The following is a 58,143-nucleotide window of genomic DNA, read 5'->3' on the forward strand; positions in this document are numbered from 1 at the left end:
CATGTAACCTACAAAAATGTTATATTACAGGTTATGGTCTGTATTCCGCAGCGAAATTTCGAAGCACTGACCCAGAAGATGGGTTCTGATGAAGACATACACACTCATTATCACAGTTTCTTTCCTTAATAAAAGCACGTAGAAGCATCAAGATCTCCCTCTAGAGGACACTTGATCTTTATCTGAAGTTTATGACAGCTGTAAATGTCAGCAACCAAGGGCAAGGATTCTTTTTTAACAGAATAGTACAGCTTCGTTTACTAAAAGGAAATTTCACTTAAATAGTTACAAGATTCAGAAGTACAAGACCATGCCTTTCACACAGCAGGTCAAAGACGTTTCCTGTTAGAAAGAAACCATCCCATTACATTTGCTCAGCATAAATCCATCCCATCACACACATCGCCCATAAGCTTTAGCATTCTTGAAAAAGCAGAGTATCTCTCTCATCTTAAGACTTCTCATTCAATTTCGATTTTTCTGAAGTAACACCACTCCAAAGTTTCTTATGCTGCCTAACATTTAAAAAAAAAAAAAAAAAAAAAAAAAAAAAAAAAAAAAAAAAGGGGGGGAAACCACACCGTACTTTGTTGGAAACGTACTGTAACTAGGTAACATACTGCAACTAGATTATGACTTTATGAATGACATGATTTAGGACGTACTGAACTACCAAGGAAGTTTCTGGAGTTTTATTTTCAGTTTCATATGACTGATTCATCTCAACACATTAAACAGAAGACTGTTAGGTATGGCGCCCACAACCCCCACCACCCGCTAAGTCACCGTAAATGTCAACACGGGTACGACGAGAAAGCCAAAGGCAGCACCCCAGCCAGCCCGCTGTCCTGCCCCACGGCCCAGGTACGGTCAGCAGTGAGGCACGGCCGCCTGTTCGGGGCGTTTCCGCAGCCCCAAGCGGGAAAGAGTAACCGGCAACCCACAGCCAGAGCATCCCCGTCCGAGGCGGCGTGACGGTGGTCTCCGGAGGACCCTGGCAGCGAGGCCGTTTCCTTCTCTGCCCCGGTACCGAAGCCATTACCGTTCCCCATAGACGCGGACTCATCCCCCAACCCCTGGCACCAAAGCCAGTTACGGGGCAACCTCCACCCCGGCGGTACAACTGGCGTCACAGCTCCGGTTCGGTTCTCCCCCATCCCGAGCCTGCCCAGGGCCGACCCCGCCCCGCGGCTACCTGCACCGCACAGCCGCCGCCGGCAGCGCAGTCCGGAACACACTAGCCGGCCCGCAGCGGCTCCGGCTTTAAAAGTGTGTCGGGTGGAAAATAGGTTCCCCGCCCAAGTGGTTCCGCGTGTCAGAGCACTCTGTCAAGGTCTTGTGCTGAGAAAGAAACAGGTCAATCCGAGGCTCTCTGGCCGCGTAGGAGCCCTTCTTCTGTCGCTGTGGTCTATGTGGAGGGCGGTTCGTCTGGCTGGTGACTGTAGTGGAAGAAAGGACAAGGAGAAGCAAAGGTTCCGAGGGTATGCGTTTCCCAGCCGAGAGTCGTGAGTGACGTACCGGTTGGGGGCTGATGCAATGTCAGTGACAGAGGAGTGAGACGAGCTCTGTCGAGCCGGACAGGTCCGGTCGGAGGCGACCCGGGTCGTGAATGGGGCCTTGGTGAGAGATCCGGGTGGGTGGCAGGAGGGTTCGTGGGGTGGTTATTGCTGCCCCTGTGGCTAATACGGGATGCTGGGAGTGTGGGGTGGGGGGGTCTCTGCTGGGCACCTCTGCTGGGCACGTTTCCTTCCTCCCTCGATGCGCTTGGAAGGATTTTTATTCCACTCCTTGCGGGGGCCGCAGCCCCCGTGGCTGCCTTACCAAAGCATCTGGACGAAAAGACCTTTACAATGGAAAGGGGAAGGTGGTTGCCTCCTGCTCGCTGGAAAATGCGGCCCAGCGAGGGCAAAGCTGTCGAGTGCCTTTGCTTAGCTTGGGCGAAGGTGGTAAGGGAAGTGTTGCAGACCTCCAGGGTTATAAACGTCCGTTTACGGGTTAATTTTGTACACAATCCTTCATGCACAAGAGCTTAGCTCTTAGCAGCTGTAGTATAGTAAAGATTCGTATTGCACTTTCTTTAGAAGTGGTCTTATTATCATCTCGAGGAATCATCTTGCACACTTTAATTGTATTCTCATACATAAATTGATTATTACTGTTACCAGGAAGGTAGATCTACTATAAAATGTAGTCCATGTTGGAATACTTCTTAAGGCATGTTTCACACATCTGTGTGCATACTAACTGCTTTAAAATATACTTTTCTTTTGTCAATTTTGTTTCCAGGAGGCAAAACCCTTTTCAGGAACATAAGTACTGTCAGACTTGCATTCACATTCGTTCATTATTTAATGAAAAAAAATTCAAGTCCTCTATGTTACTGTCATCTCTGAAAGTCTTGATCAAACTTCAGGCCATGTTTGGCCACAAAAGAGCTCTTTAAATAATGTTCTTTGGTTCTCAGGTCTCCAATTTACCAAACCAGATAGCAGACAGTGAGAATTATCATAGATCTGTGGTTGCCATCCAGTTGGTATTCTGATACCTATCCCAAGGATTATTTCTGACCTTTGTCTCATGACTATTGAATATTCTGAACCAGTCACTAGGAATACCCGTTATGAGTTACCCTGCATTGTGTGGACAGAAAAGGCACACAGTTCTTGGATTTCAAGTTCACACCATGAAACTAGGCTTTCAGGCTCATCTTAGACTCTGGTCCTAAATATCCTGATAGTCCATTTTCAAGTATCATTCCTACGCATGTTTTTTTCCCTTAAATGTATTTGTATATGATGTCTAATGTACCTGTTAGTTTTGATAATATCAATGAAAAAAACATGAGAAAATGTCTGATAAAATGGTGAATATCCAGACATTCTTTTTTAATGGTTCACAATTGCATTTATGAATTTCAAAAGGCAAGCAATCTGTGTTGCATATTACTGAATCCTGGCTTGAGTTCTACCCAGCACTCAGGTAAATAGGGATAAGTTTTAGGTAACATTTATTATCTTTGCATTCTGTAATCATAATGTCCTCATCTCTTGTTGCAGTGATTAGATCAGTTTTTCAGTCTGAATGAAAATGCACCTTCATTTGAGATTCTTTGCTCAGCTCAAATCTATAATATTGCAAACTTTCTAAAGAGTCTTTGTTATACCGCACTCCAGTATACATTCTCAGTTGCAGCTGTGTCATTTCAGCCTTTCTGAATGGAAGCAATCTATGAGTAAGAATGTATTTTCAGGAATTACATTAAAACACCAGTTTGTTATACACCAAGGGATGATTCTTCTTTTTTTATTTTGTAAGATTTGAAGCCAGTAAGTGTAATTGACATATTTTTGCAGAAAGGATGTGTTCTAATCTTCATTAACATTTTCTCATATGAATTTGCTCTATGTACTTTCTTTGCCAGTTAAGTATTTTGTGCCCATGAGAAAACACTGGTACCTGAATAAAAGAATATAAGTAAATTGTAGCAATACATCAGAGACTTGTTTGATATACTTCAAATTGCCTCTTAAAAATAACACTGTCAAACTGTAAATAATCACTATTAAGTGTTACTGATAATACATCAATTGGTCTTATTTTAGTCAATTATTAATCTAAGTGTGATACCAATGTTAATAGGCTAAGCAAATTCAATTTGACCTCTCAGGTTTTTCAGGGTATTCAACTGAAGCTGAGATCTGGGAATATTGCAGCTGTCTGACAAACATAGCCTTAATGATAGGTATGTTTTGGTAGCCAGCAAGTTACCAAATCGACCTTCTTAAGTTTTCTAGGCCGGGTGAAGGCTTTTACAGTCGCAGTTCAAATACATACTGCATAAACATAGCCAAGGTTGCAATTAGGCTGATCAGTTTGTAGAAGGAAAGGTTTGAAATACTGGTGAACAATAAATGCAAATTTTACATGCTTTTGTTACTTCTTAAATCTTTAATTCTGGAAGAAGGGAGCCAAATGAACTTGTAGTTTTATTAACAGCTTTTGCTATTCACTTTCATATCTTGTATTCATGCTTTGTGCATAGCACTGCATCAATAGCATGTTAAGGAATATGTCCAGAGAGACACAATCCTTTGCAGTTCAGTAGAACTTTACATGGGCACAGAGTGCTTCCTTTGTGAGCATGGGCACAGCACAACAGAGAATGCTTAGGGTGGATCCTGTGTTTCCAACACATCATTGTTTGCAACTCTATGATTTACTCTTTTGGCTTGCATTGCGTTTGTCACTCACACCTGAATATAGTGCATGTGAAGTAAGCTGCAATTTAGTATTTGAGATGACATCACTTTTCTCAAATAAAAACAGCTGTACAATAGCTTGGGTGATTGCATAAACTGACCACATCAGATTGTGAAGCAGCACTTCACAGCCCTGGCCAAACTGCAGTGATAGTTTTCATGAAAAACTTACTTTTCCCTCAGTTAATTTATGTCATTAGGATCTGCACTGTTGCCTCATTTTAACAACCTCAGATTTTATGAAATTCTTTTATAATTCTCTATATGCTTCTCTGTGTACCTTATTATTGTTCATTTTTCAAATGAATTTTTGAAAATAAAGTTTTCTTAAGGAATTCTGCCTTTGCAGTTGAAATGAGTTTTCACTCGTGTCAGGTTGATAACAGAGTCACTGGATTTCTTAGACATAAATGAACCTAATTTTAGATCAGAGATTATCTGAAAACAACGTATCAAGTACTTTTAGAAAAAATAGAGAAAGAGATTGCATGGTTCTTAGAGTGTATGGAGGATAGCTTCTTATCCCAGCTGCTGAGTGAGCCTACCAGGGGTAAGGCCTTGCTTGACCTTCTTTTTACAAACAGAGAAGGGCTGGTGGGAGATATGGTGGTTTGAGGCTGCCTGGGGTCCAGTGACCATGAGATAATTGAGTTTTCAATATGCAGTCAAGCTAAGAGGCTGGATGTTAGGAAGAAGTTCTTCATAGAAAGAGTGATTGGCCATTGGAATGGGCTGCCCAGGGAGGTGGTGGAGTCACCATCACTGGAGGTGTTTAGGAAGAGACTGGATGGGGCACTTGGTGCCATGGTTTAGTTGATAAGATGGTGTTGGGTGATAGGTTGGTGATCTCGAAAGTCTTTTCCAACCTGGTCTGGTCTATTCTATTCTATTCTATACCATGAATTGCTGTGCCAGGTTTATGAGAAGCATATGTAGTAAAGCATGAGTTAATGCAACATAATTCATGTTACAGGAGTTTCCTGTCATGGAAATTAGGAAGATGTGTTTGATCACAGTTACAATTAAGTACAGCAGAGTTTATTTATAACATTTTAGCTTATAGCTGATGAGACAAAGATCAAGATCTTTCTGATGTGGAGTAAAAATTATCAATAACAAAACCTGGATACTTAACATATTAACAGCTTTATTTAACTTTCTGTGTTAGTGTACTGTAAACTATGCATTGTATTTTTCCTGAGTCTCAGTTGCTGTTAATTAATAAACCACTAAGACATTTTTATATGATGCTACTGTTAATAAATACAATGCAATAGGCGTTGCTGTGGAAGAGAAGCCCATTTGTGGAAGCATGGGTGTGCTATGTGTTACAAAGCTCCAGTAATCAAGGTGTATTTCAGGCATAGGAAGACTACTTTGTTCTTACTCTCAGCTATTTCATCATTTTAAGCCATTTCCTAGGATTATTTTCTTATGTACTGCTATGAAACAAACAGTTCCTTAAATTACAGCCTATTGTTTACCCAGTGATTGCTCTCTAGACAGCAGCATTTCTCACTAGTTATTGGCATGTTTTGTAACCTCTGGATCAAAGTAGTAACAAAGATGACTAAGCTTTTCTCTTGTATATCTTTGGGTTTATAAAACTAATCATGAATCTGATAATCCCTACCTGCACTTCTGAGATGTTCTGAATTGTATGTATATTTAATTACATCTACCTTTGTCAAAAAATTGACTCCTAAAAGGTGTTCTAGTATTAGGTATGTAGACAAACAACATTAAGAGTGTTTCCTAAATTTATTTGATCCTCTTGTCAGTTCATTTCTGTATGAAACTGAAGCTCATTGTATTAATGTCTCCACATTAATCTGATATGAATAGAATTAGGTAGGGGGTCATTACTGTTTTTGTATTCTTACTCTGCTCATCTGATATTCAAGATACATGCAAAATAATGAAATGTACTGTTTTTTGCTCTACAGTTCTTGTGGTTGCTGCTGTTTTGAATCTACAAGCCAAAGACTTTACATCTAGTTGAACTGTAAATAAACAGATCTGGCAGAATGGCTGATAGTCCAAACTGTGACTTGAAATCTCTGAGTCCACTTCAGCTGTTTGAAAGGGTAACTGAACAAGGGGAGAAAGTGAGAGCATTGAAAGCAGGAAAAGCACCAAAGGTATTTCCATTTCATATTTTGAACCCATTGCTTTTTGACTTAGGTCTGTTTTAAAGAGTGTTGAAGAATATGATTCATCTGAGATCTATTTTTTATTGCAGTAAGAAAAAAAAATCTTGTTAAGAAGTATTTATGTCCATTTGTAAATTGTGGACATACATGGAGCAAGGTAGTCACTAGCAAGAGCAAAGTTGTTACTCCTGAAGAACAGAAGGTCATAGAAGTGTTTGGAAATGTACTTCAGCAAGTTGCCTTAATATGTGACAAGATGCAAAATATTTGATTTTCAAACTTACGTTCTTCCCTGGGTTTAGTTGCTTCATTAAAATATTTTTCTACATGCATTATTGCATGCATTAGCAAACATTGTCTTCCTGTAACTGTACTAATAGGGCCTGCTTAATCTACCTTAAGTAATCCAGTAATTTGCCTTTAAAGTTCCCTATTCTGTCATTGCTATTTTGGCAGAGTTTTAATGTGAGTTCTCTTCGTGTATTGCCTGTGGGAGTAAACCTTGAAAACTGGGAGCTGAATTAAGTGTTGATCTATTTATTGCTTGCATGAGATGTTACAGTAGCTTTGTACTGAAAAGGTCCTAAGCATAAAAGTTATAAAATACTTTTTATTCTAATTTGTCTTGAAGTCTATCCATTAATTGTAATGAATAAAATGAAATTACTTTACAGTGCTTCTAGTGGTTCACCTTAAAGTAAACTAGAGAACTTATATTACATTTATATATCTTAGAAATTTGTGCTTAAAATGTTAATCTTGTTATACCTCTGAAAAGCAGGCAAGCATATTTTTTCCTCAGGCAGAAATTGAAAAGTGAGACAGAGGTGCTTTAAATATCTTGGCAATGGTGATGCCCTAAATTCTGCTGATTCGAAGAGTGTTACCTGCTGTTTGTTTTTCCTTCACCTTTGGAAGTGATGCTGCAAAATTGTAAACTCTAAGCTTTTGTTTATAAACAATGCAATTCAAGTCAAAGCTCAGATGCAGAATTTTGAAAGGTTAAGACATTAATGTAATTGCCTGTCTTAAGTATGCAAAGTCAAACAGGTTTTTTGCCTTTATTCAGGATGAAATCGATGCAGCAGTGAGGATGCTACTATCATTAAAACTGTCATATAAAGCAACAACTGGACAAGACTATCAGGCAGGCTTGCCTCCAAAGGATCTTGTGTTAATAAATAATGGTACAAATAAAGAAGAGGATGAGGATTTTGTGGACCCCTGGACTGTGCAGACATCAAATGCTAAAGGCGTGGATTATGCCAAACTTATAGGTATAACTCTTTCTTCACCGCTACTAACGAATTTATGTAAAGTGATCCTAATGACAACAGAAACAGCAAAGCATCACAACAAACCCTGATCAAAACCCATCATAGGTAACATTTAATTTATGTCTACTCACAGCATTCATGTGGCAAAAGTATTGAAAATGCTCTAGACTGACATTTCCTATGGAAGACTTAAATATTAGACAGAGGTGTTATAAAACTTGCAAAATTTTGTAACTTAAGAGACAGGTTTGGTTAATTTCCTTATTTGTTTTGCAGTCCACTGTATTAATAGCTTGTTTGAGTCTAGCATAGAAACAGATAGAACTCTTCAGTAATTTTCACTATGCTTGCTTGCCTTTTTTTTTTTTTTTTCCATTATTTTAAATCTTCATTTCATATACAGCCCCTCGGGTTTTGATTGCTGGGTTCTGCTTTGTAAATTGTTTCTCATGACAGAGCACACAGGCTCATGTGGCAATAGCTATTATTTGCTTCTGGGAGCTCATGTGCTGTTGTCAGTATTCATTTAGCTCTGCAATGTTGTTGTAAGTCCATGTTAGATGTATATGTGTGTGCATGTTGGCTTAGTCTACAGAAAGTAGTAGGAGACAGAAAATGTATAAAAAAATTATATATCAGTAGGGGGAAAATCAAAAAGGTGATTATTAGAATTTAGAACAAGATCTCTCATGATCTTATTACTTGTGTAGGAGGTATGGAGAAGGATTTGTGATCTTTTGGGGGTTTCTAATTATTGTAGAAATGTTGGAAGAGTACAATACTTATGCTGACACAATCTTAAGGTCTTTTTGAGAGTGACTAGCATGACTTCACTGTAAATCAACTCTCTACAGCCATGTTAAAGCCCAAAAGCAATGTCTTTTTTTTTTTTTTCCCCAGTAGCTGTGTATGTGTGTGTATAGCCTTTTGATCTACCCTAGAGTGGTGGTTTAGCTTAGAGGGTTTTTACTTATTTGCATTACTAGCAGATTGGGGAATTTAGTGGACAAGTCATATTTCATAGAAGAATGCTAGCCTAGCCACTTTAGGAAGTGAAACAGCTGCTGTTTGCTATTGATAAACTTCATCCTCTTCCTCCCATTTTAAAAAAGAGGAATAAAAAGTCTTGTCCAAGAACATGACATCTGATAACTTTTACCGCAGGGGAAAAATTTTATGCCACCTATAATTTGTTTATAGACAGAGAAAGTTGCCAGTGGGCTTGTGTTTACTCAAACACAGAAGAAATGAAAGCACTAGGAGCATTATGTAATTAAAACGGATGTTATTCTCAAATGGTTGTCCTAGATGTGCACTTCAATGTATGCTTACGCAACAAAACAGTCTGAAGGTACTCTGGGAAGAAAAATTACTTTAGCTAAGCACTAGGCATGTACATCCCTTGCATTTTTTTTTTTCCAGCAAAGGGCAGAGGGATGTGTGAAAAGGAGCTGTGTATGTTAACCATGATGATAATTCAGTGAGATGAATATTGCAAGTGATACAAAATGGTTTTACATGTTGGAGATTTTTGAAGATCATCTAGTCAACTCCCCTCCTCAAAGCAGAGTCAACTAGAGCAGTTTGCTCAGGACCTTGTCCAATAGGATTTTATCTCAAGGATGGAAATTCCATGACCTTCCTGGTCAACCTGTTTGAATATTTGGCCATGTGCTCAATATGAAGGGTTTTTTATATGTTTAAGTAGAATTTGCTTTGTTTCAAGTTGGGCCCATTGCCCCTTGTCCTTTCACTGGGCATCGCTGAGAAAGGTCTGGTGCTGTTCTTTCTTCCTCTGCACCTCTTCTAGTTGCATATTTGTGCACATTGGTTAGGATCCCTCCTGAGCCTTCTCTTTACTGGATTGATTTTTAGTATGTCCATGTCCTTATACCGCAGCCCAGAACTGGAGTCAGTGTTCCAGATGTATCTCATGAATGCTGAGAAGAAGGATCACTTCCGTTAACACACTGGCAGCACTGTTCCTAATGCAGCCTGTAAGGCCTTTGACTTTGCAATGCTGAAGAAGCCTACTAATGGCTTGTGTTCAATACTTATCTAACAGGAGTCTAGAACCCCAAGGTCCTTCTCTGCTAAGCTGCTTTCTAGATAGTTAGACCTCTGCCTGTACTAGTGTATGGAGTTATTCTGCCCTAAATTCAGGACTTTGCACTTGTTGAACTTCCTGAGATTCTTGTCAGCCTGCTGAGGTCCCTCTGTATGGCAACACAACCATTGATTGTATCATCTGCCTCTTTAAGTATTGTTTCATCTGTGAACTTGAAGAGGGTGTACACGGTCCCATCATCCACATCATTAATGAAAATGTTAAACCCTATTAGCCCCAGTATCAATCCACTGGTGTATACAATGTTGGGGTCCAGCTGAACTCTGTGAAGCTGGTCACAACCCTTTGAGCCAAATTCAGCCATTGTATATTCTGGACTTCATGGTTATCTACAAGAATGAAATGAGAGATGGTGATATAAAAGCCTTACTGAAGTTGAGATAAATATCCACTGTTCTTGCCTCATCTACTATGCCAGTCAAGTCAGACTATTAACTTGGTCTGGTATGTTTTCCCATTCATAAATCCATGCTGACTACTCCCATTCACCTTCAGATATGTAATAATATTTGGGAATAGTTTCATGGATTTGTTTTCTCCATCACATGCCTGGAAAGTGAGGTGAGGCTGGTCAGCCTGTAGTTCCGCAGTTCCTTCTCATCTCTTGTCATTCTGTAAGGAGTGGCTTTTGCATTTTTCCAGCCCCTAGACACCTCTCCCTATTGCCATGGCTGCTTAAAGCTTAATGAGACTGGCCTGGTCACTAAAGCTGCTGTATAAAAAGTATTAGGTTGTTAATTTTCTGTATACAAATCTAACACAGTAGTGGCAAAGAGGAAAAGTAATAAATTTGGAGCAAATGGAGATGTGCTTTTGTAAGTGGCAGCTCTCAGGATTTCTTATGTATGAGTCAAAAGCTGTCTCTCAGTAAAAGCTTGAACACTGGAGATCAAAAGCATGCTAGGAATCTTTTAAAAGCTTGTTAAGGAGTGGAGACTGTGTCCTTGTCAGAAGCTGTTCTGGAAGGGAAATTCTTTGTAGATAGCCTGAAATGTTTCTAACATCCTCATAAAAGGAATAAGAGGAAATAAGTAGTAAAAAAATGACCATTTTTAACAGAAAATATGAGGATGGGCAAAGAAAAGGAATTTGTACAGTCTGTGAATGTTTAATAAAGGTAGTTAGGTATTTCTAATGAGGTGTTCAGAGAGCTTTTAGTCACTTTCTATCACATTATACAAATATTTCTAGGATGGCTAGCCCTAGTTAGTCTGGGGCATTCTCATGTTTTCTATTTCTGTGGGATTGGCCTCTTACCATTTGCTATGCTTCTGCTGAATCAAACATTTTTCACATTTATTTGGTCTCTTTAGAATTTGTCCAGATTACAACTACTTTGCCATTTTGCAATGCATTTTGTTTGCTAGGAAGACATTCACCAGCTAATTCATCTGTGCTTAGGACAAACAGATGGGATAGTACTAGGAAACTTGAATAGCACTGGAACAGATTGTCCCAGGAAGTCATGGATGCCCCCTCCCTGGAGGTGCTCAGGCCCAGGTTGGATAAGGCCTTGAACAACCTGGTATAGTGGAAGGTGTCCCTGCCCATGGCAGGGGATTGGAGCTAGATGATCTTTAAGGTCTCTTCCAACCCAAACCATTCCATGAATCTATGAAAGCATATAGATTAAAGTGGTGGTGGCTGAATCATGTACCAGCATTTGTCTTTCCTAGTGTAATTTGTTCTAATGGATCAGTGGATGGGCCCCATACTTCCGCTGTATGCTACCCTGCTTAGTTCACCTGCTGTAAACACAAACTTGTTTTGTATAATGGTACAGGCTGAAAGGTGAAGGGTTTGAAAAGCAGCTCTGCAGAGAAGGAATTGGAGGTACCAGTGAATGAAAAGCTGGGCATGAGCTGGAGATATGCACAAACAGCCCAGAAATCCAACCATATTGTGGGCTCCATCAAAAGAAATGTAACCAGGAGGTCAACAGAGGTGATTCTGCCCCTCTACCCCACTCTGATGAGACCTTACCTAGGGTACTGTATGCAGCAGTTCTCCAATATTGGAGTCGTAAGTACAGGAAAGACATGGACTTGTATGAGCAGGTCCAGAGGACACCACAAAACTGATCATATGGCTGGAACACCTCTCCTATGAGGAAAGGCTGAAGGAGTGGGGGCTGTTGCTCAGCCTGGAAAAGAAAAGGCTCCAGGGGGGTCCTTTATTACTGTCTTTCAATAATTAAAAGGGAGCAGACATTTTAGCAAGGCCTCTTGTGACAGGACAAGGGGTAATGGTTTTAAGCTAAAAAAGGGTAGGTTCAGAGTAGATATAAGGAAGATGCTTTTTATGATGGGAGTAGTGAAACACTGAAACATGTTGCCCAGAGAGGTAATAAATGCCCTATCACTGAAAACATTCAAAGTTAGGATGGATGGGGCTCTGAGCAACCGCATCCAGTTGAAGGTTTCCCTGTTTACTGCAGGGAAGTTGGACTAGATGACCTTTGAAGGTCCAACCCAAACCATTCTGTGATTCTCTATTATACCTTGGTTTTCCTCCCATTTAGTAATTAATTCCTGCTAACTTCAGGTTTAATGACTGTATAAAAAGCCTTTTAGTAATGCTGTGAATAACCAGAAATTCTAGAAGAAAATTAGATGGCTATAGAGAGCCGAACAGCAGAAATGCTTATCTCCAAGATGATGCTCAAATTGCAAGTTGTTCTCCTGATGAGTAGAGTGAAATAAGTAGATTCTTTAGAGGAATGAAGCATAGATTCTTCTGTAGATTTTTTTTCAATCACATCCAAATCGTGGAGTATTTACCTGCTTATTAGCATCCAAGAATTGGGACTGGAGTATAGGAAGCTTTACTGAAGAAATAAGACTTCTCCAGTTGAGTTTTATTTGGAATATGAAGAAACGTTTCTGTTTCCCTGTAATCAAACCTTTTTGAATGAAATGACTACGTCTGTAAATGTTGGGAGTTTAACCTCATTTCCTAGGCAGCCAAGTAACTTACTTGATTGCCATGAAGGGTATTAGGCATTACATTTTCAAGCCTCTTGAGGGGAGTAATGTCTGTAATCACATCCATGTAAAATACGAATTAAGTTTGCAGAAGCGTATTTGAATTGGAAGGTGAAAAAATGTGATTCAAGGTCAGAAAATTTAGACATCAAGAGAGGAGCTTTCAGAGCCTTAGAGCCATTTTTGTCATATGGCCAAGTTATTTGCACATTTCTCTGGAGTGTTTTTTGTTCTGAATAACTATATTTCTGCTGCTAGGAGACTGCAGGTATAGTCAGTCGTGGATGGAGCAATGCTCCATGTTGTGAGTAGACTTGGTCTGCTCGCATAGTGTTCGTACTGGAGATGATGTTGCAACTTGTGGCAAGAATCAGGAAAATCTGGCCATTTAATGTGAGGCTTGAAGAAGGAAATATCCTCTACAATGTAGTACATTCTTGGTAATCCAAGATCTGCTTGTATCAATGCTTGTTTTTGTCTGTTTGTTTTCATTTTATGATCACAGTTCGGTTTGGCAGCAGTAAAATTGACACCGACCTCATCAATCGAATAGAAAGAGCTACTGGGCAAAAACCTCACCGCTTTCTACGTAGAGGGATCTTTTTTTCTCACAGGTGAGCTTTTCTTGTTTTAAAATTCAAGAAGGCCCTTTTAGATAGACTTTCTGTGAGCACTATTGGAAGAAACCTAAAACTAGTAAAAGGCCATGGTCTTTTATACCAAGGTAATCCAACTGCCTGATTTGAAATGAACAGCTGCTGCAGATTTTCCTTGGCAACATTTGAAACACTTGGGTATATCAGCTTCTGATACGTCCTCATTAATACTAGACTGAAGAAATGTGGACAGAATCTTCACTTTGTACAGGTTCCATTTTGACTCTGTGTTAGCAGCCAGGCAAAGGCATTGGTGCAGAAGACAATTCCAGGGCTCATATGCCAGCACTGCTGGTTTCAGCAAGGGTCCATGTGTGCTGTGGACCTCTGCATTTGCAGTGCTATGTGAAAAAAGGCCTGGGAAATAATCTTAAGCACCAGCCTGCCAATCATCTACACTGTTTAATTGTTAGCATTCATGGGCTTTTGGGCTATGGCAACTAGTACATTTCAAACAAATGCCTGAGTATTATTTAAGGCATTAACTTCCACCATAGACCATTCCAAGCTGATTGTTTCAACCTATTTAGGAAATGATTCCCAACTCTGTTTTACTGGGCCTTAGAAAATTTTTCCTAATGAGTAATTTTAAGAGTTGCACATATTTTAATTTAATTTTTCAGTATTTTTTTTAATTGAGGAGTTTTCTTCTGAAAAAGACAATACTTTTTAAAAGTGCAGCAAAACCTTTTTCTTTCTAGGGCACTTAGCATACCATATTTTTAAATGCATTTGGCTTTAAAACCACTCAAACTTTGAATAGAAATTTTGACTATGGATGTTTCTTCCTGTTTTTTTCTTTAGAGATATGGACCAAATCCTTGATGCTTATGAAAATAAGAAGTCCTTTTACCTTTATACAGGCAGAGGGCCATCCTCCCAGGCAATGCATGTCGGTCATCTTATCCAATTTATCTTTGCAAAGTAAGTTATTTCTGCTATTTATATTAATCAAAACATTTTCTAAGGAAGTCATGAATGTAGTTTATGGAACTGCCAAAATGATACATTGCAAGGAGTTCTGTGTAGTTGGGGTGGATATTAATGAACTTAATGCAGTCAAGTTTAATGAACTTTAGTGCAAAGTGATCATAATCCTTGCATCACCATAAAGCCTTCTTTCTCGCACTGTGGCACTCCTTAGAACTTGGGTTCAATAAATAAGTTTGCAATGAGACTCAGTAACTCTATAATGCAGTGCCTGCAGCAGCAGGACACAGATGTCTGGCTCAAAGACCTAAAAGTCTCTTTGAATTCTGTTCTCATTGCAAATAATGATTATGTGTACAGGAAAGGATAAATGTGAGCCTTTTTTCCAGGTAAAATGAGAAGCAGACCTCTTTATATAGTTTTGTTTAGATATATATAATTATTTTGACTGCTTGACTTACAGCTTCATTTTAATTGTGAGATAAAATCTTTCTACTTTTATTAGGTGGCTGCAAGAAGTATTTGATGTTCCTTTAGTTATACAGTTAACTGATGATGAGAAGTACCTTTGGAAGGACCTAACAACTGAGAAGGCATATGAGTATGCTCGAGAAAATGCTAAAGACATCATTGCATGTGGCTTTGACATCAATAAAACCTTTATATTTTCTGATTTAGACTATTTAGGGTAAGTATTAATTTCTTTAGGGCACTGTAATGAAAAAAAAAAAGTGTCTGTGTTTTCTCTCCAGCTTTTGACATCCAAGAATATTGTAATAAAGGTATCTGAATTTGAAAGTCTCAAGACAAGTTTTGCAACACTTTGGACAAACTTATTAATTTTTCTGTTCTGTGTAATGTTTTGTATATATACTGTTGTCGTTCCCCTGTATAACATGTGAACAAATAATGTGTGCAATGCTTAAATTGAAATTATGAAAAGTATCTTAAGCCAGCTAGATCATAAAAATACTTACATTTCCAAGAAGCTTTCAGATTGATTTCAGATGGTATCAAAAGCTTTGAGATGTGTTTAGTCCCCATCTTCATTAACAAAAGATTTGCAAAACATTTTTGCAACTTAGTGTGGTCAATTAATTTAATAATACAGCATGGAAGATTATTATCTGAACTTGGAGTAAAGTTTAAAGAAGATTCAAGAAAAAGAAACTGCTATTGGAAATGCCTTCTCAGAAGGAAGAAGGTTATGGCAGAGTTCAGAACTGAAGTTGGGTTTGTGCCTACATGGAATGGCATCTCTTCCAAGTGGGGTGATAAGCCTCCTTAAAGATTTGGATGAGAGAATTTGTATTTTAGAGACTAACTGTATAATGTACAGCTCACAGAAGGTGGAGCAGTTTTTCCTCTTTTCGCTCCTCTGACTTACCTGCCTTAGAAAAGTTGCCTTAACACGGATCTGACCTGTGGTTGAACAAGGGCAGGTCAGAACTGCAGTTTCCTTTTCTTTGTCAAAAATACAAAAGGCAACAAAAATACAAAAGGAAGTTGCTGTGCTATTTTATTTGGAAATGTTGTTACTGTATTTGATGACAGAAAAAGCCCAGCCAGGGAACTCAGCCTGTAAAAAATGAGAATTTGGAGATCTAAGCTTCTATTCCTTTGGTGAACCACAGTGTCCTATATGGGATACACACTGGAGATACCAAGCAACACAGAAGATGTGATTTATTCAGGTTGTGCCTGACTTCACAGAAAAGCATGAGTAAAATTCAGGCTCAATGAGGAATTTTGGCACTATTTACAAATCAAAATGTTTCTGAGTTTAGACTGCTTGCAGTAAATGGTGGGGCGAAGGAAAAATTAATTCAACTTTAAAGGTGTAACATTCTTGTTTGTAAATAATTCTCTAATTATCATTTCAGTGGGCCACATAAAGTCTGAAACACAGAGGTTTAATCAGCTTTTGGAGCACTTTTCTGCTCTTCTCATTTTATTTTTCCACTTTCTTTCTCACAGGACAAGTACTGGATTCTACAAAAACATTGTCAAAGTTCAGAAGCACGTTACTTTTAACCAAGTGAAAGGAATCTTTGGATTTACAGACAGTGATTGCATTGGTATGAAAATAATATGAATTACTAAAAGTGATGCTTGCTTTCACTCACTATGGTGTCATTTAAGTAACAGTTTAAAGAGATTAGTGTCTGACACTCATGAAATGGACAGAAAAAGCAAAAAGATCCCTGCTTTCAGGCTGATTCTAAATGGGTGTTATTGTGGTTCCTTCAGTATAAAGAACACTTTACAGTGCAATATCTAGCGTGCCTTGGTAACAGTGCAGTACAAAACACCAGCAGTGAAGTACCCAGGATAAAGGACTTACTTGTTTGGGTTTTTTCTAAAATTGTGATTACAGTCAGTTGTGCCTCCTAGAAACTTCTGCATCAAATTTATATAAAAGCTTTTCAGAAAAAAAAATATATTAATGCACACACACATGTACATATATGGGGAAAAATGAGTGCTCAAAAGCCTGATAATCAAGGTGCTAGGTGACTCCATTTGCTTAACTGTGATTGCAGGTTTCTGTCCCACTGGACAAAAAAAGATTCTGTGTCAAAGACTGCGTTAAAACTTCAGTGTTCCCAAGTGCTAACATCACTCTTTGACCAGTAACTGGGCCAATGACAGCTTTTCAGCCATCACTGTATAACCAATTAACAGATTCCTACTTCACAGTGCTCTTGTAAAAGTTGTTATTGTGATAATGGCTTCATTACATGTTTGGAAAAATATGCTGTATGCTTTCTCTTCTGAGAGGATTTTGCTTGGGGAAGACACATTTGAGATATTTCATGAGTACAGTATGCATATGGCAGTGATTCTAATATCTTAGAGGGTAGCTTGACTAGTAAGTAGCTCTGTAGTCTCATAAAGAGAAAACAAATTAGCATCTCAGAATGATGATGTAATCAATTGTATTTCTGGGAAGGCAAGATGGTTCAGTGATGAAGAGAGGATGTGCTGGTGAACCTTTTCTGAAACCTTTGTGATCATAGCTTGCCTTTTCTCATTAGTTTCAATGTTGAAGGTTTGTTGACACCTGGGAAGGTAAAGATAAAAAGATAGGGCAACATTTCTTGTTAAATATAGATATTGGTCTTCAACTAAGTATCTGAATGATTCTCTTGTGTGTTTTACATATTTCAAAAAGCTCTGTTTGTCATTGCCTACACAGGCTGATTAGCTTTTACAAACATAATGTTTTCTAGGAAAGATCAGCTTTCCTGCTATTCAAGCTGCCCCATCCTTCAGTTCCTCATTTCCACAGATCTTCAATGGCAAAGAGAACATTCAGTGTCTTATCCCATGTGCTATCGATCAGGTAAGAAAATCACATTACTTAATTTGGCTTTCATGGATTTGTTTTTGTAGCATACCATTCAATCTTCATGATACTATGTAAAAACATCTGTAAAACATTCTTTCAAGCACCTTTGTGGGACACAAACTGGATAAAAGGATGTTGTGCTGTGTCCTGACAAAGGTGAGTGCTTAATCAAACAATTATGTATTCATGCCCATCTTGAACCTGTCTTGCTCTAAACCTAGCTCACAGTGAGCTGACATCTTTGAGAGCAAAGCCAGTAAAATCTTATGCATGAGTATACTGACATGGGGCTAGGAAGAAACTTTTGGGCATCTCCATGGTAACTAGGACAAGTTGTAATGAGCTCTACTTGTAGCACAAGAAATTTATGTTGAACCATAGGGGGAAAACCTTATATCAATATGAATAAGGAAGCACTGAAATATTTTGTCAGAAAGGCTGCAGAACCTTAACAATTTGGATCTATAGGGAGGATGGGAGTGCATCAGCTACAAATCACAGTGGTAGTGTCATTACTTGAAAAAGGTATTGTTCCCAGGAATCAAATTCTTCACTTGCTGAATTTAGCTATTTTAGTCCAAGAGACAGGTAATTGCATCCATCAGCCATTATATTATGTGGTAATATTGTTGCAGTTGATTTAAGTCAGATCATCAGCACAGCACTGCCAGCTCGATCATCGATTTAGTTTAGATTCAGTGCCAGTTGTTAAACAGTTTGGGAGGAAGCTTGCAACTTAGTCTGCATCCATCTTCAGGCATACTAAGTGTAGTTTTCACAACTATTCAAATTCATAAAAATCTTTGTAAATATGCCTATTAATTGAGGGAATCAGAGGGTACAGCAATACTATGGAAATACTTGTTTGTTCCTCTGGATGAACTGAATTGGAAATAGGTTCTGGAACATTTTGTGGCTTGGTTTTTTGGGGTTTATGGTTTTGGGGAATTTTTGAGAGCATGAATGGGTCAGCAGTAATCGGCTTTTAAATCACATTGTTCTAGGATCCTTATTTTAGAATGACCCGGGATGTAGCACCTAGAATTGGACAGCCTAAACCAGCCTTACTGCACTCAGTCTTCTTCCCAGCCCTGCAAGGAGCACAGACAAAGATGAGTGCCAGTGATCCAAACTCCTCCATCTTCCTCACTGATACACCCAAACAAATCAAGACAAAGGTAAGGATCTGCAAAACCTGAGAGTACAAAACTTTATAACAAAAAGGAGTGGTGGTCCTCATGGTTGCAGTGGCAGTTTTAAATGTTTTCTTTAAACAGATCTGCCTCTTTTTCCTATACCTTTCATGGCAAAACTTCTTCAGGAATTGACCAAGCTGTGCATATTTAGCTAGGCTATCAAATACAATTTTTTGCCTTGCTAACTAGTATAATAGTGCAAACATTAGCCAGAATGATGTGCAAAACATCACGTTTGTTTATCCGGTACCTGCAGAGCAGTAGTGTGACAATAGGAGCAGTGGAGACTCATGCTCTAAAAATAAATATTATGTTGCCATAGTTTTGAAATCTGACAGTCCATGATGTAAATCAAATAAACAGCTCTTTCTCTTGACTGCCTCTCAATGCTGGGAGCAGCAAGCATTGCACAGTGTCAGTTACATCATGTCAGACTTTTTGTGCTGCTTGGAGACCTGCTGCTGCCATACACTCCTCCCTACATTTCACAAACAATTGCATAAAATTTCACCTAAGTTTTAGAAGGGGTCTTTTCTCCCATCTCATTGTATTCCTAGTGCCTTTTTGAGCTCAAAGGAAAATCCCTCTTATCCAGTGTCAGATGATTTAATGTTACAGTGTTTAAAAAAAAATAAAAATCAGTGAAGTCAGTGTTTGGAAAAAGATTTATGGGCATAAGCAGACATGAAATAACTCCCTGTCAAAACAGGAAGAAAAGATGTATGTGTTGTTTCTGCTAGGTGGACTTGGATTAATTTTCTTTACGGTTTCCATCTCATAATGATTCATTATCTTATGCAGGAACTGACTAAACAGTACAGTTTTGAAGAACTGGAATTCTTCATGTGTTTGGATTATACAAGTTCCAGTTTATTTTCACAGTTACAGAGTGGCTGTTTAAAAAAAAAAGATCTGTCATTTCAGAAGTAGCAAGTAGCTAGTAATTGCAAAGAGATTCAAGATGTCTTAAGTCTGGTTAATAAGTCCTATTTCTTTAAACTAGTGCTAAAATAATTCTAGCTGCTAGGAATATAAAAGCTATAAAGAAAAAATTCTGAACATAATGTAAAAATGCTGGATAATGGAGGACAAACTGAGATTTATTTCAGCTTCTGAAGCCCATCAGAAACAATTCTTTATAGAAACAGAGCTTGAGTGAAAGATCAAATATTGTTATGACAAATAAATTTCAAAAATGGAGTAGGAAAGGTGACTGCTGGTGATGGATGAAGGTTAAAAATGAAGCACCACTGCTGCTGCAAAAAAAAGCTATTACCATTTACAGCATTTTTCAGATTGCCAGTACATTGCTAAATCATGAGGTTCAAAACATACAGGTAACAGAAGAAGAAAAATTGCTAGATACTAGGAAGGGCTGAGAGGCTTCTGGGAAATCGAAGGAGCTGAATGGCAACATTACAATAAGCTATTTTTTATCTTGCCTATCGGCACCAAACTACCACTCAATTATTTGTTTGGTTTTTCCTAGAAAATGTTTGGGGTTCTTTTTATATTCCAAGTCTACACTAATTCAGGGAAAATACCATTGCATCACTGCAGTAAGTCATTGAAAGCCTCAGTCAACAAGTAGATGCCAGAATATATGAAAACTGAACTTTAATAAAGGAAACATTTTGTATAAAACAGTGTGCCTTCACTTAGCATAATAATAAGACAAACTGCAGAGGTGAGGGACAGAAAAAATGTCATACAAAGATTTTCAAAATGTAGTCTGGAGAGAGATGAAGGGAAAGGGAAGTGCAAAACAATATGTAAAACTTTAGCTTTACGGATACTGAGACAGCTATTCCCGCTGTCCTATAGTGTAACAATAGCTGCAATGTGACAGAAGGCCGGTATTTCCTTACGATGCTCATCAGTGCGTCATTTTTGTAGGTAATTCATTGCCACAAGACATCATCTGTAACATGCTGGTTAGAAAGGTTCAGAAAAGCACTAGACAGTCATACAGACAATAAAAATGTTCAGAAATTGTAAATAAATGACATTTCCTAGATACCAGAACTAAAATGCAATAAAAAAACCCAAAATCTACTTCATATGCTTGTGTGTCTCTTGGCTGTTGATGATATCTGCAAGAGTAAAAGACCCAAATAAAAGTTGAGCTTGTGGCTGGGAACTAGTTTTTTTTCATCTTCCTGGCAATTTATTTTTTTTTTAATTTGTAGAAAGCTTAGGATCTTCTGGGAATTCTACAGGTGTGATTTTGCTGAATAGGCCAGCAGCTTCTGAATTTAGTGGGAATGGGATTAGCAAGTAGATCTATTCACCAGTGCAGTTCATATACCCATAGGAAGCTATGCTAAAAAACAGGGAGGGAGTAAGCACTTACTCCATTTTCAGACTGAACAAATGGAGATTTGTCTAATTTTAGCCATTCTACCCAGAATTTTGTAGTCTTTACCTTTGCCTTCTCTTTTTTCCTGGGAGAAAGAGACTAGATTCTCTCTAGTATTTCTTCAGAATTCTCCATGCCTTCTTCATCTCTTTCAATATTAATTTCTTAATGAATATCTTGTTTGCTCTTACATGAAGTATGGGTTTTAGGAAGGGAGTTGGCAGGACTCATTGACAGGGCTTTACACTAGATTTGAAGGGGGAAGGGGCTGAAACCATTCCCCCCAGACAGGAGTCTGAGGGTGGTAAGCTGGAGTCGGGGTGAAACCAGCAGCCCAGCTGAATTGCATGTACACACTAATGCATGCAGCATGGGTAACAAACAAGAGGAGCTGGAAGCCTTGTTACAGCAGGAAAATTATGATGTAGTTGCCATGACAGAAATGTGGTCTGATGACTCACATGAGTGGAGCACTGTAATTGATGGCTACAGGCTCTTCAGGAGAGCAGGCAAGAGAGAAGGGGTGGAGGGGTGGCCCTGTACATCAGGGAGGCTCTAGATGCCATGGAACTAGAGATTAAGGATGATCAAGTTGAGTGCCTGTGGGTGAGAATTAGAGGGAAGGCCAACAAGGATGACATCTTGGATGGAGTCTGTTATAGACCACCCATCCAGGATGAAGAGGTTGATGATTTTTTTTTATAGGCAGGTAGAGGCTGTCTCAAGATCACCAGACCTTGTTCTCATGGGTGACTTTAAGTTGCCAGATATCTGCTGGGAACTTAACACAGCAGAGAGGAGGCAATCTGGAAGGTTCTTAGAGTGTATGGAGGATAGCTTCTTATCCCAGCTGCTGAGTGAGCCTACCAGGGGTAAGGCCTTGCTTGACCTTCTTTTTACAGAGAAGGGCTGGTGGGAGATGTGGTGGTTGGAGGCTGACTTGGGGTCCAGTGACCATGAGATAATTGAGTTTTCAATATGCAGTCAAGATAAGAGGGGCAGCAACAAAACCTCCACTCTGGACTTCTGGAGGGCGGACTTCAGGTTACTTTAGGAAATAACTCAGAAGGTACCTTGGGAAACAGCCCTTAAAAACAAAGGGGTCCAAGAGGGCTGGACCTACTTCAGGAAAGGAATCTTGAAGGTGCAGGAACAGGCTGTGCAAATGTGCTGGAAGAGGAGTCACTGGGGTAGACGGCTGGATGGGCAATAAGCTTCTGAATAAATTAAAGGGAAAAAAAGAGGGTGCATCATCTTTGGAAGGAAGGAGAGGTAACCCATGAAATGTTTCAGGATGTTGCTAGGTCATGTAGGAAAAAAATTAGAGAGGCAAAAGCCCATTTAGAGCTTAGACTGTCCACTGCTGTGAAGGACAACAAAAAATCCTTCTATAAATATATTAATGGCAAAAGAAGGGGCAAGGACAACCTCCACTCTTTAGTGGACATGAAGATGAGGAAAAAGCAGAAGTACTTAACACCCTCTTTGCCTCACTCTTTAATAACAGGGTAGTCTTCCAGACCGAGGGCTGAGGCCAGAGAGTGGTGGTGAATGGTGCCACATCCAGCTGGCAGCCAGTCACTAGTGGTGTTCCCCAGGGATCAGTGCTGGGCCCCATCCTATTCAATATCTTTATTGATTATCTGGACAAGGGGATTGAGTCAGTCATCAGTAAATTTACAGATGACACCAAGCTGGAGGCAGGTGTTGATCTGTTAGAGGGTAGGAGAGCTCTGCAGAGGGACCTTGACAGACTGGACACATGGATGGAGTCCAATGGCATGAGATTTAACATACCTAAGTGCCGGGTTCTACACATTGGCCACAACCTTACTGCTGTCTACAACTACCTAAAGGGAGGTTGTAGCCAGGAGGGGGTTGGTCTCTTCTCCCAGGCAACCTGTGGCAGAACAAGAGGACACAGTCTCAAGCTACACCAGGGGAGGTTTAGGCTGGAGGTTAGGAAGAAATTCTTCACAGAAAGAGTGATTGGCCATTGGAATGCACTGCCCATGGAGGTGGTGGAGTCACCATCACTGGAGGTGTTTAAAAAGAGACTGGATGAGGCACTTGGTGCCGTGGTTTAGTTGATTAGATGGTGTTGGGTGATAGGTTGGACTCAGCGATCTCAGAGGTCTTTTCCAACCTGGTTAATTCTGTATTCTCTGTTTCCCGTAACCACATATTCTATCCATTAAACAACAGCTTCAGCAAAAAGGACTTTTTTTTTTTTTACTGAATATTGGGTAATTTTTGCTTTATTTTTATTCTGATTATGCAGTCTGAGGAGTGTGAGGCTGGCCACTTTTCCATGCTGGATTCTAATTTTGTGTCTCTGCTTCTGGCCTAAGGCTCTGCATTAACTTGCTCCACTCACCCTCCAGCTAGTTCCTCATATAGAGTGTGGAGGATCGTGATGCACCTTTTTTTACAATATAATAATCAAGAATTTAGTAGAAATTAGACAATAACATTATGATGTTGTTTCAGATTAACAAGCATGCCTTCTCAGGAGGCAGAGATACTATTGAAGAGCACCGGAAGTATGGCGGTAACTGTGATGTTGATGTGTCTTTCATGTACTTGACTTTCTTCCTGGAAGATGATGACAGGCTTGAACAACTGAAGCAAGTAAGTAGCCAAGTTGAAGATAATAATATTATTCATTCATTATCACAAGGAGAAAACTGTAACTAAGTCCTCCTATGAACCTTCCCCAGGAAGGTAATTGTGGTGGTGTGCTCTCCATACACTGCAAGTTTCAGTGTTGAGATCTTTGATTTTTTGCAACATTCTTCTTTCTCACAGACCGATTTATCTCTTCTTTAAAGATAAATAGATAAATAAATAAATGCCTTCATATCTTCATAAATAACTCTGACACTATAGGACAATACTTTCCAAACAAGGTCACCTTAGGGATTAGTGTTTGAATTGTATAATAAGCTCTGCCAGTTTCTTATGTGCAAACAACCTAAATAGTCTGCAAAACTAGAGAAGTTCATGTCTAAAGTTTGTTGGGTTTTGGTATTTTATCACAATAAATATGAGACACTGATTCACTGATCCCAAGCTAAAACTGCTACATAGAAGTTGCATTTTCCTTAAACCTATCTGGCAGAATTCTGTCCTCAGAGGTAGTAGCAAGACATTTCACTTCCTTCAGCTGTATGATTGTCATCAACATTAAGCAGTTTGCATTCCCTGGAAGGCAGTATCTGTACTGTTGACAGTACCCACGTCACATTGTTTTATCAGCTTTTCCCTCCTGGAAACAGCTACCAGGCTTCATGCAAACTATTGTAAATTCCTTAGGGAAATCTGGAGTTCATTTGACATACTGAGCAGTTTTCTGTTAGTCTCTAACCACTGAACAGTAGGATAACTCTGCTACAGAGATCAAATCCTATGGCACTACCCATCAAAAAAAATACAACCACCACTGGAATTACAACAGTTGAGTTCGTTCTTGTTAACAGATTTTACTGTTGCTGAGTATCAACAGCAGTTGCACCTTGAATTGGTATTAGGAATGACTTAATGACAAGGGAAGGTGAGATTATCATGTTTATTGCCATTTCAAACCGTAGTTGAATGGCCCCAGCCATGACTTCTAATCAGGGCTGAACCAGTCAGCTGTAAATCTGTTCTTATAGTTAAAGCATGTTCAGTATCACAGCAACTGAACAGATTACCAGCTGTGAATATGACTGCTAGTGTGAACCCAGATCCTGAATGTCTTTGCTGCAAAAAGGATAATTTAATCACATCACTTCAATCTCTTACCCAAATGCAATGAGAGAAAAATACAAGAATTCGTGCCCCTCATTGCAAAAAAACAGCTTAGGATGACTGTTTATTTTAGCTGGATTCTGGGGAGCAAAATAAACAATTTCCTGCAAATAATTGTGAGGATTTCCAAATTAAGTTCTTGTGAATGTAATCCATACAGCTCATCACATAAGAAATTGCCCAGCTGCCTTAATCTTTTGAAAGGCAAAAAGCAAAATTTTAAGTTACATTTTTCAGAGTGATACCACATGATCTTTTAAGGCATGTGCTTATTTTTAAGACATCCAAATCTGTATTTGCTAGGGGCAGGCTTTTGAAGAAATGCTTGTCACTGAGTCTTTTTCCATGTAGCACCATATTTAGCAATCAACACTTTCTTGACAGGCATACACAAGTGGGGAATTGCTCACGGGTGAGCTGAAGAAAGTTCTTATTGAAACACTGCAGCCCTTGATAGCAGCTCATCAAGAGAGACGGAAGCAGGTCACAGATGAAGTAGTGAAGCAATTCATGACTCCACGGAAGCTAGCTTTTGAGTTTTGAAGAAATGTGTCTGTAACTTAACACTCAGTTAACCAAAACTGAGTAATTGTTGTCTTCTGTTGTATGTCATCACTCCCTAATTATGTACAGCCTGCAATTAGTGCTTTATAAATACTGCGATTAATGAGTTAATTACAATGAACATCAGGAAGGACAAATTACACTGGGACTCCTATCTATTTGAAATCAGAATATACAAGCAAGAATTCTTCTTGCAGAGTAGCATGTCTGTCAGCACAAGACTGTATTTTATTGTATTACATGTTGAAATTATAAATAAAACTTTCATTTTGATGGTGAAGCCTAACTTGTAAATTGTTTTAGATATGTTCATAATAGGTCATATATCAAGCTAATAAATAGTGGTTCCATTAGTTTTGGGGGGGGTTGTCCGGTGTACCACGGTTTACTAGACTGCACGTCCTTTTGGGCTACTGGAAACATGCTGCACACAGGTGCTAAATTTTCAAACAGATTATGCAGTGGCCTAGCCCTGGGATAAACACGGGAAGAATAAATACAGGTTGTGTCCATATGTATGTGCCTTTATATACAGTACTTACACAGTCAATTCCAGTACCTGTTGGTAGTTTGTATCCATGGGAGTTAGCAGTGATTTCGTGCTTTAAGGCAGCATGTCACCCATACACCATGGGTAGTTTGTTTGATTTTTCCAGTAAAGGATTGTGAACAGGATGGGATTGCAGAGCAGTGGTTTCCTGAAATAAGCACCGTGAAAATAACAGCCTGTCTCTTATGCAGCATTTGGTCAGGCCACATGAGAATCTTTCATAAGGTGCTGAATACCCTGAGGCTTACAGTTCTCAGCCCCTCACACTGCCTTCAGCAGTTGTTCCCACTCATTTTTGCAACTCATCAGTAATTCCCATTTCTTGACACCAGCTGTATTTCAGCTACACCCACAGGAGGAGACATTTTTAGTCATCTGCACACAGGACCCTATTAGGAAAGCTGAGCTACTGTATTTTCAAACCCAGGGCCGACAATGGATGGCATCAACACTTCTTAACAATAAATGGTTGTTTAGTCTGACTTGCAAGCATTTTTTTACTGTCTCCATTCAGAGGATATATGCCTGAGAACAGGGTCAGCTGAGAATAATGCAGCATAAAGCAGTGACTGCAGAAAACATCCAGGCAGAACTGGGGTAAATCACTACCCAGCAAGACAGCACTCAGATAAATATATCTCTTGCAGAGACAAATGATGGTAGTAGATTCTTAGGCATCTGAAGAGGAATTCCAAATCACGAGGACTAAATGAGATCTTCTATTGTCAGGACTTTCTGACTAAAGAAAGCTACTCTGCTTCTGCTTGGTCTTTTGAGTCTGTGCTTGGATCACCTGCAGGAGCTGGGTCAACACTTCAGAGAAGAATTAGGATGACTGTTTGACACCATGGATGTGACCTTGTCTAAAAAGCCATTTGAAGGCTTAGATTTCAGGAGCTTTTTCCTGCTCTGTGTCTGGAATGGAAGAGGTTCCCATTATTGTCTTCTAGTAGCACCTGACATTTTAAACTTGTTTTTCCAGTACAGGATTTACTTTTCTTGTGTTCACAGTAGCTGACAAGTCCTGTCTGCTGCAAGATTACTGTTGGTGTAGTCAGTGCCACACTATCAACTGGTGAAGGCGGCTGTGGACCCTGAATGTGAGAACTCCTTTAAAAGCAAAGTCTTCCTCTCTTTCCCTCAAAAAAATGCACCTTCATCAGAATCTGACAGCCTGGAACCAGTCTGCTCCAGATGTCATCATGCAGGGATTAAACCAGAGACAGAAAATATACATGCTGCTCCTGAGGTGGGATGAGCAAATTAAAGTATTTCTGGGTTTAGGGGTTTCCTTTCTGAAGCAATAGCATAGATGCTATTTTTTTTCAGTTGACACGTTGCTGAAAGGTTATATGATTGTGAAAAATACTGCCTCCAAAGCTGTGCCAAGCTCCAGAGAGCTGCTGTGCATCAGACTCCAGGAGGGGACAGGTACTGTAGGGACAGGGTTGCACTGGAAAAAAATCACATGGTTTATGAGAACCTGTGCCTGGTTTCGCTTTCAGTTCAGTCATTAGAACAGTTATGTAAACAGACCAAGCCTGGCTTTCATTAAATAATGGCAGGAAAAAACAAGGAGATTTGTACTTCAGCTGCTACCAAAGGATTATAGAGTACTGTGGGAAAATTGCAGCTGGGAAGGAAAGTTGCAGCCTGAAGCACAGATATGTAATTACTTAGTGAATGCAATGCAAGCATTGCGTGTAAAAACCACATGCTGGGTAATGTTACATTTTACACAAACCCCCCCCAGCTCTTGCCTTGGTTGTGAAGATTGTTTTTTAATGCCAGTAGAAAATAAAGTTTATCCTTTACAAAAATCTCTGATTAGAATACCAGCTTTCTCAAACATAAATATGGGCAAATATTTCAAGGGCCTGTTCAGTGACTACATTCTCAATATATTCATGAGAGAAAAGGAAGGTTGTATGTAACTCCAGGAGTCCCTGATTAATTTGTAATCCTGTAAGAATAAACAAAGCCTACACTCATCCAGCTTTGTGCTGAAATGTCTGTGCTTCTTACACTGTCCATCAAAGGAGACAGCATTCAACTGTTTGTGGATGTTGCATTACAAGAAACAAACTAAACACAATACACCTCTGAACAGAATGGCACAAACTATTTTTTGTTCATATAATGATCTGTAAATCTCAGTACACCTTCGTATGTTACAAATACCACCATGTTCACAGGAAAGGCACGAATGCAGTTTAAACCCAGTCCTTTGAAAAGCACTTTTGCACCCTCCTTCCTCACACTTTCCTTAGCACAGTGGATGAGGCCTTTGTACTTGTGCTGGTCTGATTCATCAGTTTGCATCCGCGATTTGATGACGTCCAAGGGAGTACCTAATCCCCAGGCCATGACTCCAGCAAAACCACCAGAAAGCAGCACAATGAGGAAACCTATATGAGAGAGTCAAGGGAGGAACAGTTAATTCAAGCTTTGCACTCATACAACTACAAGCATTCCGGATTTGTCAAACAATTTTGTTACTTTTTGTGCTTTTCAGCAACTATTTTGTCCATCTCTTGCAGTTGTGTGTTTCCAATGACCTCACACAGTGTGGTCTCTCGATTTCATAGTGTACTCAGTTTTTTAATACATGATGATGCTGGCACAACACAAACTAGATGTGATACATCCTGAGAGCACTCACCCCTCCTCAGCTGGCTCTACCTATCTTTATAATTCTCAAGAAGATGACGTTTGCTGAGTGTCTCTACTTGATCTTCTTGAAAAAGTGAATAGTTGTTTTGGAGAGCCAAATCACAACCAGGAAACTTCAGTGTCTTTGTGTTCTGCACCTGAACTTTATTTTCAAACTCTGGACTCATCCTAATCTGTGCTTCTTGATGGCTCTCAGGAGGTTTGTCCATGTTTCATTTCTAGTTACCATGTTTCTGCGTTAAGATTTCATACCCACATATTAGTGTGCCATAAACAGCTTTCCCACTGGGAGAGGAGCAGCTGCTGAGGCACACGGTCATGCCAACAAAGGTCTGGCTTGCAGGCTGTGGACACCAGCATCAGGAGGGCACAAATGGCCCCATCATGCCAGGAAGCAAACACACAGCAGCTCTATACAAGGACTGAATCTGGGTGAGCTAGTGGGTGAATGTTTTCTGAAAGCCTGCTTTCCCTCTTGGTGTGGTACCAAAGAAGCCATTTTTGCACATAATGCCAGGATAATTCTCAATACCTACCTGGTTTATTTTGCCCAGCTGGTGTGAGCCAGTCACACAAAGCAGAATAAGTGAGGAAATACATTGCAGAAGAAAAGCAATCCCTGCAGAGTAATGCAGAGCAACCCTTGTAGAGACCTCCAAAACCTTCCTCCTCAGTGATCACCTTCAGACAGTGCAAAGACCCTCGGTACTTTGGCCTGGAATCAGACTGGGTAGATGTGAGGGAAGGATGTGGATTCCTCTGAGTTTGCATGCGAACCTTAGCCACTTCACTAGGAGCTGTGAACACAGCCTGCAACATCAGAAGACAGTACTTTAACCCGTCAGATTTAAACAGTGTTTTGATCTCCCACCTGCAAATTCCTTGTCTCCCATCTCCTCAGGCAGTAATATTCCCCAAAGACAGTGAGTTCCATCCTCCTCCCTTCTGTCTGTGCTAAATACCACTCTGCAGCAGCAGGACACACATGCAAGCTGCACTGTGTGGAGTGGAAAGTGAGGCAGAAATCAACAGAGGATATGGAGTAACATACAACAACTTATGAAACCAAACAGGCATGGAAAGAAACATCCTCAGCTATAAAGTAGTGTACACTGGAGCTCTTATATGTATCTGTATTTGGAACCAAGGCCATAAAGACGTTAACCTGCATTCAGTGGAATCATTCCTGACAGGAAACACCTAGAAACCCAACCATCTGTACTCCTGTGTGAGAGGATTGCCTGTGATCTGGCACAGGCTTCTGCCCAGTATGCCATCAGGAGTGAGCTCTGTTGCTCACAGAAATCCATCTGTTTGTGGCAAACTGCTCCTGGATTCAGTTTCATCTCCCTGTTCTGGGATCATGCACATTTGCCAGGCAGAATCATTGCTCAGTGATTCTCTGTTGAGTTTTGAGTCCTGACAATGCAATGCTGTGCTGGGGCTGTGCAGCCAGTGTCAGAGCACCAGCCTGTGTTTAAACACACTGAGTTACGTCTGTCTTACATAAATATACCACCAAAGCCACTTGGAAAGTTTGCTGCCTAGATGCTTTTCCTTCCTTCTGCATTTGCTGCCAAGATCCATGTCGTTCTTAACAGCATGTTCTGAAGTGTTTTGGTGCTCTAAACTAAACTTGGTATGAGCTCCCCAGCAGGACCCAGCCATGCTGTGGAGCCAACCAGAGTGAAGGGGCAGTGCAGGCAGAGAGTGACCCTTCCTTGTGAAAACAAACCCACCAGGCTTATTGCAAGCTTCCCCATAGTCTCCTGGACAGAAAACAATCCTTGCTTTTCCGGCCTCCTGTGTCTGTGGACAAGCTCTCTTGTTGTACTTTCCCTTTCAGCTCTTTACGTACCCTGACAGCACCGGCACCACCTCCAGCAAGAGAAATATCCAGCTTGGATGGCTTTGCATCTGCAGCCCCATATCGCAGCTTGCAGATGGTGCAAAGGAAGTTTCTGTACGTGCCAAATGAAACAGAAGAAATCAATGACACTGTGAGGACTGATGCAGACACACCTTTGTAAAATCCCCGAACCTGGTAGAAAACAGAGGATAAAGAACACTTCTAAGAGAGAATGGCATGGAAAAGTATCTGCTTGAAAACACTGGCCCTACATTGCTGAGCCAAAACTTACTGCCATCTTACAGCTCATTAGCAGAGCCACATTTTTATCCTGACTCTTCTCACCAGAAATGGTTGTATGTAGCTGCTGCCCATCCTCCCCAAACTGGCGGAGGCAGCTCTGCTTCCTGGAAACAAGGCCTTAGTAACAGGTATCAGCAATTCTGATGTGAGATGCTTACTTTTTCTGTTCTATATGTTTCCTGAATGCAGTGCCAAATCCCATTGTAATGCCTCTCAGTCTGAATTCTCACCTAGAAGTACAGGGACAACTTTAAAACGCAGATATCAGATTGGAAAATATATATAAAATAAAATAAACAAATACCATAGCAACAAACCAGATAATTAACCAGAAAATAGCATCACCAAAAAAACCCACACCCAAACAAACAAACAAACAAAAAAAACCACACTTTTTTTTAAAAAAAGAGTACAGCACAACCAAATAAACTAAAATATGTTGGTGTAAACAAGATGAAAGCATTGTCATGGTCTAGTTTTCTAAAAAGGAGAGGGAATGGGAAAGGAAAAGGATCTGTTTGTTTTCAGTTTGTAGTCAAGAAATAAAGCACTATCAGGTACCTTCACTGTGTCCAGAGGGTAACCCACGGCTGTGCTTAGACCACCTGAAACAGAGAGTGTATTGGAGATGGTTAACAGTGCACCTCATCACATCAGACCATCTCCCCCCATTGCAGAAAGGCATTAGGGGAATGGCAGAAAAATGCAGCTTCAGAGCCCTGCTGTGCTTGGCACCAGACCACTCTCTAGCTCCAGAGATTACATTTGAGCCAAGAGTGACAGAACGAAATGCACAAACAGAGTCTCTGCATGACCAGGGCATGTTCACAGGAGGAATCCAAGTGTCACGGGAAATGCATCAGGAGGAATAACACCATGGTGCAAGCTTGGATGAGGGAAAATACAGAAAGCACTGTTGCAGGAGGGTCGAAGGGATGACTTGTATGATATTGTTCCTCTTCCTGCTCTCAGCTGAAGCAGTACAACATCTTTGGACTAGAATCAAGTGCCCTTATGTGAGGTGCAAAGCATCCCCACTCACACAAGAAGGTTTCTGGATTCATTTTGGTTCTTGACCTGGCCATATTAAAGAACAAAAGCAATAGTCATGAGTACATCTCCAAAAGAGGCATGGTTCTCAAGCACTACCAATTCCCAGCAATTTGTGTTCCTTCTTGAAGGCAAGAAAAGTTCTGCTGCTGCTTCCTGAAGAGCAGGACTGGACTTGTCTCAGCTATACCTTATGAAGCACATCTAAAGAGGAGGCTCAGGGGAGACCTTATTGCTCTCTACAACTACCTGAAGGGAGGTTGTAGACAGGCAGAGGTTGGTCTCTTCTCCCAGGCAACCTGTGGCAGAACAAGAGGACACAGTCTCAAGCTACACCAGGGGAGGTTTAGGCTGGAGGTTAGGAGGAAGTTCTACACAGAGAGAGTGCCCATTGGAATGGGCTGCCTGGGGAGGTGGTGGAGTCACCATCACTGGAGGTGTTCAAGAGGAGACTTGATAGGGTGCTTGGTTGCATGGTTTAGTTGATTAGGTGGTGTTGGATGATAGGTTGGACACGATGATCTTGAAGGTCTCTTCCAACCTGTTCTAGTCTAGTCTAGTCTAGTCTAGTCTAAAGCCCTTGGAGAGGAAATCTTTGAACATTAAGGTTCACAGTGCACTCTGAAGTGCATCTCCTATGTGCACCAAACACTGCTACAAAAACAGAGCAATAAGCACAAGCAAAGGTTGCTTAAAGCCCAGGCAGGCCAGGGTGGCACCAGGTCCAGCACAACCAGCAGCACTGCTCTGCAGTGGGACCACTCATCCTCGGTCACTTGGGGCTCAGCAGGATTAAAGGGCAGTGAGGGATTAGTGTCTGGTGTGCACAAAGCCAGGGCACTCAGCAGCATGCCTTGCACACCAGCTGACCATGACTCCCAGCCTGCAGCAGTGACAGAATGTCCAGTGTTCTGAGCAGTGGGGGGGAGGGGAGGTGGTGTCAGTCCTCTGTTACGACTCAGGCTCATTTTGAGATCTTAAAATAACCACTGAAGTTGGAAACACTTTGAGACAAAGTTGCTGCCTTAATGGCAAATAAGGAGAGCAAAAGAGCTTCCACATGGATTTCTCTTGGTCACAGTAACAAACACATTGCCCAACATCCCGGCCCTTACCTCACTGAATTTCTCAGCTCTGATCTAAATGAATCTGCTGGCAGATACAAGAGATGGTAAGGGGGCTGGCCAGCTAGCTTTTTCCCAGTATATCAACTGCCAAGCCATCTGAGAGCCAGTGACAGAGCTGTATGCATGGGAGTTATTTAGACAGAGAAGTTCATGAAAGTACTGGATGAGCCTTTTGGGGAGATAGGCAGTTACACATACAGTGTGAGTCTGGTGAATCACAGGTTGGAAATTGCTGCTCATTGAGTCCTTCTTTTATAAAAAGTAAAACCCAAGATACTTAAGTGTTTTTCAGTTGCTGTGGGCATTTCACTACTCATGTTAGTCTGTAATTACACGTCTGCTTGGGTCTTCTGGAAAGCTCTGTTACATTTTGGAGAAAAGCAGCAGCAGCAGCTGTTGGCATGGATTACCAGGGACCATGAATTACCAGGAGACAATCCCAAGGTGCATTACTCTGGAGAAAACCAACAGCATCTTGCTTGCAGAAAAATTAGGTTTGTTCTGCAAAAATCTCTGTCAAATCTGCCACCAAATAAATAGAAATGAAGATGAAAAACAGGCCAAGAAGCCGACTTCTGTATTTCAAAACCAAAATGAGATCAGGCTGGAAGAAAGACAGTAACAGGGGAATACACAGGCAGTTATACACCTCAAAGGAACAATGCCTCTGATCCAAGCATAGTGACAACACACAGAGTCACCCAGGGCCTGCTGCACTGTCCCAAATTCCTAGCCATCAGCCAGAAGCAGACTTCAAACACAGACTCCACCAGCTGGGGAAGAAGGGCACATAAGTCAATGTCATTGTGACTGTGTTGACCTCAGAGGTGTGTTCCCCTGGCCCAAGAACCCATTCCAGACAGGACGCCTTGACATCCCATCAATTTCAGTCTTCCTGAACCTTAGAGGTAGCTGATGGAGACTGACCAGGCACTGGTGATTCATGGGCCCTGTGTGCCTTGCGCAGCTAAGACCCGTCTTGCTCCGCCAGCTAAAGATGGTTGGAGCCTTGTCTCATGCACATCAGGTGCCAAGTCTGGGGAATTGTTTCACAAGTGTCCTCCCTTTTGGAGAATTTTTGCTGTTCTCATATAAAGATGCAGACACAGAAGCAAAACAGACAAAATAAAGTAAGTTTGCCCCAAACTTTGTCCCTGTTGCTTCTCAGTCTTAACAGATTCTGTTCACCTTGGATCTAGCAAGCACCAAACATCTTCACTTGGGAGCAGACCATAAGGATAAATTTTTCACTGCTCCCACCTCAAATCTCCAAACAACCTCCCATGAACTACTCTCCTTAAGAGCCAGCACACTCAGGGCTGTTGTCAGAGCTGAGGAGCTCAGCCAAGTCAGTCAAAGGCTGAAGAAGTGTTTTGCACATCATGCAGTATTAATAGCCTGGGACAAAGATAGCATGACCCACAAATGCCCTGTTTGCACAGCAGTATCAAACAAGACCAGCAATGTATAGCATGCACACAGGAGAGGGATCCTGTGGGACTCCCACTGAGTAATACTGCACCATCTGTGATGATCATTCACCTGCAAAACCAGGTGAATGATCTTCATTGGACTGTAGTCAGCCATTTTTCATGCCTGCTTTTTCTGAGATATTCTCAGGTATTGCCCAGAGATTGCAGCTTGTCCAGTACACAGCCATAGAGGGTAGGGACCCAACTAAATTATTCACCCTTCTTCATGAGCCAGGCCCCTTTGACCAGACATTTCAGTTAAGGAGGAGTCCAGGAAAGATGGCAACTGTAATGCTAATTTGCAGAGACCAGGCAGCGGCCATACAGAGCCCATCAGGCTGCAACAGCTCCTGTCTGAGACACCCAGGGAGAAGCGGAGATCATGGTCCATGCAATGGACGGCTAAAAAGCAGCTTCTGAAATCCTTCACTTTGTGAAGAGCTAGGAACATAAGCAGTGCCTCATACCTTAAAAAAAGTTGAACTTCATCCAGTAAAATGACCCTGGCAGTGGCCAGCAGGAGCTTTAGCCATAAGGACAAGGAGACAGTATGTTCCCTCCATAGGTGGACTATTTTATCTAACTTTGGGCTGATGTGACTGCTATGTAACCTGCTGTATAGCCTGCTGTGTAAGATGTGGAGAAGCCCAGGCATGCTGAAAACCCTGCTGGATGAATCTCAGCTTCTCCTTCCCAAACCTTTAAGCCTGACATAAATGTTAAATCATCCTCTAGTCATCTAATCATCAATACTCATCCCCTGACATGGCCCAGGCTGATAGCATATCAGGGCTAAAACACACACATGGTATCACAGGAAAATTCAAGTTGCAAGGAACCTCAGGAGGACTCTAGTCCAACCTCCTGCTCAGCTTTATTGACCAGGAAGGACATCCTTATAGACCAGTTGCTTTTGAGGACACCACTAGGTTATTGAAAGTTTCCACAGTCATTAAGCATATTTATCTCACATTCTTCCCATGTGGAGTCAGAGCAGGTCATTGTTTCCTGGGCTGAAGTTGCTGAGTTTGTCCCATGGCCACAGAAGCAATGGCTCAGAAGAAATGCAGACTATCTGTGCACATCTGAGCTAGGTTGGATCATTACACAGGATTCAAGAGGGCAGCATCTCTGCTGTTTTTCAGAGGTGCTTAATCCATGCGTTCTCCAAAACACTCTGAAAACAGTTCAAAGACACAAGAATGTAATTTACTAAACAGAAACTCTGTTATTATTTGTGTTGTGTCTTGAGTTATTTGTTGCACTTCATCCAGGTTTATAGCCTCCTTGGGAATGCAGAAACTGCTTCAGCTCTAACACACACAAGCCATGCAACAAGCTCAGCACCAAAACCACCCTCTTTCTCACAGGAAAGTTGTTCCACCCCTTGAAGCTGTCCCATCTCAGGATAGGGACCATGGTCCTTGGAGCACTGCCCAGGTACCCAGTACATGTCTATGTGCAGGCTCCCAGCAGGGAACAACATGCCAGGAAACACCCAGCAGCCATCTAAAAGTGCTTTATCTCTCCTAGAAAAGCCCCAAGCTAGACACAGATGACAGAATAGAAAATCTTGCTCTCTGACACAGCAGGGTCAGTGAAAGGCATTAAAACAATCAAAGATACCTCTGACCTCAGCTGCAGCTCCCCAGAATGCATCCTCCCAGGCTACATCCATTCATGCGGCACCTGTGGGACAGGCTTTTGAATAGCCAGGCAGCACATGATGCTAACACACAGGCAAGGGGATTTCACATAAATCTTGGCCTAGCACAGGAGTGGAGGCAGAATGATGAGGTGAAAAGCCTCTTTGAAACTGCATTTCCAAATATTCACATTCCCTTGCAAAAGAAGTTTATCCATAAGTGTCTATGCTACAACTGTGCTAATGAAAGCAAGGCAGTCCAAGCATCGAAAGCAACTGTCACTGTCCTGCTGAGATGAGCCCAGTCATTAAAGACGCACCTCAGAGGAGGTTTGGTGAATCCTTCTGGGATGGGATATTCCGTTGCCAGCCTCAGCAAAGGACTACCATCTCCACTGAGTACTCTAGAGTCAGCAAGGAAAGAAGAGATGGCAAGCTGTCATGGAGGGGCTGGTTATATCCCCTTCCATCATGAAGCAGGGCCTTTTCACAAGCAGGACCTCTCAGAACCTCAGAGAAGGTCCATACCCTGGAGTAATATGCAGCTCCAGGGCTGGATGCTGCTGAGCTGCTAAACCTTACCCCACCTGTACATTTTAGGTGATGATCAGTAGGGGGCTGCAAGGTAAAAGTCATCATGGTCCTTCCTAGGAAATACACATCTACACTAGGACCACAGGATGCTCCTGGTGAGGGAAACAGCCATATTTCATCAGATTTCAAAGAGAGATCTGACATGTAGTTTTGGCCTGGACATCTCAGCCATCTGGCAGGTTCACCTGGCCTTTCTGGCAGCTGCAATCCCAAAGCTCTTGTTCCTGCTATTTGATACTCCACTAAATCTAACAAAATTTCAGAAAAGAAACAATACCAGTGGCTACATCTTGTTGTTTAAAATAAAGCAGGGCATGAGCAGTACATGGTCTAAAAATGTCTAGAATGAAATCACACTTTTCTCCTTTTATTTTTTTTATACGTGACTAACCTACTTTCTTCCAGATCAAAGCCTGCTACGCAGCATGCCTGCACTGAAATTGCTACCACAGCTGCAAATACATCTTAATCTAAGATAACACAAAGGTCATTCATTCAGACCTTCTTTACTGCAAAAAGCCACGCCTGCACCCCTCCCGTCTCACAGGTCACATCCTCAACCCCCTAGAGCCATGCCCACAAAATATGCATGCAGCATATTTCACTTTGTCTCTTCCTGTCAGAGTTTTGCCCCATCCCACCGCAATTAAATCAGAGGAGATCACAGAGCAATGACCTCGGCTGACCAAATTGCAGCACTGCCTCTCCAGTAGCTCTACGAGCCTGCTCTGATGACAGTTTCCACCTAATAAAGTAGAATGCACTCCTAACAAGCAGTCCCCATCGAAAAACTCTCATCTTGACCACTGAGACTTGCCTGTTAGCTGAACAAGAAGGAAACACAACAATCTGCTGTCATCAACAAGCACTACTTCATATATTTACCTCCAATGGCCCCGGCAATGAAATCCATCCAGATTGAGTCTGCTGCCTTAGTTACCCTGATTAAGCATTAGCGAGGTAGAAGGAAGGATATCAGTTCCGTGTTTCCAGAGCCTGCAGGTCCTTCAGAGACAGTGTGATTTGCAATATGAATCCCCTTCCTACTGTTTCCTTTTGCCTCTGAAGACTGTAAACCTCGTAGATACTTGATGAATTTGTACGCTGGAGGCAGAGACAGGAAGCCTGGAGCTGTTCCAGGAACACAGTGAATAAGTAATCCCGTGAAGCCCTGAAACATTGCGCCAGAGCTGCTGCTGCCAGTGCCTTTCTGCTCGGAAAATCACAAGGGGTGGTGCCTTGCAGGGTAACTGGCTGTGAAGAGGCCATACCCTGTTGTACTTGTTAACCCTACAAGACAGCCTTCCACATTTCTTTTGCCAGAGGACTCACTTGCCCTGCAGCAATGGAGAAGTGCCACGGGTAGTTCTGTATGAGATGCCCGTTTCTTTCATTGCAACCCACCCTTTCTCCTTCTAATGGAGCAGACACCTTTCCCATCCATGAAAATTCCTTGTGTCATTCCCAGTGAATTTGCCTTTGCTTTCTTAACTCACAAAGCTGACCTTAAACCTCTACCCAAACCCTCACAGATTACCTGTTTGCTGTGTATACAAGTGATGAAGCCCAGAAATTAGTTCAACCACATACAAAGCATTTGCTTCCCTTTCAGACAGCAGGGTAGTTTTCCCAGCCCTGGAGGAGCTCTGCTTCTTCAATTCCAACTCAGTCTCTCAACTCCCTTTCTAATGTCAGTTCATTACTGAGTTCAGTGATGGAGCAGGAATCACTGTTGCTGCAACCCATACTCCAGTGTATTGCCCTGCAGGGGACATGGATTTTGCCAGGAGATTGTTCCAGCACCTTATGTTTTCCTTCTTAATTTACACCCAGCACAGGGTGTTGATCTCAGCAGGAGACAGAGAAAAGCAGAGGGGAAGGGGAACCAAGAGCTCAAGAATATGCCATATTGCCTGGTTTTGCACAACAGCCCCATACCAGAGGGCTGCCACATCTTCACAGGAGAGGTTAAGTTCTGCCCAGAGTGAACCAGGAAACCAAACTCCTGATGTAGTGAAGGACTTGCCAAGTCATGACCTGATTTGTACTCCTTTTGAAGAGGTTTCCTTGGGTTGGAGCCAAGGTGCATTGGCAGCAAAGGGTAAAGACTATTTCATGGCTGCTGCCCTCCCTGGGTTGGCTTCACAGAACGAGCTGAGGACTTTAGTCCCCAGTGCTGTCTCCTACAAATTCACAAAAACCTAGTTCTCACTGAAGTGAATATTTTGGATGGGCTCATGTGTCAGTGACATATAGCATGGCTCAGTGTGAGGGCTCAGAGTTTCTGGGAAATCAAAATTAAAGGAGTTTTAGCAACTTGCTTGCGATAATTTCTTATGCATCCTTCCCTTAACACTTTTTGCACTGGAAAGAAGAGCTTATTCCAGTGTAACATCATGCAAGGGTAGCAAAAACTTAAAACCAACAGTAAAATATTATCTAGACAGCTAGCAAGGCAGAGGCAAAACCACGCTGGGTTATTCAATAGCCCTTCCTTGTTATACCTGGTGACCATGCAGAAGTTATTAACAGTTCATTGATAGTCTGTACATGCCAAGTATGGGGAAAGGTGCTGTTTCCACTTGTCCCTCTGACCATTCCCACTTGCTGTCCTTCCAGGCTCTCTGCAGCAGTGGGACTGGATGCGAGACCTATCACATCAGTGACACATGGGGACAAGGACACTATCTCCTGTGAAGGGGCAGCATGCAAGCTCTGTTGGTCTCTTGTCCCTTGTATCAGGTGGTAGGGTGAGAGGAAATGGCCTCAAATTGCACCAGGGGAGGTTTAGGTTGGATATTAGGAAAAATTTCTTCAGTGAAAGAGTGGTCAGGTGTTGGAACAGTCTGTCTGGAGAGGTGGTGGAATCACCATCCCTGGAGGTGCTCAAGAAGCATGTAGAAGCTTCAAGATATAGTTTATTAGTCATGATGGTTGGGTTATGGTTGGACTCAATGATATTGAGGTCTTTTCCAACTTTAATTATCCTACAAAACTTAAAAATTCATTAAAAACCCAAAACCAACCCCAAACCCTTCCATTTCAACAGATTCATATTTTCATAATTTTAACCTTAATTCACATCCATGCTTCTGTCAAAATGTTAGTTTGTTTTATATAGCACAAAGCATTCTGATAACCTTCTGATAATGGTTTCCATCACCTCAATGAGATATACCAGGAGAAGTCATATTTTCCACCTGACTAGAATTGCTCTGCAAAGAGAGACCACTCAGAAGGCAGCAATCAGAAAGAAGAGTATTTTGAGCTTAAGACATTTCACCTTGTCCTGTGAAGGAGTCCCTGGGGGCAGCCAGCTCGGGAGGAATTCACACAGACAGCTAGTTCAGGTACATTTTGCCTCGATGGAGACAACATGGTAACACAAGCCCCACCAAACACAGTCGTCGCTACTGTAGTCTCCAGTGGTTTGGCCCCAATGGGAGCAGGGCTCAGAGGCAAAGATCATCCACTGCCACAGTCATCAGCTGTGTGTGACCAGCTCAACCCTGCAGGGGCAGAGCCTTCTAGAATAGGAGCCCGCTGCAAGTGTTGAAGTGTTTGCAGATGAGTAACCGTGAAGGAAGGATGTAATTTGGTATGAAGGAAGCCCCAGGTGAGAAACTAGTCCTGTGTTAGCTGTTACTTGCTGGCACACCCTAAACAGTACAGACCGACTCCCTGCTAAAGACGGCAGGTCTCAGGGCAGCAATTCAGCCTCTCTTACCAGGAGTCCTTCTAAAGGCACAGTCCTTTAGGTCTCACTGTCCTTCACACCGTGCTGAAGGAGCATCCTCCTCAATTTTTTCTTCTCCAGGTTTCAGAGATGTACCAGATCTCACATACCACCCTCCACAGAAACTTACCAGAATCCAGGCTGTAATGCCACACATCAGAAGACACAAGCCAAAAAATACAGACTAAAGAAATCTCAACTCAGGTGGTCTTCCCAGAGCATGTCCTAGGAAATTTCACATGAAACACATGCTTTGAGCCTCCAGAAGGCAGAGTACTCCACTAGAAATAGCTCACAAATTCTTCCTTCCAGAAGCAAACTATTTAAGAGTGATTTGTTTAGAATCAGTGAATTTCACAGGGTATTTTGAGAAAGCAGAGCATGGAAGCTGCTGTCAGATGAAAAGGCAGATCTGACGATATGAAGCAATCTGCAGGAAATTATGAAACCAAGTAACAGAAAATCACAGAAGGCCTTAATTTTGCACAGTACACAATGGATTAAATTCTCCATTTGCTTTACAGTAGGAGGCAGCTGTCTGCCCACCGAGGCAGAAGTATCTGCTCCACAGATAAAGAAGCAGTAGGGTGAGAGGACTGGTACCAGTGTATGGGGCAAAAGGAAAGGCTGAGAGGGAGACTTTAAGTGGGTAATCAATGTTAAATAACAGCTTTTAAGTGAAAGAAAAGAATCAGGGGCACCCCTTCACACATCTCCTTCCACAGCTCACTCCCAGGACATTACCAATTCCATCCATCCTGCAAAGTGAGAGAGAAGCCCGCCCTCTTTTGCCTCTGCAACCACCTGCTAGTTCCTGAAGCCAGATTTGCTGAGAAAATATTCCTGCCTCATTTTCTGCTATGATATGCTGCATTTTCTATTCCCCTTAGGCTATGCAATATTACTTTCACATGCATATCCATTAATTACCATCTAATTTATTTGGGAAAAATCCTTGACTAAAGAAACTGTTTAAACAGTGTTACCTCGCTACATCCCTGGGCTGTTTGCACATTGCAGAACAAGAAAGAGCGACACCAGCAATGCTGAGCTGGCAGAGTCTAGTGCTTGGCGTGTGTGGCGGTGGGAGGAAAGGTGGGTGGAAGCTCCTGGCTCCATCTGTGTTATGGGTTTGCCAATCAAAGTATCTCATTGTCCTTTATCTCAGGTACTAATGAAAAACCCTGAATTCCAAGGATTCAAACATTCACAGCAGGAATTTCACAGCAAAACAAACAAAACTAGTAAGAAAACCCCTCTGAAGATTGGCAACTGTACCACTTCTAGAAAAGTGTAAGTGATCACTGATTTAATCTCTGGAAAGCTGATATAAGATTGGAATGTTTCTACATGCATTTCCAAGGGAAGGTACAATAACATGTTTCCAAAAGCACTGGAGATTATTGTAGCAATCTAAGAAGTGGCAGAGATTTTCTGGCTTTGGGCAAGTCACTCGATCTCCCTATATCTAATGTTCTCATCAGCACAATTGGTGTGTTTATATCCACTGCCATGAAGTCACAGCAAGGAATCAGGTAACTCTCAGAGAGCTACAGGTAAATAATTGGAAAAGGTGGAAGTAGCAACATTAGTACCCAGCCTACACAAACACTGTGTGTGTGACACATGACAGTGCACCACTGCAGTCAAATCTGGGAAAAGATTTTATGTCAGCTGGCATTGATAGCACTTCAGGAAGACTCCTGGCTGTGATCCACCACAGGGGGAGGATGTCAGGGCTGTTATTGACTTTACAATCGCACTTGGATTTTCTTTCCACATAATAAAGAGAAGACAGAGTCAGTGACCTGCCAGCAGGCTTGGAGAGCCAGGAGCAGAGGGAGGCACTCATGTTCCTGGCCTCCTCTTCCCCAGCAAGCAATAATGCACTCTTTATTTGTCATGATGATACTGATGTATAAACCTCAACCTTTTCAGCAGGGGCAGCTCAGGTATTAGGCAGCAAAATATATCTGTTGTGGTGGGAATGGTGACAAGCCTCAAATCCATTGATGAAGCAGTTACTTCAGCGCAGTTGTACCAGTACTCTCTCAAGAGTCTTTGTCTCCCCAATATTCTCAAACTGAGAATTCCTCAGATCTCCGCTGTACACCAGTGAAAAATGGTTTAGATGCTGCATCATTTTGACTAGCTGACAGTCTTTCTTCTCTTTGAAAATACCTGATTTAATGTGACTTATCAACCTCAGAGCTACCTGGAAATCTGTAAGAAAATCCTGCTCTGCATTATTATTTAGGACTTTGATATTAGCTGCTAAAATCATGTGGGAAAGATTGTTATAAATACACTTAACTGGCAAACCTGGCACCAATGAGATCAGAAAAGAGAAGTTTTTTCTAAATACCAGCATTATTATGAGCTTATGTTAAGAGGGCATATATACAAAAGGATTTCAGATTTTATTTTATCTCTGAAAAGTGGAAAACAAAACACTAAAATAATTAATACATTCAAGAAAAACTAAAGTACCTCTTTAAAAATCTACTGTGAAGCAAAGTTTAGTACCAGAGAAGATCCACATATTGTTGAGAGACAAAGAGCTACTGTTACTCACACTGGCTTGGTCAATACTAATTCAGGGATCTATGTCATAAATCTCTGTAAAAGCAGTGTGCACTGTCCTGGTGGAAACGCAGACCCATTTAATCAGCAGGTATTCAATTCCGTGCCTCCACTGCCAACCTGACTTTTTCCTTTGGCTTGAGCTAGAGAAAAATTGAGGTCTAAGCCAGCTTTTTCAGAAGCACCCCAAACATTAGCAAAGAATGCTGAGACACCAGTACTAACAGTGAATATTGTATGAAGTTCATAGCCTCACTTATCACTCTTGTCTTTTCCCTGGCATCAGTTCAGGAGCTGTATGAGTGCCCATCTCACAGAGTACTTAGGAAGTTTCTGCAAAGGCACATGAATCATTCTGCTAAGCCTGTTCTTTCAGTTTCTAAGAAATGGGTGCCTTTTCTGTATGACTGAACAACGCAACAACAAATATATTCCACGTGACAGCTGGAAGCTCACATATGACCCAGCAGGAAGCTGCCTGGAACACAGTCCAAGATATTAAAAATGCATCTGTACCACCTTAGTGCTACTGCCTCATAACATTCCTGCCTCTTTTTTTTTTTTTTTTTTTTTAATGCTATTCCTCATTTATTACTGACTGATGGATCCTACTGTGTGTCTACACTGTTGAATAACTTAGTATTTAGGTTCAGATGGAGACCTGGTCTCCCAGTCATTGACTTTGCATGTGGATACAAACTGTGCCAGAAGGTTTCATGTACATTGCATTGAAAGCACATTTGTATAGCTGTCGGCACTGAAAAAAACATTTGCCTCACAGAAATGGTCCTGTGGCTTAAAAACAAAGGCATGAGGCAGGCAAAGAAGGTTGTCCTTCTAGCTCTGCCTCCTGTTCCCTTAGGACAAATCAGTTTTATCAGTTTCCTTATCTATGAAATGGGCTTAATTGCACATTTTTACTTCATGGGAACAGCCTGAGGCTTAGACTATATTGTCTGCAAATCCAGGCTGGAAAATTTATGTAAAGATGCCAGCTACTGAGTTTTTATCTTTTTTTTTTCTGAATGATTTTGAATGATTTTTTGCTCACTGTAGCCAGTTACATGTGTATTTATTGAGTGACAGAGTAACATGCAGGAGAGATGGATAAAGCTCCTGAGCTCATAGATAGTTACTAATTCAGGTAACTGGACTTGGTGCTCACTCTCTTATCTCAGCATGCCTCTTTGTGGTCTCTGTCATCTTAAAACTGTGCTGCTAAACAGCTTAGCATTTGGCTTCTTCCAGGGACCTGCTCTCTGTATTGCTGTCTGCATGCACATACAAAGTCCTCTGGTCTTCTCCAACAAAGGTCAGCAGCAAATAAACTCACTCCACCTGCAGCAAACACAAGAGGAGAGACTCCTCATAATATTTCAGGTACTTTAGACTCAGTTCCTTCCCCAAACGTACATAAAAGAATAATTATCATGTCTTAGCCATCATAGCCCAGGTCACAGAATAAAGATGGAGCCTATGAAGAGAGAAGAAAAGACTCAGCATCGTCCTTTCTATAGCCTACTTGCTGAGTGCTTAAAAGAAGCAAAACAGAAAAGACTCTGCAGATTAGTTAACAGAACTCAAAGTATTTATGATCTTTGAAATTAAAGATAATGCCAAAGAAATTACTTTGGACTAATGCTTGTAGGTGGCTTTTTCTGCCTTTTTGGTCAGCTCATTTCTCATGCGTTTCCAGGGAAGTATCCAGGGGGTTGGCTCTGAATTTGTATTTCAAACGAAGCAATACACAACTATGAACAGGGTTGGATTCCTCCTCAGAGTAACCATAAATGTTATTTACTGGTTTAGGTGCAAGTTATGATTCTTCCTCTTGCCTTCTGCAGCAGAACAGTATATTTAAAACCAGTAACCCAAATTAAAATGCTCTTCCACACAGACAATGTCACCTGGAGGAGAGGTTGAGACAAACAACAGAAGGTGCATGTCAGAACTTGGCCACTTCCACTTAAGATGACTAGGGCCATGATTTCCAGAAGATATGTGTGCCCAATAATAAAAATGTTTCCACTTTACCAGGATAAAGCATGGAAAGTTGGAACTATACCAAACACTTTATAGCATAATAAACCACTCCCTTCCTGCAGTACCTCTCAGTCTCTTGCCTCTCTCAAGCTTGGCACCTCAGATACTAGTTCAGACAGTTTCTTGCCTGCCATGATTTCACTTGGAAGAGAAGGGATCTTAAATCCTGGGATTCTGACCAGGACATATTGGGGATCACAAAGTCCTATCCACCAGCAGATCTGTAAGCAAGGCTGTCGTTTCTGCAGCACCTGACTCTTGTACAAATGCTTCAGATGCATCTCACAGTTTGAAACACCAGCCTTATCAAGGGATTTTATCAGGCTGGGAAGTTTCAACATTTGGTATACAGTACCTTTGAAGCAAGTGGGAAAATAACGTCAGAGAATACCCTAAAGCCACCCAAGGTCATAAAGTTAATGGATAATAAAGGCTTCTAGTCCCCTACAAATAATGCCTTAGCTGCTCCGTCTTCAAAACCAGCTTCATCCCGAGGATTTGGAGTCTCCTAATGAGTCATTACCTGACTAAATAGCATAACACTGAGGGGGATAATGAGTACAAGTATGGCAATGAATGCAATGCTGTTAAGGAAAACAACAACAACAACAACAAAAAGGTCTCAAATCCAAGGAAAGGTACTCAATGAATTCACCTGGAGAAGACTCTTTCAGACACTGGGTGTTTCCACAGAGCAGCTCATCTTCTAAGATTTTCTTATGCACTTAACATTGAGTCCAAGTATTTCCCACATTTCACCATTTGGATTTCTTTATTGCTGCTTTAGATGGTCAGCCATTTGGTGAAGCACTAGATGATCTTCAAACCTAGTTGTGCTGGTCTGCTGTCTCTGAAACAAACACAAGGTTTTCCTTGCAGGCAGTTTACTAGTGCATGCTGCATGCACATGGTCTAAGTGAGAGAGAGAGCTGCTGCGCCAAAAAGTCTTTGAAGAGTGATTCAGGGAGCCCAAGTAGGTGGTAGGAAGGAGAAGTTCAAAATCCAGCACCAGCTCAAAATAAAAAGAGGAACTAATTCTGTATTCTGGGTAATTTTGCAAGTACTGAAGATGTGATGATGCAGTAGTGCATTACCTTAGAAGATAAAGAAAAAGCTGAGGGGAGAAGGCTAGCTATATGAAAGGAAATTCTCCAGCCAGGTAATTACAGAGCTGGCCGAGCCCTAGTGAAGCTCTGAGGAGCAAAGGGGAGATCCTCCATCCACCACCCTTCATTTACATTCTAGTAGGACATATCTACAGCCAATTGTTTGTGTCAAACTCAGAAGCAAACAGAAGGATTTTGAAACACCTGCATCAACAATGAGTATTTCATTGCATGCCATTGCCACCAAAACTTCTACAAGTTTATTGCAACACCACATTTCTGTTCTTTTCCTACTTCACTCTGCTTTTGCCCTTTCTCTTTGCATTTTATTTACCTGCAGTGCTAATTCTGCTGTTGCTTCCTTACTCTCCACCTTATTCTGTTCCCTTACCTACTCTCCCAATTCCTTTTCCCAGGTTTTTGTCCAGGCTCTCCTTTTCCCAGATCTTCCTTGGGTGGTAAAGGCAGCAGAGAGCTGCCTTTAGAGAAGAGTCACTTTTTGCCACAAGAACAAAGGAAAACCTTCTCTACTATGTCACCTCTGCTGTGTCACCTGCTAAGCCTCTTCTACCTGAATCGCTACCATTCCAATCTAAAAGACCACAGGGCAAAGGGAAGAGGGTCTTTGAAGAAGGATAATATTAAATTATAACTTCATTTTCTCTCAGACATGTGGCAGCACAGCTGCTCTATGTACTGGTAGATTCTGTATACTTCCCAAGCTGCTATCAGCTCTTTCTTTTCTGTTTTCTCAGTTTGATGAGCCCACATTTCACTATCCAGCAGGGAAGCTAAATGCTCCCAAAGAAGAAGAAAACAGGGAAAGCACAACCCCTTACTCCAGCGTTGTAAGGGATGCATCTCAGCCAGTTATAACTTATGTTCAGATCTGGTTTAGCAGAATAAAAAGTCACTCACAGCTGAGCTGAATCTATGAAACCTTAAGGGCACAAGTGCTCCTAACAGCCGTCTGAGTCACGCTCTAAGCCAGAGGCATCACACATCAGCAAAGCAGATGCAAGATCAGACATAGCTTTTGAACAATTTAGAAAAACAGTCTGAATGAAGAGGGGAACCAGTAAATCTGTCTTTCCTTGAGTCCTGGGTTAGCTCTTATCCAAAAACTGTATCTGTACTGCACACATAAGGCCCTTGATTGAGAGACTCCCCAGTGAGACCAAAGTCATGCCTGTTCCTTAGTGAACCACCCCTTGACATCTCAAACTTTATACCAATGAGCTCTTGATGTTCTCTGTGTTAATTTATACAGTGCCCCCTGCCCCCTTTAAAGTATGTGCTTGCTCCAGTGGGATTCAGCAGCATTGAATACAACATGCAGTAGCATTGAATAAAGCTTATTAGGAACAGCTCACGCATGCAGGAACAAGACAGGCCTTTGGAGATTGCAGCAACCTGGGAGGGGCTGCACAAACAACAACAGTAAAACTAGAATGCAAGTGATCTTGACAAACTGGAAAAACAATCTGGGAAAAGCAATTTAGCATGGACAGCTAGGAATGACTAGAAAGAAACTGCAAGTACAAGACTAAGAATGCTACTACACAAAGCTGATCTATCGAAAAGGATCTGGGGCACATCATGTGCCTATAAATGAGTTATATGTGTTACGCTATGCCGTGTTATATGATGTTATGTTATATGTTATGACTTGTCCTGGTTTGAGGCTGGACAGATCCTCTGTTGCCCCGAGAGGGGCAAAAGAATGACACTCACATAAATGGATTGCAAAAGTGATGGAACATTTAAATGGAAAGCAGTAAGTGTTTTACAGAAGCTACAAAGCACAGTGACAAAAGAATCCCAAAGCATACAGAGTCCCCTATGTGTGTTTATTTTCTTTGTACAGAAGGTAAAAAACTGGCTTGTTTTTTTATACGCTATTCTACTGCAAGAATGCATCAGCTTTGTATTGAGCTGCTACACCTAGAAAATGACTGCCATGCCACAGAGAGCAATGGTAGGGGAGGGGGCAAATCCAGCTGATTTTCTGCTTCTCCACTCTGCTTTGCTACTGGAACTTATTCTCTAAAAGCTGACTTTGCAGGCCTTGAGGAAGATCATGTTACTTTCAGCAAAGCTTGAATAGGCTACTCATTGTTCTATCCACTGGTATTCCCTTTTCTCACACATTGCCAGCAGAAATAACTAGCAGCTTAAACAGGGCTCCCTTTGGAAAACGCAACAGCTTGAGTTTTCCGTTTAAAGCCTCTGGTATCAGGGCACCTTGAAGCCAGGAAAGTAGGAGAACAGAGATAATATAAAACAGGGAAAGCCTCTTCTGCACGATGAAGCACAGCAACAATGTATAAAACTGAGATCCAAGGCTTTGCTACACCCCATCTGCAGCAGTGTAGTCATTTGTGCCCTTGATCATCAGCGGCAGGGTCTTACTCTTCCAGCTTCCAGTTATGCCATGGGGGCAGCAATTAGCTCAGAGCCCAGATCTGTTGGTGCAACCCTTCCTCCCCTCTCTGGGCCAACATTGCGTAGGTGAGTTTGGTTGTGGAATCACAGAATGGTTCAGGTTGGAAGGGACTTCCCGCCTACCCTGTCCTGGACAGGATCACCTTCAACTACATCAGGTTGCCCAAAGCCCCATCTAATTTCCAAGGTCCCTGGCGTTTTCTGAAGCCTTAACTACTCCAGTTCTCTCAGACTTTCTTCAACGGAAGAGGTGATAGAGGCTTTTCAACCCTGTTACCACATGAACTCCTCACCACATTGGCTCCACAGGCTTTCCACCAACCAGAGTCCAGGGATGTCTCATCCTGAAAGCAAGATGCCCCCGGAGGGCATCCCTGAACTACCCAAACCAACTCTGAGGCTATTGATGCTCCGCAGGCGGGATGCTCTGCCCCCATTTCTCCCATTCTCCAAAATTTCTTTCTGCCTTTACTTTTGTTTAATTCCCCACCTTCACCCACGAACGAAGGATGCGGAGGGAAAGGGCCGCGAAAGGCGAGCCCGGCACCGGCGAGCACCCCTTCCGAGGCTCCGACCCCGGCTCCGGCCCCGGTACTTTCATCCCCGGTAGTCTCATCGCCGTCCCGCCCCTTGCCCGGAGCCGCCCCGGTTCAGCCGCCAGTGGCTGCAGGCGATGGGGGGGAGTTGTCCTACAGCCCGCCCCTTCGGAGGCGCGGCCCGGCCCTTCCCTGGTGGGGAGGGGGGGACGGGCGGTAGAAAGGACGGGCGGCGAGGCGGGCGGTGGCAGTGAACGGAGGGCGTACTGCAAGGGCTGGGCCCGCCGGGGACCGAGGGTACCAGCATGGCTCTGGATTTCCTCGCGGGATGCATCGGCGGTGAGAAGCGGGGTGGGGGGCTTACGGAAGGGGGGGAAAAAATCCCGAAAAATAAAATTGTGGGGTAAAGGCAGGGAAGGGAGACGGGGGGGAGTGTGTCGGCGGGGAGGAAAAGGAAAGGGGCAAAGGAAAATAAAGGGCCAAAGAGAAGGGAGAAAAGGAAAAAAGAACGAAAAAAAAAAGGGGGGGGGATGGGTGTAAAAGGGGAGAAAAGGGTAAAAAAAATAGAAAAAAAAGAGTGGGGAAGAATAAAGAGGGGCGGATGCAGAGGAGAGCTGGGCCCGGAGCTGCTATGTTGGCAGCAGAGGATCACATTGTGCAAGGGGGGGGGGCGGGGGGGGCGCGATGCCTTGCTGCAGGTGGGAGCCGAAGCCGGGCAGCTCTAAGCCTTCCCCGCTGAGGCCGGGCAGTGGCAGCGCGGGTGCGGCGGAGGAAGATCTCGGGGATTTCCTGCCGTGGAGCAGGGGTGTGGGCTGACCCTCCCCCTGTCGGTGCCGCAGCGCCCGGGTTTGCCCTGTGGGGCTGGATGCAGCGGCGTGTAGGGAGGGAGCTCTTTCGGGGTGAGCAAACGAGCTCCTCCGACCTGGAAATATTTATAGCGAGGAGCTTCAGCATCAGGCAGAGGAGAGATTCCGCCTGCTCGTCTTGCACTTCCCCCTGCATCTGCTTACGGCCTGCAGCTTTCTATTTTTAGCAGCTGTTCATGAGATTTATTCTCTCTCGCGTCTTTTATTTGTCTTTGCTCTTCTCTTTGACAACCTGGCAAAGAGATGATATTTTTATTTTATCTTATTTAGCTTCTTGCTGACTTGATCCTAGTGATCATTGGCTTGTCAGGGATCCCCTATGGCTGGTTGTGCCACTGATCTTTTCGTGTGAAACACAGTGCGTGTCGCTATTTTTGTGACTTGGACTATCTCGCTGCTGTGCTGGCATTGACCAGCCTGGATTGCCCCATCTTAGAGTGGGGCTTTGCATTCCTGACACATCCTCTGGGACAGAGGGAGGGACATTACCTTTCTGCATGTGTGAGGTCATAAATGGATTCAACTTCCAATTTGGTTCACAGCTTTAGGGAGCTAGAGGATCTCCTGCTTTAGCCAGTACTGCTGTTTTTCAGTGTGGAGCGTACACGTTCATATTGGGCAATATAACTAAGAGGCCTGCGTGTAACTTTTAAGTCCTTTGACACTAGAATAAAGCAAAGGGTTTGGGTAACGTATGGTCCTTCTGCAGGTGCATCTGGAAAGGCTGTGGGCAGAAAGCAGGGATTTTCTTCTTCCTCTAGAGAAGCTTTCAGACCGGCATGTACATGAAATACTGTGCTTCGGAGAAAATTTGCAATTTATAATGCCTGGATTTGCCTTAGGCTGAGGCCAGGAATCACTGATGAACATCCTGTATGATGTGGCAAGTTCTGTAGTCACTCACCTCAATGCCTGTCTGGGGCTGGGAAGCTTGATGGGAGCATAAAGTCACCTAGTACAGGCCTGAAACACTAAACTGTAAATCTCTTCTAACTTAATGGGATGGTCTTTACCAGGCCTACCACTAATGCTGCACACTTACACCTCTGGCTGGTGGTTGTTCTTGGGCTACTGTAGCCCCAGACACAGGAAGAAAAGGAGTCATAACCACAGTTTTGGTTTTGTTTTGTTTCAGGTGCTGCAGGAGTGCTGGTAGGACACCCCTTTGACACTGTTAAGGTGGGTTGATTATGAAATACCTTCGTCTCTAGACAGGAAATGTAAAGTTTTACAAGAAGTAGGGGAGGAAAAAACCAATTAAAAAAATCCCCAGGCACTGTAGGAGCATAAACCTGCACTGGAAAGTTTGGAACAGGCTTCCTTAACCACTGTTTGTAGAGTTGCATTCTCCAGCTTTTTAGAAGTGGGGAAAAAAAAAAAAATTAAAAAAAATTCAACCCATTAACATAACAAAGATTGGCCTAAACTACAAGTTTACCAGTGCAGTCACAATGCTGTATTTGATGATCTTACATTTAACTTAATTTTGTTCTAAGCTTGCTTCTCTGGAGCTGTTCATCACTAACTGCTAAAGCTGCCTCTCCCTGCATTTGTAACTCAAACCTACTTTGTTACTGGGTTGAAAATTTGTGGTTTGTTTTCCCTTCAAGCTCTGCTACTTACTCCTTAAGCATAACATTTTTTTAACCTTAGACAAAGGGTGTAAGTGGATAAAAATCTACAGCATGAAGCTTGTCTGGGGGCTTCTTCCTCCCTGTGGTGGGTTGAAATTTCCCCCCCAACATTAAAGGACTACCACACTCCCTCTAAGTGTTATGAGATATTTTTATAACTTTCCAAGTTTAAATTTATTTTTCTGATGATCTTTTAGCTGTATGTATTATGCATACCAAGGATGACTACTTCAAAGATAAGATTTCAAATCTCCTGGAGAGTCCTTCATCCAGGGCTCCCAGGGTTCAAGCCCATTTTTCAGAATGGCATGACAAATCACTTTTTGGCAGCCTTATCCAAAGTCTTGCACTGGAAGAAGAGAAGAAGGGATTCCAGGATTTCCTGCTAAATTAATACACCAGATCGCTTGACTGCAGCAGACAGCATGCCACCCACTAGATCTATATTCAGAGTACCTCTACCTTGCTGAATTTAGATATGCAAAGAGCTGATAGTGTTACTGAGGTCATCGCCATGTTCTGCATTCAAGCGCATGTTTAATTCAAAACAGATTTTCCTAACTAGAGAATATTAGCCCTTGCCAGTCAAGTGTAAGCTGCTCAGATACTAAGAACTGTACGTATGTTTCTCAAGAGTGTGGTAAATTAGACTGTTAAGTAATTGGGTTGACTTTTAGTATATATTTTCAGGAATGGTATTATCCAGACTTGCACTTTTTTTGTTCCTTTTTTTTTTCCCCCCCAGTGGTAAAGGGGCAGCTGTGTTTTTTCTCACCTCCCATACTGCCAAGTTTTACATGCTTAACCTAAGGTGATGGGTCATTTCACTCAACCTAGCAAAACTGCTGAAATTCTATGCCCGGACTAAAGTTAAGCATGTGGTGGTGGTATTTGTTATTTTTAAGGTGGAATAGATTCTAGCGTATAAAACTAATCATTTAAGTGTCCACAAAACTGGGGATCCTCAGCAGATATATTACTACAAAATAGATGGGTTTAGAAAAAGCATCTTGATTTACAGTAGAGTAAAATAGTTTGTTTGCAGGTGACTTTAATGATTCTATAAAATCCAATGTGGCACACTATATTTTCATGCCCACTAGAAGGTATTACAAACTTTTACCTGTTTTTTGTAAATACGAATGTTTGTGTTATTAGCTGGCAGTCACCACTGTATGTGGGGAAAACTAACACTATAACCAGTTCTTTAAAAACAACAACAAAAAAAGACACTCCATAACTTATTGTGTATGCATATATGTTAAGAATTAACCTTTTCTTTAGTTCTGCAGTGTTTAAAGGGCTAGCTGCTAGTCATCTTAGACTGTAAGTTTTTAATATAATTGAACAATGGGAAAGCTGCTTGGATAAGCCTGAATTTTACTTCTGTTTTGGCGTTTAAGCTCCTTTTTTTTGGCCAGTGATCATGTTTCACAAAGCGGGGAGGGGGATGGTGGGACACACAGGGAGAGAGTAAGTCAATGAAGTCACCCTGCAAAACCCACAAGCGAGCTTATCTGAGAACTGGCAAACTCCGTATCCCTGGTTTGTTGATGTAATGTATAAAATTGCTTTTTTGCTTTTAACTGCCTTTACTTTCTGAGCTAGGGGCTGTCTTCATTAACAGCAAAAGTGTTACTTTGTTGTAGATGACAGATAAGCCTCATCACGGGAGAGTTACCTAGTAAGTATAGCCCAGGTGAACACTTCTGTTTCTCTCAGTCTTGATTTATTCCCAAATGCATTGGTTCAAATACAGATCTAAAAGATTTACAAAGCATTTTCCCTTTTTAGTTTTAAACTGATGTGTCCCTCTCTTACAGCTATGCCATGGAGGGAGTGTGTTTTAAATATCCCCTTTAGTTTGTTTGCCCCTTTTTTTTTTTTCTTCTTTTTTTTTACAGTTTTATTCTGAACTTTCTGGTATGCATTTCTGGCTACATACACTTCCATACACAATGGCTCTAAAATTGGATCTCAGGCAATTGTTATTGAGGCCTTACCCACTACCTATCTTTGGAGGACATTTTTGTTGCTCAAACACTAATAGGCCATTCATTTTGCACATTACTAAATATTTGGACAGTTCTGGGAGTGTGATTCTTTTTCTTTAGTCAGAGTACATTTATGCAAGTCATTAGTGCTTTGAAATTAGTGTGTTACTATTGGACCTAAAACCATACTAACAGTGGTTTCAAATAAGAAAGAAACTAGAATATTGGGCAACAAATAAAAGGGGGGGTTAAAAATGTTGCACACAGTTAATCCTTCCTATAGTTGTACACATCAAAGAACTTGTTGAATATGGCATTAAGATTCAGGAAATAAAGTTTCATGTGCAATTATTGCCTTACCTGGCAATTTGGTAATGTGGGCATTCTTATGTGGTCACTGACATGCTTCAAAGGAAACAAACCTATTTTATCACATAACATGACTTAATTGCTCAGTGTTTTACAAATTATTTAGACAGAAATAGTTGGAGCCGTTTGTCACTTGGAAATTAATCCTATATACAGAGTGACTAATTCCAAACTGCTAAAGACAAACGCATAGAAAAGTTAAGAGTAAGGTTTCTAAGCTGCAGTTCTCCCAAACCCCATAACATGTCTAATTCCCCTGACTTCACAGACAGAGTTTGAAACAATAGCAGCAAATTATAAACAGAGTAAAACCTTCATTTTGTGCAATTCTGACAGCTGTTAAGATTTATGACTTTGCCTGTAGGTCTACTTGAGCAGTTTTAGCAATCTATCAGCCCCCAAATGTGACTTTGAATAACAAAGGACTTATTTTCTTTGAATCCTACTGTAAATCTACTTTTAACTCTGAAGAATTTTTAAAATCCTTTTTCCATCTTGAAAAACCTGAGGTGATCCCAGCCTCCTAGTCTGGCTAGCATACACTGACATGTATACTATAAAGACACTGAAAACCTTTCATAGGAATGTGAAAAGCATTGAAACTGTAAATAACTTTTTGCCTCAAAGAAATTTAGCCTTTTCTAGACCCACATTATCTTATGGGTCTTGTATTGTAGGGGTGGTGTTTAACACTACTTAGCAGAGAGAAAAAAAACTTACAGTCAGGAATCTCTCACGTAAACCAAATAATCTTGTCTCTTGTTCAGAATAAGAGTCTTGAAGTTTTTTGCCCTAGAGTTGCAGCAGCAGCATTGAATGGTTGATAAGCATCTGTTCTGAGGAACATCATAGCCCTCCTTGCTGGAGATCAAAGAGAGATTTCTAACTTTCCCAATCCAGTGAAACCAATTCAGTGAGTTTATTGCAGTGTGGGATTTTGCATGACAAGGGTAGCTTTGAGGCTCTTTTTTTTTTCATTTGTCTGAAATACGTTGAGGACAAATTAGCAAGAAAAAATAAATTAATTAGACTTTGCCATTAAATGTTAAAAACTATCTCTCTGGGCACTTGGTTTGTGTCCTAATGTCACCAGTTAACCAGCATTTCCATTTTGGAGGTTAACCAATTAACATGAAAGTTTTGAAAGAGCCACACTCTCACAAATTGGTTGCATTTAGCAAGTTTCAAACAACCAACCAAAACAACAGACTGGAATTTAAAAGGACAATTGGCTTTTTATTCTTTCTGTATGCAAGGCAAAAAAAACAATCTTACGGGTCTCTTCCCAGCTACCCTCTGAACAAAAGAAATTTAAAAGATAAAAATCAGCTCTCAGTGAACGGTCTCAAGTCTGGTAGCCAAAACACCATGGGTGGTGGTGTTGAAAGTTCCCATCCTTTTTGCAGTTATCCTTAATTTAATACTTGACTTGTAAATTACTTTTTATAGAACTGTATCAGGTTTGTACAGATAGACCTTAGTGTGAACAGAAGCATTCTCGGCAGCTAAAGAAAGTACTCACTGTAGCCAGTACTGGAAAAACTTCAGTCTGAAATCCTAGATAAGTGTGCTCTGTTGTACTTCCACATACTCTCATTCTAATAGTCACAAGAAATTAATAACCCTCTTCCCTTCATGTTTTCAACCCCAAAATTAATGGAAAAAAAAAAACCCTAAAGGAACATTTTAAGAAATTATTTTGTTCAGTGTCCAGCTCTTGCATATATGTTGCTATAGCAAATCTACACATGCACACATGACAGCAGTTTACTAATTAGGCTGCTCTTGACATACAAATCAGTATCTCATACAAATTTTTATAGGTTCGTCTACAAGTTCAAAATGTAGAGAAACCTCTCTACCGTGGGACCTTCCATTGCTTTCAGTCCATCATAAAGCAAGAATCTGTAAGTACAAGATTAAAGCTTTCCATATTTTGTATCAGAAAGGTGAGAAAGCTCTTAAAAACCTCTGCAAATATTGAAGATCATGAGAAGAGCATTGTCTCACGGTGCAGATAGTCAGAAGTTTGCCAGAAACTTCATGAAGAAGATCACAAGTTGGAAGTTGGTATTTTGAAGTAAGAAGAGTTATTTGAACACTTCATTATCTGAGAATCAAAGTAATATGAGTAATGAGGGAAGAAACCAGTGAGGGGGTTTTCTTCTGATAAGGCTTGAAGACCATAACTAAAAAGGTAGCTTTAGGATTTTAGCTACTTAAAAGATTAAGTATAAAACTTACCAGAAAGCTTTTCTGTGGATGGACTAAGATTATTTTTGCCATGTGTTCAACTATATTGCTAAAGTTGTTTAGATGCTTGTGTCCTAGGCAGGGATGAAGTTATTATTACAAAGCAAGATGGTATTGATCTTCTGGCCACTTTTAGGAAGTTAGGGCACAAGGGAGAGCCAGAAAGGCCATGTTCTGACCAGTTTCAGGAGGTTATCAACACCACTGTTACAAAGCATCTTTCCTTCCTTCTTCTATTAGGCTTTTGGACTCTATAAAGGTATTGGGTCACCAATGATGGGACTGACCTTCATTAATGCGCTTGTGTTTGGTGTACAAGGAAATACACTGCGTGCTCTTGGAAAAGACACTCCTCTAAACCAGTTCCTTGCAGGGTCAGCGGCAGGGGCTATCCAGTGCATCATCTGCTGCCCCATGGAGTTAGCAAAGACAAGAATGCAGCTTCAAGGAACAGGTGAATACAAACTAAAAACGAAGAACTACAAAAATTCTCTGGATTGTTTGATCAAAATCTACCGAAAGGAAGGGCTGAGGGGTATCAACAAGGGCATGGTCTCTACACTCATAAGAGAGACTCCAAGCTTTGGCTTTTACTTCCTGACCTATGACTGTATGACCAGGTATTTAGGCTGTGAAGCTGAAGACAGTTACGTTATTCCCAAACTACTGTTTTCCGGTGGGATGTCAGGTATTGTGTCCTGGCTCTCAACTTATCCTGTGGATGTGATCAAATCCAGGCTTCAGGCCGATGGAGTTGGAGGTGTTACACAATATAGTGGCATTTTAGACTGCGTCAGAAAGAGTTACCATGAAGAAGGCTGGAGAGTGTTCACAAGAGGTCTTACTTCCACACTTCTCCGTGCTTTTCCTGTCAATGCAGCTACCTTTGCTACTGTTACTGTGTTCCTAATGTATATGAGGTCAGAAGACAACCTTCATGAATGTGAACCAGGTCCAGTAATCCAGCAACCTTCCAGTTTGTGAACCTGAACTGTTTGTTCTCCTGATCCAAAGCCGGGCTGGTTGGGTCTTTTAAAATATAAACCATTGACCTGCACAACTGGTATAAACATACACTATCTGTATAAAGAATTCCTCAATGTGTCAAATTAGGATTTCATCTCATTACTTGTATAAACAGCATATTGCCCTAGTAAGTACTTCATATCTGGTATATCCAAGATGGGGACCTGCCTTTAGAAAAGTACTGTACAGTTATTGTTGCGGCTCCAAAAGAGCAGCTGGGTAGTGTTGCTGTATCAGAAATCAGGTTTTCTTCCACTCGTGTTCTGAAAGATTGACTTGAGTTTAATCTAGAAACATTTTGAGAAAGGAAATGCTCTTTTTGTATGTTACAGGAATAAGTAAAGTCCTTTGAGGTGAAGTAGGGGGAGGAATTAAATGTTGGATTCATCTTTCAGGTAACCCCGAGCTGTTTAAGCTAGCATTCAGCTAGCCATGTGTTTTGTTTTTCCTCTACTTTTATATGTCAGTGGTTTTAGTAGCAACTTTGTTCATACTGGTTTGTTAAAAAATAAAATAATTTGTTCTTAAGGTATTCCCTTTTCAGCTTTGAATAAATGTCTTAAGCACAGTTAGCATCTGCACTCATATGCACTTGTTCCTTTAAATCTCAAGGCTCCTAAGTATCTAGGGATACTCACA

The 58,143-nt window shown here is 41.5% G+C and overlaps 3 protein-coding genes across 7 annotated transcripts; 2 read left to right on the forward strand and 1 right to left on the reverse strand.

Moving 5' to 3' along the window:
• The first annotated feature begins 1,498 nt into the window (after positions 1-1,498).
• Positions 1,499-25,936, forward strand: WARS1 (tryptophanyl-tRNA synthetase 1). 2 transcript variants are annotated; one of them, XM_009905125.2, is made up of 11 exons: positions 1,499-1,620; positions 6,206-6,400; positions 7,482-7,689; positions 13,307-13,415; positions 14,262-14,381; positions 14,893-15,075; positions 16,365-16,465; positions 17,621-17,733; positions 18,744-18,917; positions 23,785-23,925; positions 25,471-25,936. In XM_009905125.2, exons 2-11 carry the CDS (start codon positions 6,287-6,289, stop codon positions 25,627-25,629), a joined length of 1,422 nt encoding a protein of 473 aa, XP_009903427.1. In that variant the 5' UTR covers positions 1,499-1,620; positions 6,206-6,286; the 3' UTR covers positions 25,630-25,936. The 2 variants fall into 2 exon arrangements, with proteins under 2 accessions (XP_009903427.1, XP_054017815.1); XM_054161840.1 differs by having other exon boundaries at positions 1,500-1,633.
• A 1,361-nt stretch (positions 25,937-27,297) lies between these two features.
• SLC25A47 (solute carrier family 25 member 47) lies at positions 27,298-38,110 on the reverse strand. Of its 2 annotated transcripts, XM_009905137.2 has the most exons (6): positions 37,799-38,110; positions 31,587-31,630; positions 31,184-31,255; positions 30,732-30,914; positions 29,410-29,683; positions 27,298-28,608 (listed from the first exon to the last, which is right to left on the reverse strand). In XM_009905137.2, exons 1-6 carry the CDS (start codon positions 37,824-37,826, stop codon positions 28,322-28,324), a joined length of 888 nt encoding a protein of 295 aa, XP_009903439.1. In that variant the 5' UTR covers positions 37,827-38,110; the 3' UTR covers positions 27,298-28,321. The 2 variants fall into 2 exon arrangements, with proteins under 2 accessions (XP_009903439.1, XP_054017816.1); XM_054161841.1 differs by lacking the exons at positions 31,587-31,630; positions 37,799-38,110 and having other exon boundaries at positions 30,732-30,944; positions 31,015-31,255.
• Positions 38,111-49,573: 11,463 nt separating this feature from the next.
• SLC25A29 (solute carrier family 25 member 29) lies at positions 49,574-57,654 on the forward strand. Of its 3 annotated transcripts, XM_054161845.1 has the most exons (5): positions 49,631-49,701; positions 51,364-51,407; positions 53,512-53,546; positions 56,049-56,132; positions 56,719-57,654. In XM_054161845.1, exon 5 carries the CDS (start codon positions 56,752-56,754, stop codon positions 57,460-57,462), a length of 711 nt encoding a protein of 236 aa, XP_054017820.1. In that variant the 5' UTR covers positions 49,631-49,701; positions 51,364-51,407; positions 53,512-53,546; positions 56,049-56,132; positions 56,719-56,751; the 3' UTR covers positions 57,463-57,654. The 3 variants fall into 3 exon arrangements, with proteins under 3 accessions (XP_054017817.1, XP_054017820.1, XP_054017818.1); XM_054161842.1 differs by lacking the exon at positions 53,512-53,546 and having other exon boundaries at positions 49,574-49,701; XM_054161843.1 differs by lacking the exons at positions 49,631-49,701; positions 51,364-51,407 and having other exon boundaries at positions 53,090-53,546.
• The last annotated feature ends 489 nt before the right edge of the window (positions 57,655-58,143 follow it).

The sequence above is a fragment of the Dryobates pubescens genome, chromosome 5 (genome assembly GCF_014839835.1).
Source record: "Dryobates pubescens isolate bDryPub1 chromosome 5, bDryPub1.pri, whole genome shotgun sequence".
In the NCBI taxonomy this organism is placed as follows: domain Eukaryota; kingdom Metazoa; phylum Chordata; class Aves; order Piciformes; family Picidae; genus Dryobates; species Dryobates pubescens.

What these genes read in the sequence shown, in the direction of transcription:
- SLC25A29 (XM_054161842.1), top strand. Translation starts at nt 49,668, where the DNA reads ATGGCTCTGGATTTCCTCGCGGGATGCATCGGCG. An exon ending in CCTCGCGGGATGCATCGGCG is followed by an intron (nt 49,702 to 51,363) that starts GTGAGAAGCGGG and finishes GTTTTGTTTCAG; the next exon opens with GTGCTGCAGGAGTGCTGGTA. An exon ending in ACCCCTTTGACACTGTTAAG is followed by an intron (nt 51,408 to 56,048) that starts GTGGGTTGATTA and finishes AAATTTTTATAG; the next exon opens with GTTCGTCTACAAGTTCAAAA.
- WARS1 (XM_009905125.2), top strand. Translation starts at nt 6,287, where the DNA reads ATGGCTGATAGTCCAAACTGTGACTTGAAATCTCTGAGTCCACTTCAG. An exon ending in GGGATCTTTTTTTCTCACAG is followed by an intron (nt 13,416 to 14,261) that starts GTGAGCTTTTCT and finishes TTTTTTCTTTAG; the next exon opens with AGATATGGACCAAATCCTTG. An exon ending in GGCTTGAACAACTGAAGCAA is followed by an intron (nt 23,926 to 25,470) that starts GTAAGTAGCCAA and finishes CTTTCTTGACAG; the next exon opens with GCATACACAAGTGGGGAATT.
- SLC25A47 (XM_009905137.2), bottom strand. Translation starts at nt 37,826, where the DNA reads ATGGATTTCATTGCCGGGGCCATTGGAG. An exon ending in GTGGTGCCGGTGCTGTCAGG is followed by an intron (nt 29,684 to 30,731) that starts GTACGTAAAGAG and finishes CTGATGTTGCAG; the next exon opens with GCTGTGTTCACAGCTCCTAG. An exon ending in AGCTGGGCAAAATAAACCAG is followed by an intron (nt 28,609 to 29,409) that starts GTAGGTATTGAG and finishes TCTCTCATATAG; the next exon opens with GTTTCCTCATTGTGCTGCTT.